Source organism: Triturus cristatus, chromosome 8 (genome assembly GCF_964204655.1).
Source record: "Triturus cristatus chromosome 8, aTriCri1.1, whole genome shotgun sequence".
NCBI lineage: Eukaryota > Metazoa > Chordata > Amphibia > Caudata > Salamandridae > Triturus > Triturus cristatus.
Genome location: NC_140591.1, coordinates 661,273,358 through 661,345,446, shown reverse-complemented (window position 1 = coordinate 661,345,446; position 72,089 = coordinate 661,273,358). Strand labels below are relative to the sequence as shown.

The window sequence follows — 72,089 nt, the reverse complement described above, 5'->3', positions numbered from 1 at the left end:
AAATTTGGTCAGATATCGGGGTACGCTTTGAATAGCTCTAAAACGCAAATAATTAAAAATCAGTATGTGCATTGCCTGGATTGCAGAGTGGTGGACTCAGGGGTGTATCTGGGTGTAACTATCACTTCTGCATTAGAGACCCTGGTGGAAAAAAATATAGCTCCAATAATCTCTAACGTGAGGGGAGATCTAGACAGGCTACACAACTTACATCTTTCCATTATGGGTCGTACAAATATTATCAAAATGATGGTCCTTCCGAAATTTTTATACATATTTAGGGCAATCCCCCTAATGTTTGAGGATAAGTGGTTTAAAATCTTAGAGAACCTGATAAATAGATTTGTTTGGGCTAAGGGTAAGACAAGGAGGGCATTGAGATTCATGGCACTCCCACGACATAGGGGCGGATGGGCGCTACCCGATTTAAAATTTTACTACTGGGCAGCTGCATTACAATATATGGCAGGCTTAATCGGTGGGGCAGAATTTGAAGGACAAGGGGTTTTCGGTACAACTGCCATATCTGGGTTAGTACTAGGAATAGAAGCAGAAATTTTTTTTTTGAAACAGATGGATTCGAGTTATTTTAAAAGGACCAGATTCAAGACAGTCATGGCAGCATTCCGTATTTGGAAGGCATTTACCAAGAAATTTGGTCTTGGGCGGTTTAACTGGTATACAAGAATGGGACAGAATCCTTTCCTACCTCAGGATATCTTTTCTGATTCTGTGTTTAAAGACTGGGGAAGGAAGGGAATAAATAGGATTGGTGATATTTTGGATGGACAGGGGTTAATGCAGTTTGTGGAGATACAATGTAAATATGGGGTGGACTCAAGACAGTTCTTCAAATATTTACAGGTCAGAAGTTTTCTGGCAACAAAGAAGGGTGGGCAGGCAGGATTTAAGAAAAATTCAATCCTGGAGATTATACAGCGAGGAATTGATTGTACAATTAAAAGACTTTATTCAGAACTGATAGAATCTAAACAGGATGATTTAGAAAAAGGAGCGGATAACTGGATACATAAGTTGGATGTAGGGGGAGATTTTTTTTTCTTTCATTAGAATTGGGGCAGACTATATTATGCTCCGCCGCCCTCCAGGCACAACATTACAAAACACTGTATAGACTATATTATACCCCTGCTAGAATAGCGCAATGGGGTGGGACATCAGGTATTAACTGCCCAAAATGCGGAAGCCTCGAGGCTGATATAGTTCACATCTTTGCTACATGTCCACATATGAAAACAATACAGAAAGATATCGAGACTTTTTTTACTAGATCACTAGGACTTGACATTAATTTAACACCGGTGACTATATTGCTAGGAGTTAATTGTTGCGACAGGCAATCTGAATATAATCAATTTATTTTTCTCGCCATGGCAGTACTGAGACTGTGTATTGCTGCGGAATGGCTTGCACCCCTGCCCCCGCCTTTTCATCGGTGGTTAGCTAGATTATTAGAGATTTATAATTTGGAAATGGCAATTTATGCAAGGAAGGGGAAAAGGGGTAGACAATTAGGTAGGCAAATTTGGGAGCCCATAATTAAATGGAAAGAATGCCATGTGAGCGAATGTGTTTTGGTAATATGTCTTTAGTTGATATTATGTCCTATATATAATATATGATTTTGTATGAAATGTTTATGGTCCAAGAATAACGGTATTATTGAGTACTTTATGTAAACTGCTGTTGATCACTTAATGTAATGTGTCCTGTTTTGTGCTTAATTTATGGGAAAAAATTCTTAAATAAACGTAAAAAAAAAAAAAAATGAGTCTAACCCTCTGAAAATCAAAACTCTGCTAACCTGCCGGACAGAGTATGCTGTCTACGTGCTGGAATGTTCCTGTAAATTAAAATACGTAGGCAGCACCAAACTGCAAGTATTTAACCGTATATTACAACACTTACGAGCCATTGTGAATTCTGACCCTAGCTACCCAGTGGCCAGACATTTTAAACATGTCCATAAAAATGACCTTAAAGATCTGAGTTACTATGTAATAGACTCTGTACCAAGGTCACTAAGAGGTGGCAATAGGAAGAAAAAGCTCAGGCAGTTGGAGTCTCACTATATACTCACACTAGATACTAAAATGCCTAATGGTTTAAATACAGGAGAGGACCTACATACTTTTTTTATGAATTTTAACATATAATTGTGTAGTTTACCTTTTCCCCTGCAACCTGGTACCTATTGATGTGTTGGCCTATATTTGGATTGCCCAGTAAATTGACTCCTATATGTTGCTTCATGTTTTTATACCCAGTTTTTGTCTTGTTTTAGCTAGGTTTTACTACTGGTTTTATCTGGATTTTCTGGCTTTTACCTGTGGTTTTACTTGGCTTTTGCTAGGCATGATTTGGGGGTAGCTATATGAGCAATTTTAGAATGTCTTTTATCTTTCAAATATCCACTTTTATTTTACCTTTTGGATTTTATTGTCCTTGCCATTTCGTTACGTATTTTCATTGTTGTCATGTTATATTGATGCACTGGCACTTTATCTTGACATTTTGTATAATCATCACACAACTCTGACATCATTAATAAGAAAGTTAATTGTGATGATTACCAATGACATGCACTTTAGCGCAGTATTTGCACTATAAGCGTAATGCACTTGCACTTTAATTTTATTATCTTCAGTCATTATTTTTTGATATTTTAAGAATTTCAAACTATGATGATTTGCCATGATTTGCACTTTAAATGTACTCTCTGCACTTTATGCTTGATATATAAAGATAGCTAATTGTATGCATTCACGCATATTATGTGACAATGTGAAAGCATCTTTATGGCGTTTTTTCCTTTTTTAAGAAAAATAACGAATTCTTCAGCTATTATTATTTTTAAAAAACTGGTCATCTATGTGATAATATTAACCATGATGTAATGAGTTGACATTTTTTCACTAAACATTCGCATTATTTGCATTGTTTGATTTTTACATGTTTGACTATGATTGTACTATTTACAACCGTAGTATTTTTTCTATTTCCTTAGAGTGTAGAAAAAAATGTTTTGCCAGTTTTTTTAAACTTTTTTAAAAAAGTATTTAATGAGGATTGTCCCTTGGGGCGTCATGTGATCAAGACAGCGTCCTGCTGTCGAAACGCGTCATGCTGGGCACTTGCTGTACGAATGTAGCTGAATAAGGATGCAATAAATCTGCACTGGAAACGCACGCTGTGGTCCATATCTGTTTCTTTGCTGATAAGGAGCGAGTCAGGAACGCTTATCTTCATATCTATATATATATATATATATATATATATATATTATCTACTGGCGGTCGCCAGTAGATAGTTATAGTTAGGATCGTGTTTCCATAGGAAATCCGCAACATTCTATTTGGAATAACTTTGGCGCCGATTGACGAATCCTTGCGAAATTTTCAAAATAGGTGGGGCGCTCCGCTCCGCTCCTTCCCTAAAAGTCTCGGGGGGATTCGTCAAGCGGGGGCTGAGAAAAAGGGAGGTCCCAAAACGCGTTTTCCCCATGCATTTTTCCATAGGACCTTTAGTCCAAGCTACAGCCCGAACGGCTGAACAGAATTACTTGAAATTTGGCAGAGAAGTAGTCCTCAGGTCAGGGATGTGCCTTTTGCAGGTCTGGTGTAAATCTGTTCAGTATTTCCTGAGAAAATAGCATTTAAAAGCATATATATATATATCTACAAGCGCGCACCGTGCGCGTACGGTGAAACTTACCGTACGCGCACGCTGCCGTGCGCGAGCACGATTCTGATTGGTTGTTAGATCTTAGTAAACATTCAAATCGGTTGAAACCAGGAAGTGTCGGCCGCCATTTTGTCTCTCGCAGTCTGAGGGGGTGAAAAACAAAGGTGGAGAACGTGAAAATGGGGCAGGGTGGACAATTCCTGACCCCCTAGCCTTTGTAAGGGGGTCCCAGAAGGACCCCCAAGGGCCAAAATTTCTTTTAATTTTGTTTCGAAAACTCGCGGAGTGCGCGTAGCGTGCGCGTACGGTAGAAACGGAAAAATTCAGCGAACTGCGTAACGTGGGCGTGCGGTGCGCGAAGAGCACTGCGCGCCCACAGTGCGCGCACGGTGCGCGCACGGTGAAAAACCTTAAAAAAAATAAAATAAATACATAACTTAGCATTTAAAAAAACGTACAAATTCACTGAAAAAACCATAGGTTTCACACACGTTATAGTTAGGAATTAGCATTTAAAAAACCTTGCAAATTCACTTAACCATAGGTTTCACACATGTTATAGTTAGCTGGACATTTCACTCGTGAAAAACCATTGAAATTCCCCCGTTATAGTTAGTGCAGGCAACTATAACTCACGCGACCGCAATCCTCTGCTGATGACGTCAGATATTACATCACTGATGACATATGTGTCTTTCTGAAAAAAAATATTTGTAATATATGTATAGCTAAAAATTAATGGAAGAAGACATGGGTAAATAAGTGTCTAAATACAGTGATGTAATATCTGACGTCATCAGCAGAGGATTGCGGTCGCGTGAGTTATAGTTGCCTGCACTAACTATAACGGGGGAATTTCAATGGTTTTTCACGAGTGAAATGTCCAGCTAACTATAACATGTGTGAAACCTATGGTTAAGTGAATTTGCAAGGTTTTTTAAATGCTAATTCCTAACTATAACGTGTGTGAAACCTATGGTTTTTTCAGTGAATATATATATATATATATATATATATATATATATATATATATATATATATATATTACCTACTGGCGGTCGCCAGTAGGTAGTTATAGTTAGGACCTAGTTACTATAGGAAAATGGCAACATTCTATTTGCAATAACTTTGACGCCGATTGACACATTTTCGTGAAATTTTCAAAACTAATTTTTTGTTGAGATCAGCTCCTATGTTAAAAGTTTGGGGGTGATTCGTCAAGGGGGGGGCGAGAAAAAGGGAGGTCCCAAAACGTGTTTTCCCCATGTTAATTTCCATAGGAATCTTTAGACAAGGCTAAAGGTCGAACGGGTGAACGAAATTACCCCAAATTTGGCAGGGAGAAGGGTCTTGGTCTAGAAAGCATGCTTTTGTTTATTTGGGGTAAATTCGTTCAGTAGTTTTTAAGAAGTATTGAAATTTACAGACATCGATATTTGGGAATTCTGCCATCTGATTAGCTGAGGCGTTACGAGCATGAGCTTGTTGCTGATTAGCTGTGAGCGGTGCGAGCGGTGGCAACTAGGAAGTGTTGGATGCCATTTTGTGATTCCGTTGAAGCGAGTAAGGTGAAAAAAGGGGGCAAAAAGGGGGGAAAAAGTGGGAAATAGGAGGGTAGGAGCACTGTTACCTCTGTGGGGTGTTTAGGGTGTGCTATAGAGGGGGTGCAAAGCGAAGTATTTACCCCTACCGGTGTGTAAGTGGTGGGCTATGGAAATTGAGTGAGGTATTGGGTAGAGTCTGATGCTGCTAAGGTGAGGTGGTGCAGGACTTGGGGATTAAAGCGTGAGCCCAAATTGTGTGTCTTATGCTGTGAAGTCATGTGCCGCTGCACTACAGTTGTGGAAATAGTGTCCGGATGTGTTTGTAACTACCAGGACGAACTACTGACCCATATTGGTATGAAAGTCCTGGGGTACGGAATAAATGTGAGGTATTGTCGAGAGTCTCATGTTGCTAAGCTGATCTGCTGCCGGAGTCGGGGGTTAAAGTGTGAGCCCAAACTGTGTGTGATATTCTGTGAAGTCGTGTGCTCTGGCCGCTGTGCCACATCTTTGCAAGTAGTGTCAGCATGTAGTTATAGGTACTTGGATGAACTTTTGTTTAGAACATTGTAGCTTGTGTATGGTGCTTAGGTGGTGTTGTATAGGGAGTGCGAAGGTAAATTAATATGGTATTTGTAGAGCGCAAACTACTCACCCCTATGGGTGAGTAGAGCTGGAGATCAAAGCGAGAGGTCTGTGCTGCAAAGTGAGATGGTCTGGCCGCTGCACCACAGTTGTGTGGAGAATACATTTTGCCGAGGGTACGGGAGTTGGCGTTATATGGCCCTAAAATATGGGGCCTAAGTTGTAAGTTATAGGGTGGCTCTAAAAAGAGCCCTTGTGTTCATTAGTTGGAGCTACATATAAGTGCGGATGCACAGCTTCAAGTTATTCAGGAAAACTCGGTTTCCCTGATCTGTAAAGTGCACTCCATCACTTCTGCATATATTTTCGTCATATCAAAACGTATATTGTTGTCGTATATGGTCCCTATTTTGTGGTCTCTGAGGTATGCAGAGACAGCTTTGTTAACTTTTTTCCGAGATTTTTCAATCTGAGGAGAACATTGTTTGGACCATTTCCACTTCTGTCTTTGGCATATATTGGAATATACAATGACAGTTTGAGGCAAAAGTAACATCAATAGTCCAAAGGTGTCCTTCATAAGCATTTCCAAATCTACCCCAGTCAATGTGCCTAGGTCGTTTCCACCACAGTGCACAATCATGAGGTCAGGGTGTTGGAGCTGCAAACAGGTTTTAACCAAAGGCAACAATTGGTGCCACTTCAATCCTCTCTGTCCAAACCATTTAATGTCCACATTTTGTAAACCTAGGTCTCAGTTAATACATCTCTGTTCTGCACACCTCTTGCACCAGAAAACATAGCTATGTCCTACGATCCATACTAGCATTTTGAAGGAATGGTTGGAAGGTTTGGAAAGATGTCTGTAGCTCATGCAGTACCTTCGTAGAATAATAGATATGTTTAAAGATGGGGACTGATTGGGAGATGAAAAGCATTGTTTTTTTAAAGTAGGGTGCACATTCAGTTTGTGGAAAAGTATGTTTGTGATTGGTTAAGAAAGAGAAGTTTGCACATACATAATATAGTACATATTATAGGATAAAATTTGCTCAACTCCACCACACCTGCTACTTGCATTTGGAAGGCACTGTTCAAACTTAAAACAATCGTGAACCTGCACGTGCAGTTAAATGTTCGAGAAAATGTTGCAAAAAAATATCGTTAGGTTTAAAAAAATTGATGAACTTTTAACCTCCACGTGTTGTAGAATGTTCAAGAAAGTGTGTTGATAGAATACGTTGCATTTCTGACTTCGATGTGTACTTGAATATTAAAAAAAACAATTTATATGGAAAGTAGAAAGACAGTAATAGAGAGAATTTTTGAAAGCTAAAAGAATCAAGGAACTATTGTAATTTGTTCTTGATTACATACTGGCGGTCGCCAGTAGGTAGTTATCACTGTTAACGGTCTGAAAGTGCGATGTTGCTCAGAGTGGCATGGTGGTGATATGATATGGTGCTACACTCGGGAATGAAACCGAGAGTCCAAACCGTAAGGTCATTGCTGTAAAGTGATGTGGTCTGGTGTTTGTAGCATACGTGTGCAAGTAGGGGCTTGATAATATGCCGTAGAGGATTCCAATAGAAACCCATGTTAACACGAGAACATGGTCTTCTATTGGAATTCTCTATGGCATATTATCAAGCCCATAATCGCCATTTTAGCGGCAGTTTCCTGCTGCTAAAGTGGCAATAATTTTAACGGCGTTCCTTGATATATTGGCCCTCAGTATGTAATGTTAAAATGTAGGGCTGTCATGAGGTGAACTTTGCAGAGTTTGTACACGGTGCTGGATTAGACGGTTGCTTTGCTGTCTGCTCCTGTTGGTGGTTGTTTCAGATGTCTTGTTTTCTTGTAATAAATCTACTTGTTGGATTCACTGCTGTCTGCCTCTTCACTACATAAATTTGGTGACGAATGGGAGAAGGCAAAAAGAAGGCACCACTCAGCAATATTTCAAATTGCTTGCTTTGTGCTGAAGACCCGTTTTGTTCGTGTAGCTGCTTCTACTCATGCCAGGGTTGTCGGCTCTTTGAACTATGTCATCCGACTTCTGGTAGGATTTATATTTTTCGATTTTTCGCTTCCTCTGCTTCTTCACTACATTCTGGTCGCTGTACTACACGTGTTTAAGTAGTGTTAGTATGCGTTTAGACTAACAAATGCATCATGGTAGTAGGGAGGGCGACCTCTCAGGCGCAACTCATACAATGTCCCGGGGTGTGCAAACGCTGGAACTTGTGTTTGCTATTAGAGGGTGGTGCATGTCTTCCACCCTGTGATAGCAAATACTTGTTCAACTACTTGAAGCGAAAGGAGGAAAACCTTGTATCGCTGTAATAGAGGGGATGCGGATGGTAAAAATGGAGAGAAAGGAACAACAAAAAAAGCGGGGTCTCACCCGTTCTTTTAAATAAGGCCCCTGGTGGGTTGGTAATGTTCCATGGCCAATCCAATTATTATATTGCGTGGTGTCTGTAGGACTGGGGATCTTTATATCACATGTAAATTAGGCACGGAAGGGCACAGAGACGTTTTGTAGCCTAGGGGTGAGCCACCTTCCCGGGTATTGTTTACTACTTGTTCGAGGGGTTCGAGGCCAACTGAAGTCCGGGGATCGCCACACTCCGGGTCTTTATTTAAATATGCAGGGTGGGCCTCGGCAGTCCCTGAAGCCTCGGTGGTCCTAGGCAGTGCCTTATTTGTTCTGTAATCACACAGGCAGTACTTATGGTGTTATACAGTGATACACTCATAGAACTCTTGCAGTTGTATAATTACCCAGGCTTCATTTGTCTAATAGTCAGTTAGATTATATTTGGTAGGTGCACTCTAATATTAAATAATGTTGTCCTTAAAATCTCCTATAAACAGATGATTTTCACAATAAGCAATAGACAAGTGCCGTCAGAAATAGAAGACCTATAAATTCAGTTATTTATTTGAAAAAATAAGTAACCTTTATTAAAACAGAAATACATAGAAATGTAACTTTAATAGAACAGTATAATAAAAAAAACGTGGTTTAGACTCCAGTGGAAGCAGCGTAGGAAACCTGCAAGACAAAAATGAAACATAAGTATGTGTGCTATGTGGAAGAGGTAAAGAAAGGTAGTACGAATGTAAGGACCATAGTGACAATGGAAGGGAGGGGGAGTGGGTGGAAGGGAGAAGGGAAGGGAGAGTCAAAACAAGAGAGGGAGGAGGAGACAGAGCGTCGGCCTATTGCACCCAGCCCTTAGTGTTTACCCTCTGTCACCCATTTGTCTAGGATGCTGGGGTCTGCGAGAAAGAGTGTGGTTCAGCAAGTCCTTAAAATTAAATACATGAGGCCAGAGATTATGAAGGAAGGGTGATAACATTATGGCCGCTTTAGCGGCAGGAAACTGCCGCTAAAGCAGCGATAAGGGGTTTATAATATGCCCTTGTGACTTCCCTTAGAAGCCCAGGTTCTGGTGTGAACCTGGGCTTCTATGGGAATTTAAAAGGGCATATTATCAACTCTTTATCACTGCTTTAGCGGCAGTTTCCTGTCGCTAAAGTGGTGATAATGTTATCGCCGTTGTTTGATAATATAGTCCTATATTATTAGCTATGGGAAAATTGCTTGCAAGCACCTGTGCACCCAGGGTGCTGCACCCTTACCCCTTCCCCCCTCACTGTGCTCAATTGTAGGTCTTGCACACCGAGGCTTCACTGCTCACCTGCTACCACTGGTGTGTCCCACGACGTGTTGGTGCAAGCTCCTAGTCCGGGGTCTCCGGTCAGGGACGGTGTCTTGATACCACGATGGAAGGTGCCAGAATGCCAGGGCATCATGTGGGGTCAGCTCCCGCTCCGCCCTTCTTGTGGCAATCAATGGAATATCTGAAAAGGGAGAAATAATTTAATGGTGGAAACGTCTGGAGGTTTATTTCAAGCTTGATAGAAAACAGGAGTTGAGTGCATCCTTTGTTTTTGAAGTACGATCTACCAACTGTTAGTGGTAATTGTGGTTCAAAGAGGAGTTGGAGTGCACGAGAATTCACAAGGTTAAATAATAATATGTTATGGCAACGTTCACATACAAAGGAACAGAGCGCATGCTAGAAGCATAATGTGTGCGTGTAATGCAGTGGCGGGAGCCTGTGTTCATGTACACTTAGTAAGGAGCTCACTACAGTGTCCTAAAAGCCAATCCCACGTGTCTGTAGGGAAGCGCTGCCAGCTGGCTCAGGCGTACAGTACGGTACAGCAGGTCCTTAAAATTAGACCGATGTGACTGAATTAGGTCAGAGATCACATCACTACACACGGCAACATCGCTCTTTCGCATGTGCACACTCAGGGTGATGCACCCCACCCCTCCCGCAGAACCACCCTCAACAGGTGTCTGTAAGGCAGTGCTGCCCGTAGGTTCAGGCCTACCTTATGGTATAGCAGGTCTTTAAAATGAGACAGAGATGTGACTGAATGAGGTCAAAGATCACATCATAACACATGCCAATATTGCTTCTTCGCATGTACGCAGTCTGGCTGATGCATCCCATCCCTCTCGCCTCAGCGCGCTCAATTGGAGGCCCTGTGCACCCAGGCCGCTCTGCTTACCTGCTGTCATTGTTGTGTGAGCAAACACTACGGGCAGCAGTGCTCACAATTCAGATTGAGTGTTGATTGCAGGAGAGTGTACACCTCATGGATCCCTCTCGTAGACGACGGGCAGTAGGGCTCTCAATTTAGAGTCTGTGTTGATTGGCAGGATGGAGTACACCTCATGGATCCATTTCTTTTTTTTATTGTGCATTGTGATATGCGAGGTGGATGCGGTAAATCATTTGAGGTAGTGTGGAAGAAGAGGGACGTGTGGCGTTGTGGTTATCCTATTTATACGTATGCAAAATGGGCTGGGCTTGCGTATGCCAGGCCAGCGTAGGGGTGTGAATAATTATTCCGGGGACTTGGGCATTGTTCAGTACCTGCCTGGCCAGGAAGTGTACTTATGTGGGTTTCTTTTGTAGTTTTAACCTCGCAGAGTGTGCAATTTAGATTAGTGTAGCATGTGTCAGGAGGGCGGAAACTATCATTAATGAGATGGCATGTGATCTAGGATTTGCAGTCGGCCCGTGGCTGATGATGCTCCTTAGAGCCAGCAATACCCAGGCCGAAAGGCAGCATAATAATATGCAGACACACACACCAGGGGCATCGTGTAACACATATTTGTTTTTTCATGGAACATTTGAGATGCATGGCAATCACACAGGGAAGGCTAATTTACAGAGCATGAATATTGATCAAGATGATCGTTGCATGTTGTGTGTAGTATAAGATATATGTATACAGGAAAACACTTTTCAAAAAAGCTTTCTAAGCAGAAGAGGTGTCTCTCATCAAACGTTGTAGAGAGAATGAATAAAATGGGTGGGGTTGTACAAACTGTTACAATGGGAAATGTTATGAACCAATCAAATGCTTTTTTTTAAGGTCACATGGCAATCGCGCACCGAGCGCGCAAGGAGGCAGCATCCGACGCGATTTTGAGAAAATATATTTATCATAATATAAGTTTATTACAGTTAGAAATATATAAATGTTTAAAATAATTTAGATTTTCGCGTGCTCTCATATACTGTTTAAAGTTATTTAGATATACTTTTGAGACAAAAAAAAAGGGAATGGTGTACCCGGCGCGATACTATATGTCTGTGACGTAACACAGGACCTGGCAGCATGTTCTCATCGAATACACAACGCGCAGCAGGCACGACCCCATACGTACATGACGTAATGCGTGGCTTGGTACTGGGTACCCATCGAGTACCAAAGTAGTACCTGGGGTGACTTCATGTGTATATGATGTTACAGGGGACGTGGTGCCACGAACTCGTCTGATACGAAATGTGCATCATTTACGAGTTTAGCAATATGGCGGATAGGATTCGTGTGGTGATGGAGCTTGGTACGCTACTGGTATGGGAGTGCAGTTTTCTCCGCAAAAAGAAAAAATATATACATATTTTTTTGGGAAGATATAAAACATTACATGATTTTGAAAGTTAAAAACAAGAAGTATAATAGAGTTCCAAAATATTTAAAAATATAATAGAAAAAATATAGGTTTTATAAACATTAAAATATGAAATTACCATTTAAAAAACCTTCGAAATTCACTGAAGAAACCATAGATTTTACAGACGTTATAGTTAGGAATTAGCATTTAAAAAACCTTTGAAATTCACAAAAAAACCATAGGTTTCAGGGACGTTATATTTAGTTGAAACATTTGACTCATATAAAACCAGAGAAATTCGCCTGTTATAGTTAGTTGAGCTAACTATAACTCGCGCCCCCGCAATGCACTGCTGATGATGTCACATATTACATCATTCATGACATGATCAGTGACATCACTGATGACATCTCTGACTGAATCTTAGGTCTACACATACATCCACTAACTCACCCGTACAGTCACTCATACGTATGTTCACTCAGTACAGGACTATCATATGCACTCATATACCTATATAGACACTCACACACTGCCACTCATCCATAGAGGTACTCACACACCTAGTCAGTCATGCAAATAATTATTCACACTCCCATTTACTCACCTATACAGTTATACAAACACCAGTTCAATTACTCATACAAATACTAGCACATTCTTACGTTCTTATACAATCACTGATGCAAGCAAACACTCATCCATGCAGCCACTCTCACAATCACACTTATAGCCATTTATATACTCTAACACACATATATACTGCCTTTCATATATGTAGTTACTTACACATGTACCAATGACATACACATTCACTCACTAACACACCCATACATACACTCACCCACCCATACAGTCCATCACAGATGCACACTTCAAACTATGCACCCAGTGAATCATCCACTCACACATCTAGGCACAGAGTCACACACACCCCACCCACACAAACACTCAGGCACCCATACAGATACTCAGACAACCAATCAATAACTCATATAGACACTTATGTAGTTATTCACAAACCCATGCAGTTGCTTGCACACCAACAGACAGATGGATACAGAGATTCACAAAGTTTTGGTCACTAACCCATGCATTCAGTAAGATAAGTTAATTCACTCACTTATAGAGTCAGTTACGCACCTACTAAAACATCCATTCAGACACTTATACACCCACTCATTCTTCAATATGCCTTTCTCTATATATATTAAAGATATTTAAACTTTACAGAAACACACAGTCACTCCCAACATCTACACAGCCCCGTGAATTTGAATATTTAGTGCCCCGGGGAGGTGGCAGTCCCTGGGGCATGTGGGGGAGGGTGAGCCCCCCACACTTGTGTTTTTTTCAAAAAAACCTGGGGCGTGGTGGTCCCTGGGTAAGCAGGGGGCGTGTGCCCCCCATAGGTTTAATACCAAGCCCCAGGGGGTTGTGGTCCATGGGGCTGTGGGGGGCCATGTGCCCCTGTCAAATATTCATGCAAAGCCCCGGGGGTGGCAGTCCCTGGGGCAGTGTGGGGGGATTGGGGCCCCCCACACACATTTTTTCGCATGCCCCTGGGACCTGGCCCACCCAGGGGCTTTAATTAAAGGAAGCGCGGGAGTCCGCGCTTCATTTGTTTGCATTTTTCGGCTGGATCCGCGGTCCTTATGGAACCCCCTGAGCAGGCCTAGGGGGTCAGGGTGTTTCTACCCTGCCCCCTTTTCCTGTTTTGCGCATTTGCTTTGCTGTTTTCTTGTGCCTCGGTTCTACCGAGGCACAAGATGGCTGCCAACACTTCCGGGTTTGGAGTGTTGACAGCCAATTAGCATGAGGCTCGTGATCCGGAGGGTGCGCGGATCCACCGCGGCCATAGATATCACTATCTTTATTTCTTAATTTCTCAAAAACTACTGAACGGTTTTACACCATTTTAAAAATGTTCGCTTTTCGAGCCAAGCAGTACCTTTTTGCCAAATTTGTTGTAATTCCGTTCAGCAGTTTTTGCTATAACCGTGTCTAAACTTTCCTATGGGAAATTGATTTTTTGACCTCTATTTTTTGATTTTCTCAGGTGAAGAACCGGGTTTTTAGAACCCAGCGGCGCCAGGGGCACGCCCAACGTCTTCGGGTTCACCTGTCTTAGAATACAGGGACACGGGATACTTCTTGGTGGCGTCAACAATTGAATTTATTGGCTGCAGCCAGTAACAGAAGTCCTAGAAGTCATCATGGTATGAGTTCTCAGGAGACTGCTCAATTTTACAAAGCAAGTCATCCCTTTTTATGCCAAAAACATCACATTCCAGACAAACACCCATTATTTTACAAATTGTCCAATCACATCTAACCACACCAAAAGTATCGCATGATGGTAAAACCCACTTTTCAGTTGTCCGGCCCATGATCAATCATCGAACAATCCCAACATTCTTCTTTAGACAAGCCGGACAAACCCATAATAAAAAGACCACAACCCATATCTTAAATAGACCATAAAAGAAGAAACAGAAACAGATAGAAGTAGGATAAGGCATGTTTGTGTGCAGTAAAACTTTGCGATGTCATGTGCTCTGACCCTTAATCTTGATCAGCTAGGGGGCAGGAACTGGCTCGGCAGGGTCGGCCTCAGGCAACGAGGTCAGTTCACTCAGGTCATGTAGGAGTCAGCACAAACTCGAGCTAAGGTGTACGTGTCCTAAAGACTCGTTCGACCACAGTCATCGGCCTATGTGAGGGCAACCACAAAATGGCTGCCATGTGCAAAATGGAACCCAGGGTTCGAAACGAAATCCCTAAATACACAGTGAATCCATCGGTGTAACATGACGAAAACACTCGTACTTGCCGAACTCACTAGTTACGGTTCGCCGTTACCAAAATCGTAACGGAACCATGACATTTATAACACCGATTCAGAATTCACGGAACCTCACAGGAACTACTAAATGGATTTACACCATTTAAAACAAAGGTCTATTTCTGAGCCAAGGGCTACCTTTTTTCAAAATCTGGTGTAATTCCGTTCAGCAGTTGGGCTGTAGCCTGTTCCAAAATTTCCTATGAGAAATAACATGGAGAAAACACATTTTGGGACCCCCCTTTTTTCTCGGCCCCCGCTTGATGAATCTCCACCAAAAACCTTAGCAATTCAGTAAAAAAAACACAGGTTTCAGGCACATTATAGTTAATTGGACATGTCACTCGTACAGAACCAGAGAAATGTGTCTGTTATAGTTAGTTGAGCTAACTGTAACTCACGCCCCCGCAATGCACTGCTGATGACGTCATATATTACATCATTCACGACATGGTCAGTGACATCACTGATGACATCACTGATGACATCTGACTAAACTGTGTGAATGTCTGTATCAGTCTTTTAATTGGTGTGTAAACGGCTGCATATGTTGGTGAGTAGCTACATGAGGGTCTATATGGGTTATTGATTGGTTGTCTGAGTATCTGTATGACTGCCTGAGTATCTGTGTGGGTGGGTGGGGAGTGTTCGACTCTGTGCATAGGTGTATGAGTGGGTGATTCAGTGGGTGTATGGGTTTAAGACTGCAGGTGTGAAGGGCTGTATGGGTGGGTGAATGTGTGTATGGCTGTGTTGGTGAGTGAATAGATGTTTCAGTGGTACGTGTGAGTAACTACATATGTGAAAGGCAGTATAAGTGAGTGTTGGAGTATATAAATGACTATACATTAGAGTGAGTGATTATGTGAGTAGCTGTATGGATGAGTGTGTAATTGTATAAGAGAGTTAGTATGTGTTACCATCTGCATGAATAAGTGAGATGGTGTGTGTATAACTGTATAGGTGAGTAAATGGGAGTGTGATTGATTATTTGCATGACTGACTAGGTGTGTGAGTAACTATATGGATGAGTGGCAGTGTGTGAGTGTCTGTATAGGTATCTAAGTGCATATGATAGTGCTGTATTGATGAGTGACTGCATGTATGAGAGACTATATGGGTAAATAAATGGATATGTGTGTAGACCTAGGAATCAGTGAGTGGGTATGTAGTAACTGGTATTGGTGTGTCTATGGTTTCAAAAATGGTAGTCTGTATTTTAGAGTGGGTGTATCAAAGGTTATATTAGGGCATGAGGAGTTGCATCAGATTATCATGTGGATGATGTCATCAGTGATGTTATCAGTGATGTAATTTGAGATGTCATCAGTGATGTCATCAGTGATGTCACTGACCATGTCATCAATGATGTAATATGTGGCATCATCAGCAGTGCTTTATGGGGGAGCGAGTTATAGTTAGCTCAACTAACTAAAACGGTGGAATTTCTCTGATTTTGTGCGAGCGAAATGTCCAACTAACTATAACGTCCCTGAAACCTGTGGTTCTTTCAGTAATTTTCTAAGGATTTTTAAATGCTAATTTCCAACTATAACGTCCCTGAAACCTATGTTTTTTTCTGTGAATTTCAAAGGTTTTTTAAATGCTAACTTCTAACTATAAGGTCCCTGAAAACTATTGTTTTTTCAGTGAATTTCAAAGGTTTTTTTAAATGATAATTTCTAACTATATCATCCCTGAAACCTATGGATTTTTCAGTGAATTTCAAAGGTTTTTTAAATGCTAATTCCTAACTTTAACGTACCTGGAACCTGTGGTTATTTCAGTGAATTTCAATGGTTTTTTAAATGCTAATTTATAACTATTCCTACAGAGGTAGGACATGTGAAGAAAGAGTAAGAAAAGCACAGAAAGAAGCAAGAGAAATGCAGATAGAACCAACAGAGGTGCAGAAAGAGGCTTTGTTGCAACGTCATCCTGTGATCCCAAATTTTTGCTGACTGGTACTACTGGTAACTGACTCTGACTAATCAGGCCAGGAGCCAGTGCTATGCTGAAAGAGACTTAGAATACAGGGAAAACACCTACATACGTTAGGGTACACAATGGGTTGGGGTACTCTTGTGATTGGCATTACCTCCCCTGTAAGGCCCTAGTTCAGGCTCTAGGCAGGGGGATTAAAACTACTTCTAAGTCAGAGGTGCAGAAAGAAGAAAGAAAAGTGCAGAAGGAAGCAACAGAGGTGCCGAAAAAGGCGAAAGAGGCAAAAGAGGTGCAGAAAGAAGCAAGTGAAGTGCAGAAACAGGCAACAGAGTTGCAGAAAGATGCAAGAGAGGTACAGAAACAAGCAAGAGAGGGTTTTTTTTTAGAGGAACATGGCGGGCGTAGTGTGATCAGTCGCGGGTGTGTTTCCCTCGATCTCCTCTATGTGTGCGATGGCGGACTAACAACACGGTTACCTTTCGGTGATAGTTGAGCGCTGAGTCCGGAGGTCTTCCTGGCGATGAGAGTGGAGTGCTGGGGGTGCCGGTTGCCCTGTCCTCTCACGGTCGAGGTGAACGCGCTTGATCCCCGGGACAAGGGCGGAGTCGTCTCCGGGGACTCGCGCTGGAAGTGGGAGGCGGCAGCAATAGCGCGAGGAAGCAACGCTCTATAATCGCAGCTTTGACGGTCACTGTGGGGAAGCCCAGCACAGCGTCCGCGTCCGGAGTTCAACAGATTGGTGTTGTTGAAGGTAGGGGGGCCCGGTCGGTGTACAAAACCCAGACCGAGGTCTCCGTGGGGGATATCTCCGAACTACTGGGATGTCGAGAGGCTGGTTTCCCTTTCCCCTCTACTGGTAGGTTTGAGATCAGCAAAGAGTCAGGGGAAGAGAGTATTTGTTGCAGCGGTGTGCGTAGGGGTGCTGCTCAAAAGGGGGGGCCGCCCGTTCGTTGGAATGTATGGAGAAAAGCGCAAAAATATATGAGGGCATTTCCCCCCAAGCTAAGTAGATGCTCCTTGCGAGCAAGAGCAGCACACCTAGCCGCCAACAAGGACATTGTACACTTTTCCCAGAGGGTTCCAGCACCCGTGGCAACAGCCCCCGAGGTACCAGCTCGAGAGCTGCCCACGGAGTCAATCCACGCTGGGCAGTCGCAGGGGAAGTCAAGATTGCTAGAAAGGAGGGAAAAAAAACCTGTAATTAAAGCCAAAGTCATTCCATCACTGAAAACATATTACCAGGTTATCTCACTTATATCTTCAGCTAAATCTCCCCTACCGCTAAACAGTGCCATGCCCAGCCCTATGCAGGAGGAGGGGTCAGCTCTCCCTCCAACAGATAAACCGAATACACTACCGTTACCCCCCAATATGTCTTTTAATTCTACGCCTAAGGAGAAGTTGGGGAGGTCAGTAAAGATCAAGTCGGCCAAGAAGGCTCCAATAAGCGACCAAAGGGGTCTAACCAAGAGCAAAACAAACAACCCGTAAAATCTGCCCCTAAAATGTCATCGGAAAAAGATCCCCTTACAGGAACAGTCCTCTCCAACAGATTCTCAGTGTTAGAGGTTCAAGAGGAGGACCAAGAGGAGGTAGTCCATAACATGGATCAAGAACATGGTGAAGTGGAATTAGGGCAAGGGATTAATCAGTGAGATTCAAGTTGTTCTACTCTAGCTACCTTAACATCAAACCCATGCTCATTAGCAGATCTGTTGTTAGCCATGAAGGAAGAAATTACATCCAGGTTTACTATTTTAGAAACAAACCAAGCGGAGATGGCTACGCGGTTCTCTGTCTCAGAGGCAAACCAGGCAGCTATTCGGATTTCATGCAATGCTCTGGCCAAAAAATTGGAAGAGGTTACGGCTAGAACCGAGACACTTGAGGAAGAGATACCAAAATTGAAAGATTCTTTAGAGACTACCAAAGCAAGATTAGACTCTCTTTCCATTCAGAATAAAGAATTGAAGGATGACCTGGAACGCCTAGAGAATCACTCGAGGCGAAACAATTTAACATTTCTAAACGTCCCAGAGGCACTTGAAGGGGGTGACTTAAAAAGTTTTTTGATCTCTCTATTAAAGGCTACAATCCTCAAGAACCTGCCGAATATAGGTCTTAATTACGAGATTCAAAGGATTCATAGAGACCCTTTTAAAAGAAATACAGGGAAACAGAAGCCACGCAAGATATTGGTGAATTTCTTAACCTATTCCGTCAAAGAGCTAATCCTCACAGCAGCATTAAAAGAAGGGACAATATCTTCGCCACCAACGATTAATCCCCCATTCTCCTTCACCATAAGATCCGACATCTCCCACATAACAGCCTCAAGACAGTGGGAAATGGGGAAGAGGCTGGAAGAGATAAATAGCTTGGGGGCAAAAGCACAATTAAGATTTCCAGCCACCCTTCGGATTATGTGGAAGAACCACATGCACATTCTACGGACTTTGGAAGATGTCGATACATTAATTGCTAAAATCCAGCAAGAGAAAAAGGGTGGGTAACATAACATGAGTGAGATATAGATGCTAAGCCTGAAGGTTTGGCCCTCTCCGCCCATAATAAATATCTCAGTCTTTAGATAGGGGAGAGCACGAGGGAAAAGCACCCGAACAGGCTTAGATCAGCCTAATAGAAGGGAGGGTTCCTCAAGGGTTAGGGAATTATGGGAGGGCAAAGGGTCACGCTGGGGAGATTAAGGGGTTAGGAGTAGGAGGGGGACTGGGAGGGGGGTAGCACTAGGTGGGGAGCAGAGTAAGGGAAAAAAATGCCTCATCACACCAAGATTTAGGTTTGTTTAATAATAAGAAAGTAACAAGGAAGAGTGTCTATTCTAAGGAAAACTCATGGCAACAACCAGCAGGATGAATAAAGTCCGTAAAATTCATTATATTTCTTGGAATTTAAACGGTCTGAGGTGCGAGCGTAGGCGTAGATTGATATTAAAATATTTAGAGCTTGCACCAGTACAGATATGTTTATTGCAGGAGACACATTTAAACTCAGTTGAATTCCATGCGGTCTTCTCAAAGATCCCATGGGTATAGTTCTTTTGTGCTTCACAACAAGTAATGAATATCCGAGGGGTAGCAATTGTAGTAAAAAAGGGGATCCTATGCAGGATTAAGTCAGTCCAAACAGACCAATCAGGCAGATGGATAATTGCCCTCCCGGACATCGGGGGAGTTGAGATGACATGTTCATCCTATTATGGGCCGAATTCAGACAATCCTTCATACCTAGTTAAACTATAAGGAAGCCTAATGTTAGTAAATCCCCCCCTGATAGTAGGAGGGGACTTTAATGTAAAACTCGACCCTGTAAAAGACAGTTCACAGGCAAGTCATACTATAGCAACCCTAAAATCACGAATGGCCTTGAAAAACTTAATTTTAAACTTAAACTTAGTTGATTTATGGAGAGCTAAGGTAAGCAATACCCAGGGATTCACCTATTACAGTAAAAAATACAATCATTCTTCACGGATAGATTATATATTGGTGAATAAAGAAGCACTAAAAAGTTTTATAAGTATTACGGTTTTGCCAACTCATTTATCATACCATGCACCCTTATTAGCAGTTTATGCAATAAGTGATAAACGTCCCCAAACTCGATGGACTCTGAACAGAGCAATGTTAATGGACTCAGAGATAATCCAATCTATCAGTAGCTCTTCCTCAGAATTCTTTTCTTTTAACCTGGGATCAACCTCTATCGATCAAGTATGGGATGCCTATAAGGCTAACTTAAGAGGCCTAATACAAGTACAAATAAGTTTAAAAAACCGAATAAGGCCCAGGAGCTAAATACCCTTGAGGGAAAGATTGCTACGTTGGAGAATGAAAGGAGGGAGGCCTTAATAGGAGGTGCGGGGGAATTAGATCTGATAAATAGCAAATTGGAGGAGGCAAGGCAAAACGTTAGGTTTTTTTAGATAAGAAATGTAAGGCACAATGGCAGGTTAGAAACATGGAGATCTTCGAATACGGAGAGAAAGCGGGGGCACTTCTGGCCTGGAAGGCAAGGTTAGATAGGGCAAAGAATGATATCAATGAGTTATCTATTGATAGTAGCGGAAATAAATCTAGCAACCCGGAGGAAATACAGACGACCTTGCTAACACTATTTTCAGATCTATATAAGGAAGACCTTGAACCCTTTCAAGCCCAGATATCTTACTGGTTAAAAGACAAGTTTCTTCCAGTTCTAACGGAGGCCTCTAAGGTGGCTCTGGATGCTCCCCTTACAACAGAGGAGATATCGACCCAAATAAAGCGGTTAAAAAACAAAAAAGCTGCAGGGCTTGATGCCCTCCCTAATGAAATATGCAAATTACTTCAAGATGACCTCTTACCAACACTCCACAGACTTTTTAACTCAATCTACCATCCTAATGGGGTGAAGCCTAGATCTTGGAGTCAGGCCACGTTAATGTTAATTCTAAAACCAGGGAAGGATCCTCTGGTGGCTGACTCCTACCGTCCAATCTCTCTGCTCAACGCAGACTATAAAATCTTCATGGGTATACTAGCAGAAAGACTGGCGAAGTTGGCTCCTAGTTTAATTAACTCTGACGAGAAAGGCTTCATACAAGGGAGGGTTATTCAAGATCAAACCCAACTATTGATCGGAAACATTGATTTGGCAGAAGCGAGAAAAGACCCACTGGCAGTAGTGGCAGTTGATGCCACCAAAGCATTTGATCGTGTGTGTTGGAGATATCTGTGGCATGTTTTAGAGGGCATGGGAATAGGCCCTGTATTTGTCCAAACTATTAAGCACTGTTACTCAGGCGCCTCGGCTAAAATCCTCTTAAATGGTTCACTCACTCCTAGTTTTCCTATTCAGAGAGGGACAAGGCAGGGATGTCCCCTATCTCCCCTTTTGTTCAACCTTTATATAGAACCCCTAGCCCAAACAATCAGAATGAATAATGATATCACCCCATTCAAATCATTAAGCTACAAATGTAAATTGGCACTTTATGCAGACGACGTGATAGTTTATACTAAAGATCCTGAGAATGCAATCCCACAATTGGAACTCACATTAAGGGAATTTGGTAAGGTCTCAGGGTACCGGGTCAACTCAGATAAAACCGAGATAATGTGCTGGAACACTACATACAATGGTGGCTCCCTAAGTAAGGAATTTAGATATCTTGGAATAAAAATTGTCAAAGATTTAAATAAAATTGCATCAATAAATCTTGGGGAAATCGAAAAGGACATAGATTATTTATTTGCTAAATGGAAGAACCTCCCTCTGACTATCTATGGGAGGGTACATTTGGTCAAAATGTCTGTGCTCCCTAAACTGACATATATTTTCAATGCAATTCCATTAACTTTCCCTGGTAAAATTATAGCTAAGATACAGGGTAAAATAGGCAGTTTTATTTGGGGTCAAAAAACCGCTAGGATGTCGTGGAAAAAGCTCAGTAGGAAGTTACTTAAAGGAGGATTAGCCCTACCCGACATAAACTGGTATTTAATTGCCTTCCAGTTTAAAGCCATTAGAATGCTATTAACCTATCCAGATTCAAATGCATGGGGGAGAGTACTAGGGGAAATGGTGTTAGTCGAGGGTGGCAGTCGTCAAGGTGGGTTTCTGTATAAGTACGGTGCACCAAGGTTTTTTAAAAGGGTTCGGCTAAAGGTATTGAAATCAGCCCTATCAAATTGGTATCAAATGAGGAGGATATGGGGTATTGGATATTTCTCGAATTTTGCTCCAATCTGGGATTCTCCGGGGACCCCTCCCTGTATGTGTGACAGTTTGGCAATACTGATTAAAAACTCAGGTATGGAGAGTTGGTCAGAACTGGTAGACTCAGAGGGTATCCTTCCCTGGGAAATACTATCAGCTAAAGTAGGCCCTCTTTTTTCAAGGTTTAAATATCTACAATTAAAAAGTTGGTATGAGTCAGTAATCGCGACATCGCCGGAAACTGGGAACTAGAGCAATCATTACAAGATACGTCCCCGAGGAAGAAGGAGATAGCCTTATGGTATGCTCTAATTCAGGAAGCAGAGGAAGTCAAGATGCCCTCCCCACCTCAGTTTGGAATGAAACACCTTTAGATACTCACATTGAGGAGCTATTTAATCCATCATTGAAACTACTGTATAAATATATAAAGCCAGCTTCCCTGAAGAAAAATCACTTTTTTGTAATAAATAGACTATACTATACCCCAGCCAAAATTGCAAAATTTGCACCAACCCCGCCTCCTAGCTGCCCAAGATGCAGCCTTGGTAAAGCCAATGATATACACATTGCCCGGAATTAACATCATATTGGAAAGGCTTGAATGATGTACTGTCATCTATATTAGAAGTAGACATAGTAGTAGATCTATCCCTGGTGTTTTTTGGTAAGAACGATTCTATCAGTGGCGTGCTCTCACAGGAACACATGATCCTCGTTCTATACCTGATCCTCCTGGCAAGAAGAGAAATCTGTATTAAGTGGAAGGATAACACCGCTCCGGGTAAGGAAGAATGGTTGAGAGCCGCCTTCAAAATGGCACAGTTAGACCAAGAAACCAGGGACGACAGTCATCTTAACATTTGGCAACCTCTGATAAGATGGGCACGACAGAGACATCTGATTTGATTTGATTTGATTTGATGCACCAACGAATCAGAATACAAAAAGAGCTCCACACGTAAGGTCCCATGATTACACCAGTCCTCAAATACGAGAGAAAGGCCGTGGAGCCTAGACGGAAACAGTGAGCCAAAGAGGCCCCAAGGAATGAGAAAATGTTGGCTTGTCAAATCTGTGGAAGTCTTTGGTGAGATGAGGACAAAAAAAAAAAAAAGAAACAAGCAAGAGAATAGCAGAAAGTGGCAAGAGAATTGCTTAAAGAAGTAACAGAGGTGTTGAAAGAAGCAAGAGAAGTGCAGAAAGAGGCAATTGAAGTGGAGAAGGAAGCAACAGAGGTACAGAAAGAGACAAGAGGGGTGCAGAAAGAGGAAAGAGAAATACAGAAAGAAGCAAAATAGGTTCTCAAAGAGGTAAGAGGGATGCATAAAGAGGCAAGAGGAGTGCAGAAAGAACCACAAGAAGTGTAGAAAGAAGCAGCAGAGATGCAGAAGGAGGCACGAGGGGTGCAGAAAGAAGGAAGAGAAGTGCAGAAAAAAGTAACAGAGGTGCTGAAAGAGGCAGGAATGATGGAGAAAGAGGCAAGAGAAGTGCAGAAAGAAGCAACAGAGGTGCTGAAAGAGGCAAGAGTGGTGCAGAAAGAAAAAAGAGAGGTGTAGAAAGAGGCAAGAGCAGTGCAGAAAGAACCAAGTGAAGTGTAGAAAGAAGCAACAGAGATGCAGAAGGAGGCACGAGGATTGCAGAAAGAGGGACGAGAGGTGTAGAAAGAGGCTAGAGAGTTACACAAAGAGGGAAGAGGGTTGCAGAAAGAGGCAAGAGGGCTGCAGAAAGAAGCCACAGAGGTGCCGAAAAAGGCAAGAGAGGTACAGAAAGAAGTAAGTAAAGTGCAGAAAGAGGCAACAGAGGTGCAGAATGACACAAGGGATGTGTAGAAACAAGCAAGAGAGGTACAGAAAGAAGAAAGTAGAGTGCAGAAAGAAGCAAAAGAGGTGCAGAAAGACACAAGAGATGTGTAGATACAAGCAAGAGAACAGCAGAAAGAGGCAAAAGAATTGCTGAAAGAAGCAACAGAAGTTTAGAAAGAAGCGAGAGAAGTGCAGAAAGAGGCAAGTGAGGTGCAGAAATAAGCAAGACCAGTGCAGAAAGTTCCAATAGAGGTGCAAAAAGAGGCAAGAGGGGTGCAGAAAGAGGCAATAGAAGTGCAGAAAGAAGCAACCGAGGTGATGAAAGAGGTAAAAGTGGTGCAGAAAGAGGGAAGAGAGGTGTAGAAAGAGGCAAAAGAGTTACACAAAGAGGGAAGAGGGGTGCAGAAAGAGGCAAGAGGGGTGCAGAAAGAAGCAACAGAGGTGCTCAAAGAGGCAAGAGAGGCACAGAAAAAGAAAAGAGGGGAGCAGAAAGTGGCAAGAGATCTGAAGAAAAAAGCAGCAGAGGTGCTGAAAGAGGCAAGTGAGGTGCCGAAAGGGGTAAGAGATCTGTAGAAAAGAGGGGAGCAGAAAGCGGCAAGAGATCTGCAGAAAAAAGCAACAGTTTTGCTGGAAGAGGCAAGTGAGGTGCAGAAAGAACAATCAATCAAGTGTTTGTTATGCGCGACTACTCACCCGTAAAGGTCCCAAGGCGCTGGGGAGGAGGGGAGTTACAGGTTCCAGTCCATCAAAGAGGGGGTCTGTCGAAGAGCCAAGTTTTGAGTTTTCTCGTGAAGATGGGGAGTGATGTTGTCTGTCTGAGGTAGAGCGGCAGGTCGTTCCATGCTCAGGCCTCCCGATCTGGACTTCCTGCTGCAGTGACCATGCATAGGAGAGCTAGGCTGATCATAGGGTTCTTTGGGGTGCGTGGGATTCGAGTCGGCTGTTCAGGTATGCTGGTCCGGTGTTGTGGAGGGCTTGGTGTGCGTGGCTGAGAATCTTGAAGGTGATTCTAGCCTCGATGGGGAGCCCGTGGAGTGTGCATAGGTTCTGGGGGGATGTGGCAGTGTCTTGGCAGATTGAGGATTAGTCTTGCGGCGGCGTCCTGGATGTTTTGTAGTTTGCGGTGAGGTTTTTGTTTATTCTGGTGTAGAGTGCGTTTCTGTAGTCAAGTCTGCTCTTGAAGAGGGCATGAGTGAAGGTCTTTCTGTGTTCAAGGGGATCCATTTGAAGGTCTTGCGTAGGATGCAGAGGATGTGGATGAAGGAGTTGATCTGGCAGTCCATTTTGAGTTCAGAGTCCAGGATGATTCTGAGGTTGCGTGCGTGGTCCATCGGGTTGGGTGGGTTTCAGAGGGTTGGGGGCCTCCAGGTGTTGTTCCACGGGGTGTCGTGGGTATCATCTGTATATGAAACAATGTTGAGTCTGTGGGTTCTGACGATAGGGGCAAACAGAGTCATGTAGATGTTTAACAACGTGGGGCTGAGGGAGGATCCCTAGGGGACTCCGCAGGTGGTTGTTGTAGGGTCAGAGAGGAAAGGAGGGAGTCTGACCCGCTGCATTCTGCCGGAGAGGAAAGAGTGGATCCAGTCGAGGGCCTTGTCCCAGATCCCTGCGTTGTAAAGTCTGCATGTTAGGGTGCGTTGAGAGACTGTGTCGAAAGCTACTAAGAGGTCAAGGAGGATGAAGGCTACTGTCTCTCCTCTGTCCAGGAGGGATCTGATGTCTCCTGTTGCGGCAAGGAGGGAGGTTTCTGTGCTGTGGTTTTTTCGGATTGAGAGGAGTCGAGGATGTTGTGCTCTTCGATGAAGGTGGCGAGTTGGCTGCTGATAGCTTTCTCGATGACTTTTGCTGGGAGCAGGGAGATGGTTCTGTAGTCTTTGAGGTCTGTGGGGTCCACCAAGGGTTTTTTCAGGAGGGGGTTGATCTCAGCGTGCTCCCAGTAGTCGGGGAAGGAGGTGTTCGCTACGAAGCGGTTGATGGTGTTGTGAAGCATGGGTGCGATGGTGTTGGCAGCTCTGTTGAAGATGTGTTGGGGGCAGGGGTCTCTGGGGGCCCCAGAGTGGATTGACTTCTTCGTCTTCAGTGTGTCTTCGGTGGTGAGGGCTGTCCAGCTGTCAATCATTGGCTTCAGGGTGTCGGGGTTCGTTGGTGAGGGTTCAATGTGTTGGCTACCTTCATTCAAGTTGTCATAAATGTTGTTGATTTTGTGGTGAAAGAAGGTGCTGAGTTTGTCGCAGAGGTCTTGTGAGGGAAGGATGTCTGTAGATTCGCTGGTAAGTTGGACGAACTCCTTGATGATGCTGAAGAGTTCTTTGCTGTGTGTGGTGATTCTGTCTTTGATTGCTATTTTTCTCGTATTTCTGATGAGTTGGTGGTGGGCATTGGTGGTAGCTCTGAAGTTGTTGTGGGCTTCGGTGGATTTGGAGTTCCTCCAGGCTTTTTCGAGGTGGTGGCATGTGCTTCTGGACTCTCGAAGTTCAGTGGTAAACCATCTGGCTTTCTTGGCGTGTGTGTTGTTGTTCTTCATAAGGGGGCTATGGTGTTGGCGCAGTCGGAGATCCATCTGTGCAGAGTTCGGGCTGCGGTGTTGGGGTCGTCGTCATCTGTGATGGTGGGGTGGAGTTGCCGAGTGAGGAGGTGAGCTTGTCATTGGTGATTTTGGTCCAGTTTCTTCGTGGGAGCAGGTGCTGGGTTCTGTGAATGGTGGGTGTTCTGACGGCGAATTGGATGCATCGATGGTCTGTCCACGGGAGTTTGGTGGTGTGGCTGAAAGTGATGGAGTTTCCTGTTGTGAAGAGGGGGTCGTGGGTGTGTCCTGCTGAGTGCATGGATTCGGTCATGATCTGGTGGAGTCCTATGTTGTGGAGGTTGTCCAGGAGGGATGTGGTGTTGGGGTCTAGTTGGTTGTCTAGGTGGAAGCTGAGGTCTCCCAGTAAGGCATAGTTGGTGGACGCAATGGCCTGCAGGGAGATGATGTCCGTGATGGAGTTGATGAATGGTTCATGGCGTCGGTAGATGAGGGTCATCAGAGGGTGGTGGTAGGGCTGGCCTGTATCTTGAAGTGTAGGTGTTCCATCAGGTGTGTGGGCTCATCACGGAGTGTGCTCATCCGGAGGGTGGATTTGTGGATAATGGCAATTTTCCCTCCAGGGTGGGTGGGGCGGTCCTTCTGGAGATCTTGTATACTTGGGGAATGGTGATTGGGATGTCTGGTCTCGAGGTGGTGCTGGTCCTGGTTTCGGTGAAGAACGCGACGTCCGGGGTGGTGCTGTTGAGGAGGTCCCAGATTTCCCTGGCGTATTTGTGGAGGGATCGGACGTTGAGGAGGATGCATTAAAGGGTCTTCCGTGCGGTTGTGTTCTTATGGGACGGTTGTGCTGGATCCGTGGTCTTTGCAGTGCTGCAGGTGTGCCAGTAGTGGTGACAGCTGAAGGGTCCATGGGTGTCAGCTGATGATGCTAGCTTGCACATTGTTGCAACCTGGGTTGAGTGCGTGGAGCGTCGCTGGGTTGTAGCGTTGTCGGGTCGGAGGTCTGGGGTTTCTGGCGCTGGTTGTGGTCGTGTCACGGTTGGGCACAGAAGGGCTTGCCTTTGGCACGCCAGTGGCACAGTGTGCAGCGGCCGCCATTAAGTAGGGGTAGGGGAGGGCTGGACAGCTGGGAGGCGGGAGCAAGGATGGACACTGACTTGGGCTGGTTGCGCTGGGTGGAGTGGCCACGGGGGCAGCAGCGGCAGGAGAAAATGGGTGAGAGGTGCCCAAAAAAAGAGGCAAAAACAGCGCAAAGTCTGAAAAATAAAGAAAGGTGGTAGATAAGTGAAAAAAAGTGATAGAAGTGATAGGAATAGAGTAAGAGGCTAAAAAACAGAGGTGAACGTAAAGAGGCTGGCAGAGTGAGTGGAGCGAGAGAAGGGGAGAGAAGTCCACTGGACCACCAGGGGTGAGGCGCAGGTATAGCCTATGGGTGGAGGAGGGCCTTGAACACCAACACTCGAGAGTGCAGGGGCTCAGGAGGGCCTCACTTGATGGTGGAGCGGCAAGGGTGGGGGAGCAATTTCACTGACAATAAGTCACTTGTCTGACAATAAGTCAGTTGTCTTGCTCTAAATCACAACATACATACATCAGTTACCAAAGCTACCAGGCATTATTCTAATCACTGTCAACTTCCAAATAACCCTCTTGGGTCCTCATTACAAGTGCCAAAGGTTTATGCCTGCTAGATAATCCCATTGAGTTATTAATACAAGGGGTATCGTTTATAAAGATTACTGGTGGAACCCTTAGATTTGCCTGAGAAACAGGCAATGCCAGGGAATCAGGAATTACAATTCTGATTCCCTGGAAGTTCCTCATTTTGCTCACTATTTTCTCTAGGAGAATGTGGCTGATTTTATCAGTCAGAATCTCCAACTGAAATAAACAGAGGTATTCTTATAATTCAAATGGGACCCATAACTCTTATTACCAGCCACAAGGCCCTATTGGAATTAAGTAGACTCTCACAATGAGTTAGTCAGGTCGTACTGAACCTATAATTTTAAATTATGAATATTCTTTCTACTACTACTTTCAAACGAAGCCAAAACTGTAACTCCAAATAGAATGGCTAAACCTGACAAAAAGGCATTAATATTCGAACATAGAGTTCAGTTAGTTGGAAGTTACGCTTTAAATAATGTAATTCTCTATTTTAAGCTATTTCAGATTTTGTTTCTAAGGTTGCAATGGATCAAAGGGTGTCAAAATGTATTTGAAATTATTTATTAATCCTTCTTTGGATTAGTAGTGTTTACATGTTCAGGCAGAATAGATCCTGTCAGCTTTAAATAATTTCTGTTATGAAGACAGTCATTTTACTGACCTTGTATTTCATTTTTTGTGTATTAAATTCAGCAGCAGTATTCTAAAAAAATGTAAATTCATCTATGTACGCCCATTCAAAAAAAGCTCCAACAGGCAATTTTGTTTCAACTAGCTACTCTCTAATTAAAGCCTGTTGGGCACATTTAATCTGTGCTTCATACCAAAGCCAGCAACTAGATCCATACTTAACATTGTGTACATCTCTTAAGCCAGTGTATTTATATGAGTAATGAAATTCAAACCTTTCTGCCCATTGAAATGGCATTAGGCTTATGGTATGTTATGTTTACATTTTAAAACTTGGCAAAACTAACTCTCCATTAGATTTTAGAACAGGGCCGTTAGTTACATGTGAAATCCTGTGATGGTAAATAGACAATAAATGCACCTAGATTGCTCTCTCAAAATGAATGTTAAATTTTACATTACTCATTGCCACGTGCAATTTTCATTCACACTGTTTTTACTGACTTCTCCCACAAGGGCAATATTGTCTTACATATATAAATCATGATGTCCTCTTTTACTTGTGATTGGATTGACAGAGCTATTGAAACGAATATGTGATGATACAATGCAAACAATTACAACGCATGCTTTTACAACGCAATTTTTACATCGCAACTACCATTACATCGCATGCCATTACAACGCATTTTTTAAAACTACCATTACAACGCATTCCATTACAATGCATACCTATACAACGCACACCATTACAACGCATATTATTTTTAGGGCAACAGTAGGGTAAGTGTTGGATAGTGTAGGGGTAAAATTACTATTCCCACTCCAGTGAGTGCAACAGTAAGGAAAGTGTTGGAATGTGTAGGGGTAAAAATGACTATTCCCATCTACTCCATAACCCATACCTGCCCTCAAACTAAAAAATCTCCATTACTTACCTTATAGTGCGTTGTAATGGCATGCGTTGTAAAAGCAGTACAATGTAATGACTGCATTGTGATGGATGTTTCCCATTTGAACAGCATTAATTTGGGAAACCCTTATAACTTGCCGTAAATTGCTAACTAAAGAATTACGTTTAGTATAATGATCTTTCTTTACCTTCAGATGAATGGAAGTTGAGTAGGACTGAAGGTGGGGGTAAGTATGTCAGAAACAGAGAAAGAACAATGGCTTCACAAAGTAACCAATGCTCGCTTTTTGTAACAAACCGAACAGAAGACTACAGTTCTCTAGTGATGTGGTGGAAAGCTTCTTGATTCAGAGTTAAGGAATACACTGAGCAATGACTTGATTAAAACGTTATAAAAAGGCAATAATGCATTGAGCATTGTCCATAAAAATAAATTTCTGCAAAGAGATCATAGAACCAATTAATCTTGCTTTATAAAATGATAGTAAGATAACATGGTAAGAGCACACAGGGTGGGGTTAAGGTTAAACTGAGAATAGTCTAAAGCAGGGACACTGAATTGAGGACCAGTGGGCCATTTGCGGCCTGATTAACTAGTACATCTGGCACCCTGGTGAACAGAAGGGAGAGTGAACCAAAACTGTAAAGTGTCAGGGCCTGATTCACAAAGGGCCTCTGCACTCATGGTGGAAGTCCCATACTCGTGTCGGGACCTCCAATCTGCAGTTTTTCATTGCGGAGGTCCCACCACAAGTGAGGGCCCCCGCCACGATTGCGGGGCCTCTGCCATGAGTGTAGATGTGATTTTTTAATTGGGCCTATAGTCATTGCTACAGAGCATTTCACACTCCGAACAGATGCAGAGAAGAGCCTTTGAGGAATCAAACTTTATTTACAAATTAAATGCAATTAAAATGCTCCAGCACCATATTAAGAACATTTTTACTTTTGGAGTTGCTAAAAAGATTGCGAATAACTACAGCACAGTAGCCTGAAAGGAAAAGGCATCAGGCCTATACCTTAAAGTGAGATTGATTGAGTAAATAGGAAGTCAACTGGATGCAATAAACCCTCAATTTGATTATTTTTCACTGTCTGTGAAAAAGGGAATTGCAACTGTTTGACTTCAGGAATCAAGGGACGAATGGACACAACTACTTTATAGTCACAAACACTCCTATTCCTAGTTTTCCACCACATAATAGCTTTTTTCTAGGAATTATATTTTAGAAGTCGGTATACCTTTATTGACTCCTAAAATAGGATTGCGACCCCATACTGATTTGGTGTTTGGAAGGGGCGGGTACTAATCACAAATCATTGGCACATCTCATACCAATTTGGTATTTGGAAGGGGCGGGTACTAATCGCAAATCATTGACACATCTCACACCAGTTTGGCATTTAGAAGGGGTGGGTAACAGGGGTCACTTCCCAATAACAAATCAATATGCGATTTTTCAAAGATTTGCGACCAAATCCTGTTTGCAAAACATTGAAAATCTACAGACTCCCAAGTTAGGGTGGTAAGCTATTCACCAAAGGGAAGGGGCATTTTGGGAAAGTAAAAATCTGGGGTGGAATAGACACTGGTCTAAGGGAACAACTTGTAAACTTTTCAAAATAAGAAGCATTTTTTTTAAACACAGCCCTGCTTCCTTTAAGGTTACTTTATTTGAGGCAATCATATACATGGTGGTCTGCTGACCATTGCAGGCAACAATCCCTGTGATAGCAACAATGGGAGTTAGTCAGATGTTGCTATCTACATCATTACTTTTCATGAGGTAAATTAGAATATGGCTCTCTTCCAATTGCAATTTCATGAAGCAACCTATTAGTACCTAAGTCTGGTCATATAATTCTTTCTTTTTTTCTCAAAAATTCTTGTTGCAAATTGCAACCGTTCTTTTTCCAACAACTATTTTGCACATTCAGTTACAGAAATGTTGGAAGTTTATTAATTATTCACAGTTCTAATCTGATCTTTTTGGAAAATAGATAACATTTTAGACAAATATTAATAATGTTTTCACAGCATGCAATATCAGTTCTAAGCTCAAAGTACTGCTGATGGATGTATGATAATCAGTTTATTAATCCTGGTAGAAAGCAAGGCTGGCCTTCTGAAGACAACATTTGCCAAGAACGAGCATTCAAATCAGAGGGCCATCTTGCTGAAATAACACCCACATCTTTTGGTTCCATTCTTTCTTAGACTCTAAATTGTGAGTAAGTGATTACTTAATAGTGAATAAACATCAGAATGAAAATACTGAATAGACCCAACGTACGAGGTTATTCAGTTCCATACTGTACAGTGGCAGGTCACTATGGCTTTATTCCTCATCAGGGCAGCTGATGGGACTTTTTATATAGACTTAGCTAGTGAAATGTCCATCCGCTAGTATGGGAGATGGATGTTCACTGTGACACTACCAGGGGACATTATGCCACATTTTGAGTAGTCGACCAAGGGAGCAGAGCTTGCTACCTTAGAGTATCTGTTCTCACAATGGAAGGAGTCAATCTGGAGTGAACTCTTGCATGGTATTCTTTCCAATCCTGTCTTGAATCATGGAATTTACACAATGAGTGTGGAAATGGAAACTCTGGTTCTAAAATATTGACGACTGATTCACTGAAAGTTAGAAATATTTTACACCTTTCTGTAAGGGTTTACCACTCTTTCTTTGACAGTCTTACATTTTTCTAATGTCAAGAAATGTAATAGGAGATCTCACTTGGTAGATGGAGAGGCAGAATTGCAACAGAAGTTGTCAAGATAGCACCATGATGCACCAAATTGTGAAGTATTTATAGTAACAAAAAGGTTTACCTCTGCCATAGTATTCCTAGAGTTCAAACTGACAATGATTTTTTTGAGACCTTCAAAGAATATAGGGCTGCATGTACAAATAATGCATTCAGTAAAAGTGGTTACAATTTGTTCACCAACTTTTATCAAATGCATTGGCATTTCGAAAAACAACCTTTCTATTATTAGGTAGTGTGTTGCAATTCAACCTATCCGATGAATATTAATAAGGTATGTCTAAAATTGCAACCTACTAAAATTCGCTGCCATCACAGGGATAGTGGCCTGCTGGGTTAAGCAAAGCACTGTGTCTGTGATTGCTTTTAAATAAAGCAATCCTTATTTTTTGCTGCATGGGGAACAGGATGTGTTTAAAAAAATGAAAAGCTTTGCAAACTTTTCATTAGGAGTAAGCAGGGGTCTAAAGCACCACTGTCTCTCCTAATATATGTTTTTGTTAAGGTGCAAAAAGGGTAATGGATATATCCAGGCCCCATTCAAATATCCAAAGGTTTACCACTCTTTAAAATTGATTGATATTTTAAGGAAACGCAAACTGGAAGGGATGCCTTAAACACACCCCTTCCAACTGATATTCGGCATGTCCTTGGATACTAATTTTGCGATACACCAAGCTGTTTTGTACATACCCTAAAACTATTTTCATGTATTAAAGGCTAAGATTTCGTAAATCACAACATTTGCAATGGGAACAAATTTGTACATGCGTCCTATAGTCCCTAATATTAGTATAACAAGAACTGGGAAAAAAACGTGCATCCTAGAGTGTCTACTACTGAAGAAAATTGAGAGAGATTCATCATTTATACAAAAATATATCCAAATAATGAATTTCAAATTGATGTAAACATGTGATGTCATAAGCAGTGCATTGCGGGGGTGCAAGTTCTAGTTAGATCAGCTAAATATAAATATAAACTTGAGCCTAGCTATAATGTCACTGTAACCTTTGGCTTTTTTAGTGATATATATATCTATATCGCCAGTAGGTAGTTAAAGTTAGGACTAAAACTGCCATAAGAAAAATATTTTTTGTTTTGCCAATCAATTTTAAGAAATCTTCCTGTTTTTGGTTCAGCTGCTTTGTTGAAAGTTTCGGGCTGATCTGTCAAGCGGGGGCCGAGAAAAAAGGGAGGTCATAAAACGTGTTTTCCCCACGTTATGTCTATTGGGATTTTTAATTTTTTTAAAACGACTACAGCTGGAACCACGGAACATAATTACACCAGGTTTGACAGAAAGCTAGATGCTGATCCAGAAAGCTTGCTTTATGTGATTTTGTGTAAATCCGTTCAGTAGTTTCAGAGATATTTAAGTTTAAAAAATATAGATATCTGGGAGCCCATCAGCCTACTTTAACCCTACTGAAATGTAATTGGCTGCCAACACTTCAACGAGGAAGTGTTGGCAGTCATCTTGGGACTTGGTTGAACCGAGTTCCACAACTTTTTTTTTAAAGAAGGGGGGAAGGGTACAAACACCTGCGGATCCAGCTGAAAAAGTAAAAAAGAAATGAAGTGCGGGCTCCCTCGCTTTGTTTATTATCAGCACCAGCAGATGGGCCAGGTCCCAGGGGCATTTGTAATTATAGGAGGGGGTGCTCGTGCCCCCCCCTGGGGCTTATTATGCCCTTGGGACCACTACCTCACTGGGGCTTCTTTAAATATTAAAGTGGGGGAGGCCCATAAAAAAATAAGCACTGTGCGTTGAAGGGGCGTTCAATGGGTGTTGTTGTGGGTGTTCCCACGCAACACCCATAGAACTAGACATGTGAATGCTACGCCACCCTAGAGGTGCTACAGCACGCATTGAAAGAGGAAAAAGCCTCTTGTGATTGTTTTTGTGCAGGAAGGTGTCCCTTCCTGCAGAAGAACAATCTCCCCACCACGCAGGCATGCTTGCAGCATGGTGCAAGGGAGCCTGCGCCGGCGCATGGCTGCAGTTTCTGCGCCAACGCTGGGGAAGCATAGAGATGCGATATATTCTTGTAAATATATTGCATCTCTGTGCTTCGAAACTAACGCAGCACGGCGCAGCAAAATTACTTGCTGCACTGTGCTGCGTTAGTTTGTTATACATCTGCCCCGCTGTTTCTACCACTCCTCCTCTCTCCATCACTCATTTTCCATCTATGCTAATTTTTTAACCTTCTCCATCATTCTCCTTCCCTCACCTTCCCTAACTGTCACTATCCTTTACTCATAGTCACTCCTATTCTCCTACTTCACTTCCTCCTGTCTGTATCTCACACCCCTTCACCTTTTCACATTCTTTCCTTCACTCTCCCTCACTCTGCTTTGCTCATTGAAATCCTGACTCCCTTTCTCTCACTCCAGTTTCCTAAATCCCTCCCTCCCCTCACTCCCATCACTCCACTTCTCTTACTTTCAATCCCTTTACCCTGCTGTACTTCATCCGCTTCATCTGTTACTCCCTTTTCCTATCTCCGTCCCCTACTCTCCTTTTCTCACTCCCCCCTCCCTCTCTCTCCATTACTCACTGCCATTCCCTTACTCATTTACTCTTCTTATCTGTATCCTCTACCCTTAGTCCTTTTGTTGCAGTCAGTCTTTCACTTCCCTTTCATGACTGTTCATAATTTCCTTTTCTCACTCATTCTGTCTGTCGTTTCCTCCTCTTCACTCAGTCATTTCAATCATTCATGTATACAGTACATATTCATTCAATCAAAATAAAAAACAGTATATTAGGTATATAGCTCTTTTTGGAGAAGTGTTTTTAGTCTTTTTTTTCTTTTATAATTTTTTTTTAGTTTTTTAACAATGTTTTATTGTTTTTGGATTTTTTTACAGCACCAAAACAAAACTGGGAATCAAAAACTGCTCAACAGGAACAAAAAAAAATAAAAAATTATGCCCTGGAGCATGTGTGCTGCTGTGTACGGTTTTCAATTACATTTATGCTACTCTCTCCGTAGCAAATTACCTCATTGCACACATTGCAATGAATGTGCACTTTTTGGAACAGGGCCGGATGTCAAGAGGCCTGGTGCATGGTGAATCTGCGGCCGCAGATGATGTGCTCGGCTGAGAAGGTCCAGGTGGAGGGTGCTCCCTTAGGGCTCTTGTGGTTTCACGAGCATACCAAATTGGATGCATTGATTTAAAGTGCCTGAGCATGCAATAAATACTGAAGGAGTATTTTTTGGCCGGATCCCCTCTAGACAGGACACTTCCGCAAATTGTACAAGTGACCTTTGGCGCATTCACTTTTTTTTGCCCCTCTGGAAAAGTAAAATAATTCCAAATAAAAGAGTGCTTCTGTTTGCTCTTTCTTGGTAGTTCTTGAAAGGTCTCCTCACTGTCTGAAGATGACTGGTGTTCTGCCATTTCACTGGAGTAGCTCTTCAGCAACCTTCTCTCTGGAACAGAAACTACTATGAACCAATGAAAAGTGTTGTTTCGTAATAACATGACTTGCCGTGCGCGCACCGTGTGCACACGGAGCATGCACGCATGCACACTCGGAGCACGCACGCGTGTGCACACGGAGTACGCACGCATGCGCACTCGGAGCACGCACGGAGCACGCACAGAGCACGCACGCATGCGCACACAAAGCACGCATGCGCACACGAAGACGGTGCGCGTACGGTACGCGCATGGTACACGCACGCATACGTGCACGCACGCACATGCACGCACGCATGCGCGCACAGTGCACGCACGGATCGGAAATGAATTACTTTGAACCCGATTTCCAAAACATAAAAAGGAGGCAGGGAAGACACTCCCTGACCCCCTAGACCTTCTCAGGGGGTCCCTAAAGGACCTCGTAAATAAAAAAATAAAAATTGTTTGATAAAAAAAAATCGGCCGTGCGCGCACGGTGCTCGCACAGATCGGAAATGAATAACTTTGAACCCGATTTCTAAAACATAAAAAGGAGGCATGGAAGACACTCCCTGACCCCCTAGACCTTCTCAGGGGGTCGCTAAAGGACCTCGTAAATAAAAAAAAAACATTTTGTTTGATAAAAAAAAAATCAGCCGTGAGCGCACGGTGCTCGCACGGATCAGAAATGAATAACTTTGAACCCGATTTCTAAAACATAAAAAGGAGGCAGGGAAGACACTCCCTGACCCCCTAGACCTTCTCATGGGGTCGCTAAAGGAACTCGTAAATAAAAAAAAAACATTTTGTTTGATAAAAAAAATCGGTACGCGCACGGTGCGCACACGGTGCGCGCACCATGAAAAGCCCTTAAAAAAAATACCAACATTTTAAACTGTTTATAAGCTTATAGAAGATATTAACTATGCTGTTCAACTTTATCCATATTAAAAAAAAAAAGAGCTGAGCCATTCCATATTACAGGATACAGTCAATCTATAACTATATACATAGGTAGTTTATTGTAAAATAAATATATAAAAAATATAATAATACATAGATAAATTAGCATTTAAAAAACTTTACAAATTCACTAAAAAAAACATAGGTTTTACACACGTTATAGTTAGAAATTAGCATTTAAAAAACCATGCAAATTCACTGAAAAAAACATAGGTTTCACACACGTTATAGTTAGGAATTAGCATTTAAAAAACCTTTGAAATTCACTGAAAATCCATAGGTTTCACACACGTTATAGTTACGAATTAGCATTTAAAAAACCTTGCAAATTCACTGAAAAAACCATAGGTTTCACACATGTTATAGTTAGCTGCACATTTCACTCGTACAAAACCATTGAAATTCCCCCGTTATAGTTAGTTCAGCTAACTATAACTCGCGCGACCGCAATCCACTGCTGATGACATCACATATTACATCAATCATGACATGGTCAGTGACATCACTGATGACATCTCAAATGACATCACTGATGACATCACTGATGACGTCATCCAGTGAATATGTGTCTTTCTGAAAAATAAATATTTTTTATATATGTATATCTAAAGGTTAATGGAAGGATAAGTGGGTAAATAAGTGTCTAAATGGATGTTTTTTTTTTGAAAAATTAATTGTATAAATGACTTATTAACTGTATCTTAGTGAATACAAGTATCAGTGAGTAATGTTTAAATATTTAAATATCTGTATCAGTGTCTCACTTTGTGTATAAGTGGCTGCATGGGTTGATGAGAAGCTACATGACTGTGTATATGGGTTATTAGTTCGTTTTTAGAGTATCAGTATGAGTGTCTGTATGGTTCAGTGGGGGATATTACCTAGCATATAGATGCATGAATGAGTGACTCACTGTTTGTATGTGTTTTGAAGACAGCATGTGAGCAGGACAGTATGGGTGGATGAGTGTGTATATGGGTGAGTAAGAGAGTGAATGACTGTCTCAATATCTATATATATATATAATCGCTCCATTGCACTTCTAGCCAGCGCACTCGCGGACGAGTGCTTTGATCCCAGAGGTGCGGCCGTGAAAATATATGCCCGCGCCGTTTTCCTAAAATCGTGTCCAAGGAAAGAAGCACTCACAGGGGTTTCTTTTCAATATCCGTCAATGTTTATTGAGGAGCAAACATGACGCGTTTCGGCATCCGCCTTATTCTGATGTTTTTGAATTTCCCTTAGGCCAAATAGTATTTTTTTTTTTTTCCTGGAATAAATTTCCAAGGGAAAACCATTAAAATTCTAAAGTTTAATCTGTCCAGATCTCACCAATTCTCTGTAACATTTTGGTTCACGAAAACTTTTTGAATAATTTATTTAGTCCACAATAGAATTGCTTACTTTTCCACATGGCCAAATAGTAATTTTTTAAATCATTTTTGAAAAAATTTCCAATGGCAGTCCAATAGCATTCCATAATTTAAAATGTGCAGAAGTTACCGATTATCTCTAAATTATTGGTTTTTGAAAATTGCATTAAAATTTAAAAAAGTCCACATTACAATTGGTTATCTTTCCTTTAGGCCAAATGATAATTTTAAAAATCTTTTTTCTACAAAATTGCAATGGTAATCCAGTAAAATGGTAAAATTATTTTGTCCAGATCTTGCCAAATCTCTCTAAAATTTAGGTTTCAGGAAGATTAGATAGGAATTTGCTAAATCAAAAGGCAAACGTTGTTTGAAAATCAATTGGGAATCATTACACAGTGTCCAGCCTTTTTCAAATTTTAGATAAACTGTGTAATGTCCAGAAGTAACAGTAGGTCCATCATGGAAAATTATTGCAACAGTTACAAAAGTTTTTCCTGAAATTGATAATTGCTGTCCTGTAAACTTCTTTATTAAAGTATCCAATTTTGATCCATCAGCTCTACATCGTTGCATCATTAAAATTACATACTGTCCGTATTCCCTTAAAATTAATGTTGAAAACATGTCAGAATTACACTCACCACATTTCATGCTATGATTAGCATCTTTAACTAATTTTGCAAAAGTGACTGTTTTACTCTCTGGCAATGTCAAATAAATAAACCTTTCATTATCAACAATAGAGCCACATATATTATAACAATTATCACAACTATGTTCCCATTTATAAGAGAGACCAAAAAAAATGTCAATGGGAACTCCTTCTTCTTCCACTACCTGAAGAAAATACATCAAAAATTCGTGTGCATCTTGCTGTTCATTTTGAGAAAACTGTGTTCGTCCTGAACATACATCTAAAAGTTTTCTAATTTCAGTAGCACTTTCTATTTGAGTTTTATCTTTACTCAGCTTTTCAAAAAGGAGACTGAGCTCTGAACAGAATCTTTTTCCCTGATTTACTATTATCTGCTCTTGCAAACTTTCCAGATAAAATGCAACATTCAGCACTACATTAGCGTAGCAGTTGACACCAGAGCTATTTTCAAAATGACATCCTACAACCAGTTCTTCATTTTCCTTATTCTTTTTGCTTGCAATTACATCACTCCTCTTTTTTTTCCTCTTCTCTACATCTTCATTACAGATATTCTCATTTCTCCTTTTACGAGAAACTACACGTTTCTCCAACACAGGATACTGACCTAAATGAGGAGCATAGCTTCTTCTTAATCTATTATACTCCTTTACACAGTTTGTATCAGCACTAACTTTTGAGTCATCAAAGTCTATCATGAATAAACCTGATAATGTTTTGACTCGTGACAAAGCTACATATGCCATACCTTCTTTGAACACAGTTGAACCAATGTTCACAAATGCACAATCTACAGTCAATCCTTGAGACTTGTGGATAGTTACAGCATATGCTAGTGAAAACGGAAACTGCTTCCTACGTACATATAAGTCTTTCACAAGCATGAAACGAACTGAACAACGACAAATGTCTTTAACTTCCTCTATCTGATCAAATTTTATCTGTAAACATTCAATTCCTTCTTTTTTCTGATAATTAATAAAACCCACAACTCTTCCCATCGCTCCATTCACTAAGCCTTTCTCAACATCCAAATTTCTCCTTAAAAACACTCTACAGTTCATGCAAACATAAAGATTTTTTTCTAATCCTGCTGTTTTGGAGATGTTCTTCTCTAGTGAGTCCAATTTATTTTTCAGTTTGCCTGTTACTGTGACTGTAATTCTTCCATCCTCAATTTTGTCCACTGCTTCCAATTTCCTGATGTCTTCCTTTTCCAATTTCAAAAGCTCCTCATTAAATATTGAGCATTCACGTAGAGTTGGCATTAAGCAGATGACACTTTTGTTTTCTGCAATATTCTTGTATATTTTCTCTGCAACTATTTCTTCCTTTGGAAATAAATTATGTAGCAGCCGACTCTGTAATGCTTTTTTCCCAACATCTGTGAGTAGTCCAATCCTGATATCTTTCAGAATACTTCCATATTCTTCATCGTTTGCTTGCCTCATATTAGTTGTAAGTTCCTTGTACTCAAAGAAGGACCAAATATTTGTATTTCCAATGCTTCCCAATGACTTCTTTGTGTCTTCATGTGTCACAGTATTAAACACTGGTTGTCCTTTAACTGGAGTAAGTTGCAAAAGATCGCCAAAAACTATGACGTGTTTTCCACCAAATAACACGTCATAGTCTGTCTTCAAAATTTGCTGCATTCTTAAATGCACAAAGGCAAGCATTAAGTTTGATACCATGCTCACCTCATCAATAATGAGAACTTGCATCTTCTTCAATACTCGTGAAACTTCCAAGGATGCTTCTCCAGTTAGCTTGTTGAATTGTATTTTGTTCTCATGCTCCACTGGTAACATTAGCAAACGATGTAAGGTGATTCCTTTTATGTTATATGCTGCTAACCCAGTTGGAGCAGTAACCACACAAGACAAAGTAGAATCTGTTTTTTGCTTTAGGTAGCTTCTGATGACTTTAATTAGGAAACTTTTTCCAGTGCCAGCTTGTCCGCTTACATACATCCTGATTGGATGAAATGATGTGCATGAGCACTCTTTTTTGATATGTAGAAATCCGTGATCAATTTTGTTTTTGATCTCTTCATAAATTTGTTGCTGCTCTTGATTCAGTTGTCTTTCCAAATTTTCTAAGTCTATAAATTCTTCTTGAGCTTGATTCATAGCCGTTTCCACTTCATTCATGGCTATTGATGCTTCATTTTCAACGATTGGTTGTCCTAGGGGATCTTGACTGTGTGTTCCTGAACTTTGGCTGTCCTGAGAACTGTCTCTAGCTATTTCTGCTGCAATTGTAGTTTCCTGTTCAATTTCTTCATTTAACATTTGCAGATAAGTTGAGAATGTACTGCATTGTATGCTGTCTTTGCAAGCATTAAAAGAATCTTCATAGCTCTGGAATTCTCCCAGTAGTTCATCCTCTGTACGCCATGGTTTAAACAACTGTAAAAGAGCCAAGTAGTAAAATTCTTTCTTGTCGGTAGTGTCGCAACTCAGCTTCCGGTGATTTATCAAACTTCCTTTGGTTTGCTTCACCAAACATCCTTCTTCACCAACAACTTTATATTTTCCACTGTTGATGTCTTCTGCAGCTTTCCGTGAATAAATGTAGTTCTGCAGCACTTCATAGAGACACATGTTCTCCAGATGATGACTTCTCTTGGGATAATATGTGTCCAACATGTTTGTTTTCAATATGTCTGTACTTTCTGGGTCATTCTCAGCCAAATATTCAATTTCTCCAACAGATTTCAGTACCCGATTTCTCATTGCTGCAAGGCCTAAACTTGCCCAAATTATTCTTCTTGACTTCGAGTAGAGACTTGCAGAAGATAACCTATCTGAACATTCGTAGGATCCAATTTCTCGATGCGATAACATCTTCAAACTGAAACTGTACAGCTTCTTACTGACAGTCTTCTCGTGAGAAATCTCTTCCCACATTTCCTTCAATTCTGTTTTTTCTGATTTCGTAATGTAAGACGTTACATATCGAGCAACAGCAATGGAATTGTCAGCAACATACTGTATATCCATGTTAGCGTTCCACATGGATAAAATGACTGGGTTGTAGTCATTTATATTTTTTGATTCTTCTTTTCTTTTAAGGTTGTAGGTATTCTTAGGTGATTTTCTTGTGATAGTATGTCTCACAGCTGACATAAAACTGTTGACTCTTCCATTTGTAAGAACAGGTCTAGGAAATCCAAATCGACATTTAGTGTAGTATTTTTCTTTGCTCTTGTATTTCCGTCGACAGTATTTTCCACACCGATGACTTTGGAAACGTAGAACTTGCTCCTTTAACTTGTTCTCTTCTGTGCTTTTAGGTATAGCACATGTTGCATATTCTTCAATGTAAGATAACACTGCTTCATCAGTATCTGTTCCAAACTTTGGGGCATCCTTGATCCACAGCAGCATATGAATATGAGGAGCACCTCTTGCCTGGTACTCTTTTCTCCAAAAGAAATCCACTACTTCTCCAAGGGGTGGATTTTTTTTATTGCAGATGAAGGACATCATAGCCTCAAATCTATGATTGAAATATCTGCAAACATTAACCGGATCCAATGAGCACAGTTCTCCTGCTGTCTTGTATTCGATGTTTTCAATGTTTGAATTGGCCTCTCGTAGAAAATCCAGTAAATCATCCCAAGCGTACTCGGCGCAGCTTAGGGTAAGGAACCATGTTGGTGTTCCTAAGTTGCGTAACATGCATTTTAGTTCACCATGGCGTCGGTACCAATATTCATTTGTCCCACGCTGACAAGCCATCAGATTGATCAGTTGTGTTTCCAAATGATCATCTCGGTGCTGCACTTTCTCCATAAAATCCTTAGCAGACACATTTTGTAAATGTACTCCACTTTTTAAAATGTGATTTACTGCATAAGACAGTGCAGACAAGTCGCTTTCAAATAAAAGATGGAACAAATAAGGGATACTTTGTCGAAATCTGGGATCTTCAGCATATAGTCTTGTAGTCCGATACTCAGAAGCTGGAATCTGTTCTGGACGTTCATCGTATCGTCCTCCTTTTCCTTTAGGAAACAGCTGGGGAAAACATCGAGCTTCCAAGCTCTCCTCCCATACACTCACGGGATTTCCTTTTGCTTTCTTCATCTGAAAGAGATCAATATTGTCTCCCATAACTTCTTTCGAATGGAGAGGATGTATGCTAAAATGTTCATAAATTTCTTCTTCCTTTGACTTGTCCACTTTTTCAATTTGTCCAGTTGGTGTTTCTGTGTCTCCTTGTAAATCTTCTTCTTCTTCTTCTTCTTCTTCTTCTATATAAATTGATTCATACCATTTGTTATTTTTTTTCAAATACAAATTTGCTCTTTGTACTTTCCGCACATCTACCAGCTCCTGCCAAATCTTCTTATTCTTTGTAGGTACACCATTAACCAGAATAATTAATGGTTCAGTTTCCAAAGTATCCGCATCAATAGTTTCCATATTTTTTTTCAAATCCAAGGGCAAATACACCACTCTACCTTTTAAACCTCTCAGTAAATCTGAAGGAGGTAATTTACCAGTTTTGGGCTCCATACGTACTATGGTCTGGAACGGATGAACACATTGAATGAGTATAGACTCATATGTATTTAATTCAGAAAGTTCAGCAGGAATAGCATCCAATTCTAAATTATTATGTACAGCTCTGGTCGGCATTCTATTTTCCTCTAACTTGTTGTAGCAGTATTTACAAATACGCTGATCTTCACCCAATTCAAAACAATTTTCAAGAAATATATATGTGGCAAAATCCATCCACTTATAATTATCTTCATTTTCACTCTTTCTGTAGAGATCAACATTCCTAGTTTGTTTTCTATAATGAGTTCTGCGGCAACAAATACAAGTAACATTTGGTCTTTCATTAGAGACTATTGCAAATTTTGTTATGTGATCATTAAATGTGTTACTTACAGAGGGTTCTACATTCTCTTCCACTTCTGCCTCATTTACTGTGTCCTTCTCTGCACTGTTTTCTTCAGGACCAAAGTAACAAAACTGAATTTCATCAACAACCTTCTCTACATCTGATACCGTTCCTCGGAACAGAGCCCTATTCAATTCATTTAACTTTATTGCTGGACTTTTGGCAAAATACAACCGTCTCACAAACTTTCTCATTTCAGTATGATGAACAGCCAGCATCCTAAAATGATGGAAAACACTATTGCACACTTTTCTAGATAGACAAGCAAGAGAATGACCCTGCAAACCAGTATTCTCTCTCACTCTGCATGGATCCAGACTTTGAAGCACCTTAATCTTTTGTTTTACACTTTTTTTACTATATTCTCTTAGAAACTCTCGAAATCTGTCAATAGATTCCTGACGCACAGTGCAAATACTACTACAATTCCAAGTGTACACTGGGGCTTTAGGACGTCTCCCCATTGCCTCATCTGCCATCACTTGTACCTCATCTCTTGGAACCATTATCTCCTTCTCCATTATGCAACCATTTTTTACTTCGTATGAACGACCTCTGGTGTCAACTGCATGCAGCAAACTATTACTTTGAAAATAGCTTTCTTCATTAAAAAAAGGTTCACTACTTGAACTATGCATCCACTTTCCTAAAAACACTTTACAAAAGTTTGTTCTGTTCACTACTCTTTTGCTTTTGCTTTGTGATTTCAGTACATTAACCATTTTATCTAATGTACGCATCCTATTCAAAATTAATATGAATAGTTTCCTTTTTAATTCTAATGCTTTTGCTGCAATGGCTTCAATTTCTTTTTTTCTCTTATAATATTTAGCCTTTTGCTTATATTTCTTTATATCCTTTATCAAATTGGACATAACTCTTCTCTGAAACATTTTTCTACGTATCTCTTTAAATGCTGTTTTTCTGTTTATGTTAAACTTTTCAATTGCAGAAGGTATATTTGCATTAACTAAATCCTCAATTTTTTGCTGTTCTGTAGGTTTTGTTACATTTTTCCGAGAACAGACATTTTGTACATTTTTGTTTGTTTTCAATATTTTGTTTAGGAATTGTTTTTTTTGCTTACCAGAAGATTTTTTCTTTTTCCCAACATCAGCATCTTCTACTAACTTTGGTCCTCCAGTTGTCCTCAAATATAGTTTTTTTTTTAGCGTTTTTTGAACTCGAGATTTTGTAGGCATCTTAAATTTTGTTCACTGTTCTTCAGCAATACCTGAAAAAAACTAAAAAAAAATCCTTTATTGTATTTAAATATATTACTACATTTCTTTTCACAACAGTCACAAAACGAAATTTCTTTGCCATTTTGAATGCACACAAACTGCTCTTTTTTTAAAATTTATTTAAATGCACATGTCCAAGCTTTTTTTTTTTTTCAGATCACCACCGTGTGTATTCTCTGTGACTGCCTACACTCCAGCAGGGGCAACCAGCCTTAGTGATGCTGAATATATTTGCATTACAGACTTAAACCTGAAAACCCCACTCGCTTCTAATTACTGTGCATGACTATACATGGCAAGCACATGGGTGTGTGCTAAGCCTCTGCTTTTTCCCCCAAAAATTCGCTCCTCTTTTCCATCTACTGCAACTGTGAAATCACCAGAGGAAGACGCAATAAATTTCTGCCTATAATTCTTCTATGCACACAGAGTCATGTTATCACATTAGTGCCAAAACGAAATTTCTTTGCCAATTTGAAAGCACACTTACTGCTCTTTTTTTTTCGGGCCAAGTGAAAATCTCTTTTTACACTTTGAAATCACTTTTACAGACTGACACATTCTGAAACCTTTTTTTTAAATTTATTTAAATGCACATGTCCAAGCTGTTTTTTTTTCAGACCACCACCGTGTGTATTCTCTGTGACTGCCTACACTCCAGCAGGGGCAACCAGCCTTAGTGATGCTGAATATATTTGCATTACAGACTTAAACCTGAAAACCCCACTCGCTTCTAATTACTGTGCATGACTATACATGGCAAGCACATGGGTGTGTGCTAAGCCTCTGCTTCTTCCCCCAAAAATTCGCTCCTCTTTTCCATCTACTGCAACTGTGAAATCACCAGAGCAAGACGCAATAAATTTCTGCCTATAATTCTTCTATGCACACAGAGTCATGTTTTCACATTAGTGCCAAAACGAAATTTCTTTGCCAATTTGAAAGCACACTTACTGCTCTTTTTTTTTCGGGCCAAGTGAAAATCTCTTTTTACACTTTGAAATCACTTTTACAGACTGACACATTCTGAAACCTTTTTTTTAAATTTATTTAAATGCACATGTCCAAGCTGTTTTTTTTTCAGACCACCACCGTGTGTATTCTCTGTGACTGCCTACACTCCAGCAGGGGCAACCAGCCTTAGTGATGCTGAATGTATTTGCATTACAGACTTAAACCTGAAAACCCCACTCGCTTCTAATTACTGTGCATGACTATACATGGCAAGCACATGGGTGTGTGCTAACCCTCTGCTTCTTCCCCCAAAAATTCGCTCCTCTTTTCCATCTACTGCAACTGTGAAATCACCAGAGCAAGACGCAATACATTTCTGCCTATAATTCTTCTATGCACACAGAGTCATGTTTTCACATTAGTGCCAAAACGAAATTTCTTTGCCAATTTGAAAGCACACTTACTGCTCTTTTTTTTTTGGGCCAAGTGAAAATCTCTTTTTACACTTTGAAATCACTTTTACAGACTGACACATTCTGAAACCTTTTTTTTAAATTTATTTAAATGCACATGTCCAAGCTGTTTTTTTTTCAGACCACCACCGTGTGTATTCTCTGTGACTGCCTACACTCCAGCAGGGGCAACCAGCCTTAGTGATGCTGAATGTATTTGCATTACAGACTTAAACCTGAAAACCCCACTCGCTTCTAATTACTGTGCATGACTATACATGGCAAGCACATGGGTGTGTGCTAAGCCTCTGCTTCTTCCCCCAAAAATTCGCTCCTCTTTTCCATCTACTGCAACTGTGAAATCACCAGAGCAAGACGCAATAAATTTCTGCCTATAATTCTTCTATGGACACAGAGTCATGTTTTCACATTAGTGCCAAAACGAAATTTATTTGCCAATTTGAAAGCACACTTACTGCTCTTTTTTTTTTGGGCCAAGTGAAAATCTCTTTTTACACTTTGAAATCACTTTTACAGACTGACACATTCTGAAACCTTTTTTTTAAATTTATTTAAATGCACATGTCCAAGCTGTTTTTTTTTCAGACCACCACCGTGTGTATTCTCTGTGACTGCCTACACTCCAGCAGGGGCAACCAGCCTTAGTGATGCTGAATGTATTTGCATTACAGACTTAAACCTGAAAACCCCACTCGCTTCTAATTACTGTGCATGACTATACATGGCAAGCACATGGGTGTGTGCTAAGCCTCTGCTTCTTCCCCCAAAAATTCGCTCCTCTTTTCCATCTACTGCAACTGTGAAATCACCAGAGCAAGACGCAATAAATTTCTGCCTATAATTCTTCTATGCACACAGAGTCATGTTTTCACATTAGTGCCAAAACGAAATTTCTTTGCCAATTTGAAAGCACACTTACTGCTCTTTTTTTTTTGGGCCAAGTGAAAATCTCTTTTTACACTTTGAAATCACTTTTACAGACTGACACATTCTGAAACCTTTTTTTAAAATTTATTTAAATGCACATGTCCAAGCTGTTTTTTTTTCAGATCACCACCGTGTGTATTCTCTGTGACTGCCTACACTCCAGCAGGGGCAACCAGCCTTAGTGATGCTGAATATATTTGCATTACAGACTTAAACCTGAAAACCCCACTCGCTTCTAATTACTGTGCATGACTATACATGGCAAGCACATGGGTGTGTGCTAAGCCTCTGCTTCTTCCCCCAAAAATTCGCTCCTCTTTTCCATCTACTGCAACTGTGAAATCACCAGAGCAAAACGCAATAAATTTCTGCCTATAATTCTTCTATGCACACAGAGTCATGTTTTCACATTAGTGCCAAAACGAAATTTCTTTGCCAATTTGAAAGCACACTTACTGCTCTTTTTTTTTCGGGCCAAGTGATAATCTCTTTTTACACTTTGAAATCACTTTTACAGACTGACACATTCTGAAACCTTTTTTTTAAATTTATTTAAATGCACATGTCCAAGCTGTTTTTTTTTCAGACCACCACCGTGTGTATTCTCTGTGACTGCCTACACTCCAGCAGGGGCAACCAGCCTTAGTGATGCTGAATGTATTTGCATTACAGACTTAAACCTGAAAACCCCACTCGCTTCTAATTACTGTGCATGACTATACATGGCAAGCACATGGGTGTGTGCTAACCCTCTGCTTCTTCCCCCAAAAATTCGCTCCTCTTTTCCATCTACTGCAACTGTGAAATCACCAGAGCAAGACGCAATAAATTTCTGCCTATAATTCTTCTATGCACACAGAGTCATGTTTTCACATTAGTGCCAAAACGAAATTTCTTTGCCAATTTGAAAGCACACTTACTGCTCTTTTTTTTTTGGGCCAAGTGAAAATCTCTTTTTACACTTTGAAATCACTTTTACAGACTGACACATTCTGAAACCTTTTTTTAAAATTTATTTAAATGCACATGTCCAAGCTGTTTTTTTTTCAGACCACCACCGTGTGTATTCTCTGTGACTGCCTACACTCCAGCAGGGGCAACCAGCCTTAGTGATGCTGAATGTATTTGCATTACAGACTTAAACCTGAAAACCCCACTCGCTTCTAATTACTGTGCATGACTATACATGGCAAGCACATGGGTGTGTGCTAACCCTCTGCTTCTTCCCCCAAAAATTCGCTCCTCTTTTCCATCTACTGCAACTGTGAAATCACCAGAGCAAGACGCAATAAATTTCTGCCTATAATTCTTCTATGCACACAGAGTCATGTTTTCACATTAGTGCCAAAACGAAATTTCTTTGCCAATTTGAAAGCACACTTACTGCTCTTTTTTTTCGGGCCAAGTGAAAATCTCTTTTTACACTTTGAAATCACTTTTACAGACTGACACATTCTGAAACCTTTTTTTAAAATTTATTTAAATGCACATGTCCAAGCTGTTTTTTTTTCAGACCACCACCGTGTGTATTCTCTGTGACTGCCTACACTCCAGCAGGAGCAACCAGCCTTAGTGATGCTGAATGTATTTGCATTACAGACTTAAACCTGAAAACCCCACTCGCTTCTAATTACTGTGCATGACTATACATGGCAAGCACATGGGTGTGTGCTAAGCCTCTGCTTCTTCCCCCAAAAATTCGCTCCTCTTTTCCATCTACTGCAACTGTGAAATCACCAGAGCAAGACGCAATAAATTTCTGCCTATAATTCTTCTATGGACACAGAGTCATGTTTTCACATTAGTGCCAAAACGAAATTTCTTTGCCAATTTGAAAGCACACTTACTGCTCTTTTTTTTTTGGGCCAAGTGAAAATCTCTTTTTACACTTTGAAATCACTTTTACAGACTGACACATTCAGAAACCTTTTTTTTAAATTTATTTAAATGCACATGTCCAAGCTGGTTTTTTTTCAGACCACCACCGTGTGTATTCTCTGTGACTGCCTACACTCCAGCAGGGGCAACCAGCCTTAGTGATGCTGAATGTATTTGCATTACAGACTTAAACCTGAAAACCCCACTCGCTTCTAATTACTGTGCATGACTATACATGGCAAGCACATGGGTGTGTGCTAAGCCTCTGCTTCTTCCCCCAAAAATTCGCTCCTCTTTTCCATCTACTGCAACTGTGAAATCACCAGAGCAAGACGCAATAAATTTCTGCCTATAATTCTTCTATGCACACAGAGTCATGTTTTCACATTAGTGCCAAAACGAAATTTCTTTGCCAATTTGAAAGCACACTTACTGCTCTTTTTTTTTTGGGCCAAGTGAAAATCTCTTTTTACACTTTGAAATCACTTTTACAGACTGACACATTCTGAAACCTTTTTTTTAAATTTATTTAAATGCACATGTCCAAGCTGTTTTTTTTTCAGACCACCACCGTGTGTATTCTCTGTGACTGCCTACACTCCAGCAGGGGCAACCAGCCTTAGTGATGCTGAATGTATTTGCATTACAGACTTAAACCTGAAAACCCCACTCGCTTCTAATTACTGTGCATGACTATACATGGCAAGCACATGGGTGTGTGCTAACCCTCTGCTTCTTCCCCCAAAAATTCGCTCCTCTTTTCCATCTACTGCAACTGTGAAATCACCAGAGCAAGACGCAATAAATTTCTGCCTATAATTCTTCTATGCACACAGAGTCATGTTTTCACATTAGTGCCAAAACGAAATTTCTTTGCCAATTTGAAAGCACACTTACTGCTCTTTTTTTTTTGGGCCAAGTGAAAATCTCTTTTTACACTTTGAAATCACTTTTACAGACTGACACATTCTGAAACCTTTTTTTTAAATTTATTTAAATGCACATGTCCAAGCTGTTTTTTTTTCAGACCACCACCGTGTGTATTCTCTGTGACTGCCTACACTCCAGCAGGGGCAACCAGCCTTAGTGATGCTGAATGTATTTGCATTACAGACTTAAACCTGAAAACCCCACTCGCTTCTAATTACTGTGCATGACTATACATGGCAAGCACATGGGTGTGTGCTAACCCTCTGCTTCTTCCCCCAAAAATTCGCTCCTCTTTTCCATCTACTGCAACTGTGAAATCACCAGAGCAAGACGCAATAAATTTCTGCCTATAATTCTTCTATGCACACAGAGTCATGTTTTCACATTAGTGCCAAAACGAAATTTCTTTGCCAATTTGAAAGCACACTTACTGCTCTTTTTTTTTTGGGCCAAGTGAAAATCTCTTTTTACACTTTGAAATCACTTTTACAGACTGACACATTCTGAAACCTTTTTTTTAAATTTATTTAAATGCACATGTCCAAGCTGTTTTTTTTTCAGACCACCACCGTGTGTATTCTCTGTGACTGCCTACACTCCAGCAGGAGCAACCAGCCTTAGTGATGCTGAATGTATTTGCATTACAGACTTAAACCTGAAAACCCCACTCGCTTCTAATTACTGTGCATGACTATACATGGCAAGCACATGGGTGTGTGCTAAGCCTCTGCTTCTTCCCCCAAAAATTCGCTCCTCTTTTCCATCTACTGCAACTGTGAAATCACCAGAGCAAGACGCAATAAATTTCTGCCTATAATTCTTCTATGGACACAGAGTCATGTTTTCACATTAGTGCCAAAACGAAATTTCTTTGCCAATTTGAAAGCACACTTACTGCTCTTTTTTTTTCGGGCCAAGTGAAAATCTCTTTTACAGACTGACACATTATGAATCCACCATGTGTAACTACAACAAAAACAATTCCCATTTCTATTATTCATTTCTTAAGTTACCACATACATCCCCTCTCAAACTGTAAACTCACCTTTAAAATTAGTTAGTTGTGAAAGAAATGTGTCACTCAAACAGCAGATTATCAGAGCCAGGATCTCTGTTCTGTACACCTCTCTCCTCTCAGCAGAACCAGATAATGGCAAACTTTCCCTCTATTTTTCCACACATATACATGTAAGTTTCAAATCTCAGTGCTTCCCCCTTTTTTTCAAATGTAATGACACATTTCTATTGGTTGAAAACCAACCCTTTTCCAAAAGTACCCTGCCCCCAACTTGACTTCTGCCTAGTACCCTTCCCCCAACTTGACTTCTGCCTGCTACCATAGCAACAGCTCATGGAACACTGCTGTGTGCAGTTAGGTCAGAAGTTCGACACACAATGTTTCAATTCCACAGAGCAAGAGTGCTTGACTTTTCAATCCTAACTGCAAATCCATAGTACTGTTCTTTGGTTACACATTTTTTTGTACCAATACAAAACATGCTTCTATTAATTTTCACATACAGCCTAGTTTTTTTTCTAGAATGGTATGAAACAGCCAATCAGTTCTTTTTGTTTTGTTAAAAATATGTATGCCTCCATTTCCAAACTGTCTTTCTTTTCATATTGCCATTCTACTGAAAGACACCTCCTGAGTGCATCCAGTTCTCCTTTGAAGATGTTCACAGTGTGGATTGTAGGGCACAGCTATGTCTTCTGGAGTGAAAAGTTTGCAGAGAAAACAGATATGGTGAGAGACCTTGCTTTGCCAAATGTAGACATTAAATGGATTGGTCAGAGAGGGTTAAAGTGGCACCAATTGATGCCATTGGTGAAATCCTTCATGCAAATCCAACACCCTGACCTCATAATAGTGCACTGTGGTGGCAATGACCTAGGCACTTTGACTGGGGTAGGTCTGGAAATGCTTATGAAGGACACCTTTGCACAACTGTTTACACTTTTCCCTAAAACTGCCTTTGTGTTTTCCAACATATGCCAAAGGCAAAAATGGAACTGGTCCAATCATTTCTGTCCACAGATTGACAAAGCAAGAAAGCACGTCAACAAATCTGTTTCTGCTTTCCTCCGTGACTATGGTATGGGTGCCATTTACCACAACAACTTGCGTTACGACATGCAAGACATTTATAGAGGAGATGGTGTGCACTTCAATGATGAAGGGAACAGAGTCTTCCTCTTGAACCTTAGACTCTGCATCGGTACTTACTTGTAGGTACCACTAAAAAAATGACTCCATAAACACAACAGCTCTTTTTAGAGCTCCCTAATTTCTAAACTCTTAAATCTGATTTTCATTTATTTATTTTTATTTTTTTTACCGTACGCTTACCGTGAGCTTACCGTACGCGTACCCCGTGATTTTTTTTAAAATCAATAAATGTTTTTTTTGTACTTTTCTGTCCTTCTTTGACCCCCTTACAATTGTTAGGGGGTCTGTAACTCTCCTCATTGCCCCCTTTCCTTGTTTTCACTCTTTTTTTTCAGAGTGAAATACACAAAATGGCGGCCGCCGCTTCCTGGTTTCGGCCGATTCGAATGTTTACTAAGATCTAAGAGCCAATCAGAATCGCGCTCGCGCACGCCACCGTACGCTTACCGTAAGCGTACGGTAAGCGTACCGTAAGCTGGCTCAGATATATATATTGATTTAAAGGCTATTTTCTCAAAATCTACTGAACTGATTTACACCAAACCTACAAAAGGCACTTCCTTGACCTACGGACTACCTCTCTGCCAAATTTCTAGTAATTCTGTTCAGCCGTTCGGGCTGTAGGTCGTTCTAAAGGTCCTATGGAAAAATGCATGGGAAAAACGCGTTTTGGGACCCCCCTTTTATCTCAGCCCCCGCTTGACGGATCCCCCCGAGACTTTCAGGGTAGGAGCGGACCGTAGCGCCCCACCTATTTTGAGAAATTCGCGAGGATTCGTCGACCGGCGCCAAAGTTATTCAAAATAGAATGTTGAGGTTTTCCTATGGAAACGTGGTCCTAACTATAACTACCTACTGGCGACCGCCAGTAGGTAATATATATATATATATATATATATATATATATGTATCAGTAAACAAAACCTCCAGGCACAGGAGCCCCAGACCCTTCAGGGCGGCCTCGCAACAATGGTCCCGGAGAGACCCATCAAATGACTTTCATCACGGAGGCAAAGAGAGGCCCAATACCGGAGGTAAAGCTTTATTTGCAGGTACAGCAACGCAACAGAATTTCATCTCCTTATTCCTTACGCGTTTCGGCGATCTTTCGCCTTGGTCACAGGGTGGAGTCTTTATGTGCAAAGTGCATTAGTGCGCGCTTTTTCACTTGAAGATCACGTGACAGTTATATTCGCACTTCTAATCCCATGATGCATCTCGTTGCGTATTTTCTTGCAGGGAATCATGTAAACTTCGTCTGCCTTCATATTAAAAGTTGCTTATCATTTTAGCATCATAAATAGTGGGTGTAATTTTCAAACTGTCCCGTGTTAAATTAATCATGCTCAGTGCTTTGTTTCTTAAGTACCTGTAACGAAGCCTGTCCGCTGGCACGATCGAGGCGGGGGTCACCCAGCTCCGAATCCCTTCCAGCATCGTCATGGATTTTGCTAAAGTAGCATTGCCTTGATTAGGTTCCTGGCGATGAGTGGATCGAGCTCCAGATTCAACATCAGTAAACAAAACCTCCAGGCACAGGAGCCCCAGACCCTTCAGGGCGGCCTCGCAACAATGGTCCCGGAGAGACCCATCAAATGACTTTCATCACGGAGGCAAAGAGAGGCCCAATACCGGAGGTAAAGCTTTATTTGCAGGTACAGCAACGCAACAGAATTTCATCTCCTTATTCCTTACGCGTTTCGGCGATCTTTCGCCTTGGTCACAGGGTGGAGTCTTTATGTGCAAAGTGCATTAGTGCGCGCTTTTTCACTTGAAGATCACGTGACAGTTATATTCGCACTTCTAATCCCATGATGCATCTCGTTGCGTATTTTCTTGCAGGGAATCATGTAAACTTCGTCTGCCTTCATATTAAAAGTTGCTTATCATTTTAGCATCATAAATAGTGGGTGTAATTTTCAAACTGTCCCGTGTTAAATTAATCATGCTCAGTGCTTTGTTTCTTAAGTACCTGTAACGAAGCCTGTCCTCTGGCACGATCGAGGCGGGGGTCACCCAGCTCCGAATCCCTTCCAGCATCGTCATGGATTTTGCTAAAGTAGCATTGCCTTGATTAGGTTCCTGGCGATGAGTGGATCGAGCTCCAGATTCAACATCAGTAAACAAAACCTCCAGGCACAGGAGCCCCAGACCCTTCAGGGCGGCCTCGCAACAATGGTCCCGGAGAGACCCATCAAATGACTTTCATCACGGAGGCAAAGAGAGGCCCAATACCGGAGGTAAAGCTTTATTTGCAGGTACAGCAACGCAACAGAATTTCATCTCCTTATTCCTTACGCGTTTCGGCGATCTTTCGCCTTGGTCACAGGGTGGAGTCTTTATGTGCAAAGTGCATTAGTGCGCGCTTTTTCACTTGAAGATCACGTGACAGTTATATTCGCACTTCTAATCCCATGATGCATCTCGTTGCGTATTTTCTTGCAGGGAATCATGTAAACTTCGTCTGCCTTCATATTAAAAGTTGCTTATCATTTTAGCATCATAAATAGTGGGTGTAATTTTCAAACTGTCCCGTGTTAAATTAATCATGCTCAGTGCTTTGTTTCTTAAGTACCTGTAACGAAGCCTGTCCTCTGGCACGATCGAGGCGGGGGTCACCCAGCTCCGAATCCCTTCCAGCATCGTCATGGATTTTGCTAAAGTAGCATTGCCTTGATTAGGTTCCTGGCGATGAGTGGATCGAGCTCCAGATTCAACATCAGTAAACAAAACCTCCAGGCACAGGAGCCCCAGACCCTTCAGGGCGGCCTCGCAACAATGGTCCCGGAGAGACCCATCAAATGACTTTCATCACGGAGGCAAAGAGAGGCCCAATACCGGAGGTAAAGCTTTATTTGCAGGTACAGCACCGCAACAGAATTTCATCTCCTTATTCCTTACGCGTTTCGGCGATCTTTCGCCTTGGTCACAGGGTGGAGTCTTTATGTGCAAAGTGCATTAGTGCGCGCTTTTTCACTTGAAGATCACGTGACAGTTATATTCGCACTTCTAATCCCATGATGCATCTCGTTGCGTATTTTCTTGCAGGGAATCATGTAAACTTCGTCTGCCTTCATATTAAAAGTTGCTTATCATTTTAGCATCATAAATAGTGGGTGTAATTTTCAAACTGTCCCGTGTTAAATTAATCATGCTCAGTGCTTTGTTTCTTAAGTACCTGTAACGAAGCCTGTCCTCTGGCACGATCGAGGCGGGGGTCACCCAGCTCCGAATCCCTTCCAGCATCGTCATGGATTTTGCTAAAGTAGCATTGCCTTGATTAGGTTCCTGGCGATGAGTGGATCGAGCTCCAGATTCAACATCAGTATATATATATATATACATATATATATATATATATATATATATATATATATATATATATATATATATATATATATATATATTACCTACTGGCGATAACCGCTAGGTAATTATAGTTATGACCAAAGTTTCCACAGGAAAAACATTTTTTGTTTTGACAATAACTTGGGCGCCGCTTAATGAATTTTCACAAAATGTTTACCTCCTTTCCTGTCCCTACCCCTCCATTCTGTCCTCCATGGTATTTTGTACATAACCCTACCCCTTTCTTCCTACCCAACATGGCCATTGTGCTGCCACTAACCCCTCCCACTTGCCATGCATGGTTTTCTGTGAGGCCCCCTGCCCTGTGCTGTCTTTGTGTGTGCCATTATAGTCTCACTGTTGTCCTCAGTGGTGTGTTGTGCTTCTAGTGCCCATCCCACCTGCCTTCCATGGTCAGCTTGCTGCCTCTGCCCTGCCCTGCCCCCTTGCCCCTCCCTCTTGCCCTTCATGGTCCATAATGCTGCAAGTGTCCCTCCTGTCTGTCTACCAAGGTCAGCTTGATGCCCTTGCCTCTTTCTCCTCTGCTCTCTATTGTCCATGTACATGGCCCTGCTCCCTACCTATTTCTTTCCATGTTGCGTTTGCAGCACTGCTGTCGCGCTTGTCCTGAGTAATGCATTGTGCTGCTCCAATCGCTTACGTCGCCCTGTAAGGTCAGTTTGGTGCCCCTGCCCATCTCCCCCTGCCCTCTCTCATCCGAGTCTGTGTCCCTACCCCATTCCTACTGCCCTCTAGTGATCCAATGTACCAATCTTGCCAATATTTGAACTTGGGGAATTGATTTTTCTTATTGACTTACATTGAAAAAGAGGAGATTTTAGGCAGGAGACAAATAAAATAAAGGCCTTTTAGGCTGAAAACCATCGGGAGATTCCTGCCTGAATTGTGTCTGTTGACATGTATGGTTGTACTGCCACTGCCTCTTCCTTTTGCCCTCAATGGTCTTTTATATTGCCACAACCTCTGTTCCTAGTACTAAATGGTTGGTTTGTTGCCCCTGCTCCACTTTTTCCTGCCCTCCATGGTCTGTTGTGCTTCCTCCCACTGTTATGTTTCATATAGGTACCCCAATATAGGCTCAGGTAGTCACCTAACCTTTCACCTATATTCTCCCCTACTATTACACTACATAACCGTTCTTGGGACTGACCTTTTACCTAGTTACGATACTGCTTACAGGAAGTAGAGTTTTCCCTGAAAACTAGCCTCATCCATTATGCATGAGGATTCTTGGAATCACAGCAGGACTACCATCTCCTGCATAATACCTATGTATTAGGGTCATTCCTTCTGTTACCTTAAGTTCAACATGAAACAGCAAGGTAGAACGCCTGAGGATACCACTTTAAGTATATAAACGCAATATCTTGCTGAGGTAGTCAAAGCAGAAAAGGACTTCATGCCGATACACTGACACAAGATGCTGAGATTCCTGCACACAGATACTCCAGCTCGCAGTGGTCTGACATCCCTTGCAGGGTGTCCATCTCGAGACCAAGATGGGGTCTCACAGTCCCTCATTTCAGGTAAATGGTGTGTCTTTATCCTAGAGGGATTATTGGCTTTACACCTACTTATAAACTAGGTGCATCTAGTTAGGGTCGCATCGTGGGAGTACGCACTTACTACTGTCATGTATTTTATGTACTTGCCTTTATTCATTGGTTTAGTACAATGGTAGAAATCTACCATCCTTTTACTCTGTTAGTGCTTCTAATCATTTATAACTGTTTCTGTCTAATGGTTGTTTCAGCACACCTATTTTCCACTAGAATGACGCTGGTTCAATAAACGTCCCCACCGTTTATTCTGTGTATCTCTCTGAGACAAAGTGAGCATGAGTGACTGAGCGAAATGTATTGCACTGTTTCCATGATCCTGAGGGATCAGGGCTGCCATGTTCGATAGTTGCCAAGAACTATTCTCTCCCGGGTAAGGGGGGTTTCTACTGGCACAGTGAGCTGTCTGGTATACTGGTGGGGTGTTTAGAATCAGTTCGGACACCAATCCTACAGTATATTTTGTCTAACGTGCAGGTCTTATATAGGTTTATAGTAACTACACGACATGGCACCCAATGTTGGTTTGCTACTTATTTAATGGTCCAATCTGAGTAGTTAAGTCATGCTGTTCTTAGAGACCCCAGCTAAAATTTTCTTAGAGACGTCTGGAGTGGGAAGGGAACTATCCGCCACAGATGAGAAGGCACATCCTATGTATTGGCTGTAGGTTTATCAAGCTTGTAGGACAAACAGTTCCTATTGTGCATAAAACCTTATCTCAGTTTAATTGAAATTTCTTCTTTCATAAACAATGGCTAACAGAGACGCCGCTGTGCGAGCACAACTTGCTACAGTTAGGGAAGAAGGAGAGGAAGATGGAATAAACGTTTCAGAAAATGTTAGAACTGCCCTTACTCTAAAACTAGCAGACTATGGAGTCACAGATAGGGGTGGGACAGTATAATTCATGATTGAGGCACACAAGTCATATAGAACAGAGGTATTCTATTCATGAGTTTAATTCCCACAAGCAGATGCACAAACACATACTTTTTATTCTTATACTGAAGATGGAACACCAGATGAATACTGTCCATATGAGGACATTGAAGTTCTGCTCACTGACCAGGAGCACATAATCTGGTTTAAAGGCACCCTCATCTACACAAAAGACAAAGTAAGACTAGATCCGCTCGGAAGAGATGGAGCCGATTGGCTAGTCCTTGCGGCTTACACACCACATCCAGACTTTGACTCAATGCCAGTGGCAGACTTACGTCCACTTTATAAAGAAATAATAAAACTTTTCAGAAACCTGACACAGTTCATGATGAGAACACTCACACTTCAGTGAACAAGGGATAAGAACAGGACAAATTCAGGGATCTACAAATAAAATAACACCATAAACGCTACACGCAGTTATGGGTAAAATACCCACTAAACAAAGCAAATGCCATTCTGGATAGCTCAAAAAATAAAGCAGCTACGGGCTGTATTTTCACACACAAGCCCTCAAGAAAAACACAGAATGTTAACAATCTGCTTGCCAATGGGGATAGCTCCCCAGATGGAGGATTGTACCACTTGGGGTACAGTTTTCGCTGCCATATATACCAGAACTCATGGTATCACATCATTAGCAGTGATACCAGATGTCTTAAGACAAATACAGTAAGAGTATGGAGCTAAACCTGCTCTGAACTTAGGCATGAAATTATTAGTTACGTTTGCCCAGGTATCAGCTACCATAATAGCTAACGTTAAAGGGGATACAGCAGCAGTGGCAATACACCAACGCCTGAGGGATTTCACTCCTTCAACAGTAACGTGAATTACATAAAATTATTGAAGACACCTATGAAGAATTGGGTAGTGATAGTTTGGGAGCTAGAGGAAGAAAACCTCAACTGATGGGCGGTCCTGAAAAGGATAACATCAAGCAAGCACCTGATTCTTCCAAGAAGAAATGGTATAATACCAATATAAAACAAAAGTATAGAGAGAATAGCTCACAATCCAGGGGTGGGTCTCTTCAACAGGAGACCTCCGAAAGTAGGTACAACTTTAGAAATCGTGATAACATTAAAAAAAACTGACAGGTATCTGGATACTGATACACACTCCTCTCGTTCCTTTCAGGGTTCCTCAAAAAACTCTGAGAGGGAAGGACGGTCAGAACACAGACAAGAAGAGCGTACAAAGTCCAGAGACATACCACGCACCTCAGATTATACTTCCAAAAAAGAAGAGAAGCCAAAATCAAAACCTCAATTTAAAAAGAAGAAAGTAGCAGGTCTCAAAATTCGACATTCCCAGAATTCTGAGGACTCAACTTCTGAACGGGGAATGGGCTCTGACGATGCTAGACAGCACAGCAGAAATAAGAATAGCTTGCCAGAACCTGATGGAATTTCTGGTGACTGCTGAGTTGAATGAGCATATCACGGTAGAAACATCTGATACAAGGGTAAGTGTCCCACATAGGTTGCATGAGATAACATTCCAAATGGAGGGGGATAAACCCAGAAAAATTAAAGGTCTCTTTTCGGAGAACCTGACTTTTGGCTATGACATCCTTTTAGCTGAAAAAGATTGGCTGCCTGAAATTTGTATGGATTGCCCAAAGGGAGAAACAGTAATTTTAGCAGCTTTTTCTGACCTTGTTCCAATATACTTAAAACACACATATGCGCAGGAGTGGGCAGTAGCCCTTGTTCCAGCATTATATCGCAACCATGTTGGGTGGGATTCTGAGTCACCTCATTATACAATCCCAGTAAAAACTACTCCAGCTCTACAAAGACAGTACCCAATAAAACAAGAAGCGAAAAAACAGGTCAGGGAGATCTTAGATCAACTTGAATGCCAGGGTGTCATAGATGTTTGCACCTCTCTAATGAATAATCCTTTGTTTCCCATAATGAAACCTGATAAATCATACCGTCTAGTTATAGACTACAGACATCTGAACACATGCACTAAAACATTTGCAGTACAGAATGCACATAGTGCTGAATTAATGAATAAAATTGAGCGGAAAAAATACAAAACAACACTAGATATCTCAAATGGATTTTTCTGCCAAAATATAGTGCCTGAGAGCTGGAATTTGACAGCATTCTCAGGGCTAGGTTCCAGGCATCAGTTTTGACGACTCCCTAAGGGTATAAGAATAGCCCTGGGCAGTTCTCCACTAGGGTAAGAGAGTTACTTCAGAATTTGGATGAAGAGGCATTGTCCTATGTAGATGATATTTATCTGGCGGATGATGATTTAAAGGATCACATGACCAGGGTGAGCAACAATATTTTGGGGTTTGCCTGTGAGGGCTATAAATTCAACTTTAAAAAAGCAAAAATAGCGCACAACAATGTCCTATTTTTAGTATACGAGCTTTCAAGTGAAGGGTAAAGCCTGGCAGCTAACTTTTTAGAAAAATGTGTGCTGCTCCAACCTCCTAAATCGCTGAAAAATCTACAATCCATATTGGGATTCTTAAATTTTGGCGGAAAAAGTAAAACCTTTCTACGATTTAATAGACCTTATTTTTCAGTAAGGCATTGGACACAGAAACACACATATATCCTTTGTTCCCTACGAGCTGACATGATAGCTTCAAAATACTTGCAGACACACATAAAGTTAAATACATGGTGATCCGTGTTATAGGGGGTCTATCTGGGTACACTTGCCTAACCTTCAATGAAGGAGAAACAGTACACATAGCATACAAATCACACTTGTACAGAAACGCTGAAATGCGTTTTGCTTCTACAGAAAAAATACTGACAGCAGTACAGACAGCTGTAGTGAGAGAAAGAGCACTGGTGTAGGGGAAATGAATAATAGTCATAACAACAGTACCAGCCTTAGAGGCTGCTATAAAGGCAAGTGTTCCTAATGCAAAGCCTTACATCCAAGATGGATACAATGGGCCAAATCTCTCACTTCAATGGATGTAGAATACAGATATGACCCTACTCTAAAAACATAAGCATTCCTGCAATGTGAACAAGAATATCCTCTACCAAATGAGATAATGCCTCTAGATCAGTATGAATATATCATTTACACTGACAGATCTCCTCATCCGGCCATAGGAAGTAAACAGCAACACAGCGCTACATGTGCGATTGTGAAGGGTTGTATGCAGGATGGCAAGCTCCATCCCAGCAGTACGAAGACACAGTCTCTAGGAGACTGCACAGCACAGCTAGCAGAATTAAAAGCCCTGGTACTGGCACTAATAAATACGGATCGAGAATTCCCAACACTGATTGTGTGTGATTCTTTTTATTGTGTCCAGTCATACAATGAATATCTTCACTTCTGGGGTCAAAATGGGTTTAAAGACTCAAAAGGTGGCACAATTAAGCATAAAATGCAATGGGAACAGGTAGCTGAGTTGAAAAACAAACTACCAAGAGCTCAGGTGATGGCGTTCACGTTGAAGGGAATTAATTGGCTGATGAAACCTCTAAAGGGGCAATACAAACTGCCGACGCGGCTGCAATCACTCATTCAAAACGAGAATAGATGGACAGATAATGGTAGCTGTCATTGCCTCAGACACAAACAGCACAACCTTACCTAAAGGTTTTCAACTCAAGTACTCCTACAAGTTAGATGCAAACAACATTCTATATGCTCAGGTTCCAGGAGTGGGGGATAGAGTAATACCTAACATGGATCGCAGATTTGGTTTCATTCTAGCTGCACATAATGGTCTAGGGATTACAGGGACAGTTTCTTTACTGAAACAACGCTATTGGTGGCCAGGAATAACTAAACAGACAAAGAATTTTGTCCTCAATTGCGACATCTGCCAGAAGATGAAGGGTTACAGCGAGGCGCGTCAAGCGCAGACTCCATTACTAATATCAGACAGACCACTCGCTTGTGTCTATTTGGACCACTGCGGCCCCCTACAATCAAATGGGGCTTACAAGAATATCTTGCTGACAGTGGATTCATGGTCTAGATTCCTATGGGTATGACCTAAGCACTCGGCTGACACTCAAACTGTTATAAAAGTTTAGCGAGTCTTTAAAGGGGCATATACAGTTGGCATTCTGACCGTTAGCCGGCGTTTAGCTCCAGGGATTACAAGGAAGCCATGGAAAGTTTGGGTGTAGCATTGCGGTACTCCTCTCCGTACCATCCCGAGGGAAATTTGGCTGTGGAGAGGAAAAACCGAGACTAAAAGCAGTCTTTAACAGCGAGAGTATTAGGTTTGGGTCGTAGTTGGGTCAATCACTTATACGGGGGAGCCCTTAATAATATGCCAAGAAGATCCCTAGGAGGTGTCACTCCTTACGAGGTCCTATTTGGGACGAGAATGTGGGTACCTGATCTTGATTATTGAAGCACAGTGGCGGATGAAAAACCATTTGACATCAATAAACATTTGGCTGTTTTACAGGATCTGAATGAATCCAGGCCACTACTAAGCAATGTGCAAGTTAAACGCCCCGCTACTGGAGAAGTAAAATCAGTTACGGCAAGACCTGTCTGGATCCAAAAAGTCGGGGATCTGGTCAGAGAAAAGATTAAGGACAAGAAAGAATTTGGGTAATCCTACAGAAAGCCAGTACCTGTCCTGGCTGTCAAAGGAAAAAGAACAGTTTCTTCCACCTCTTTCTGGAAAAAAAGAAGAGATTTGTCTTCATTAATCTGATCAAACCACACATTGTGGCCAACATTGAATAATAGGTCTTGTGGGCTCCTGGGTAGCCGACGCTCTCTTCTTGCTACCATACAGGAAGTTCAGACAGAAAGACACATAACATTTGAAGAGTCAGCATACAAAACAAAGGTTCCAACAATGAAATGGAACTTGTTCCTCTTGAAACAGAACTTCAAAAAACAATTGAAAGATAAATATCAATTCGTTCCAACACCAATGTCTTCATCAATATGCCTCTACAAGAGACGTCTGTCAGTTCCACAAAAGTTGCTGAGCTACCAAAGATAGATTGAACTGCATCTGGCTACTTCATTGATTTTGTTTCGTTCTCTCTTGATTCCAGTGAACCCGAGATAACACCAGCTTCAGTTTCCCGGAAGCAACAAACTTGTGCCTTTTACCCTTTTCTGAAAAAAGACTTACGCAGTTCTGGATAATAACTGGAATATTGTTTTTTCTTTTCTGGATTGCCCTAGTGACTGTCTTTTGCTTACTCATGAATGGAAAATATCTCCCAGAACACTCTGCAGTATCAAATGTGAACTTGGACCTGAAACCTCATACATCACCTCATCGTGAACAAAGAGATCTGTTTTTCGTGAACATTACAGCTGTTCCAATTCCTGATGGTATAGTTTGGGACAAGGTAGATTATGATGTATTTGGTCCCACTGAACTTTTGAAAATACCATATTTATTTAAAATTTCTCTAAATGATGTCATCACCTTCAGTACATTTTATGATGATTGGGATTTTGAAAGTGTAAATAACATGTTGTTTGATTTAGAACAATCCGCTGCATTTTCAAGCAATGAAATGCTAGAGGACACATCTGATTTTGACACTATGTACTGTTACAATCATTATGGTCATCACTTTTTACACAAATCCAGTACTCCACAAAATGTTTTCACATACCACCAATGGGAACATTGCCCAACACCACCAAAAGGTAGTTTAAAAACGTTTGCACAGAAATGTTCTTATTTTTTAGGGTTTAACATTTCTAACCGGACCTCATATTACTATATGGTAGCACCTACAACTGCGCAGAAAACTATGCTTACTAACATCAAAAAGATGTATTCTGCATCCTTTATTTCTCAACTGTCTGAACAGGGTTTCGACTTATGGAAGAACACTAAAGACATAAAATCAGTCTGGGGTTCAAAGGAATGGCAGGTTCAGGGAATAGAAGCACTATTTAGAGCGTGCCTCATTCCACAGCAGATAATATTTCTGAATGACACTGTGCAACACACTTCCTGTCTTGGACTAGCCAAGAACAAGGATTTGAACACACCTCGGATTCCCACACCTTCACATATCAATTTTACATCATGTGAAGGGTATACAATAGATGACAATATACAGTACAATACATCAGACCCCAATTGGAAGAGATGGTTAGTTTGGCCCACAGACACAGAGAGATGTCAATCAAGATTCAAGGGTACAACCGATGGGTTTAGTATCCATAGGCCAGACCAACGCTATGTACAAAGAGAACATCTGGCGGTGGTGATATTAATACAGTGTTGGGAAGTTGCGCCTTCATTGGCTAAAAACAGGAACACTGTCCCAGGTGAAACAGCACTTATCCTTACTATCAGATGAGGTGGATCTAAGGAATTTTTTATTAGGTCCCGAAAGCTATGTCAGAAACGTTTCTTAAACACTGTCTTTAATGAAATATGGAAGATCTCTCAACAAGAAGCTGCAGAGAGACTTTGTGAAACCTTCGACAGAATGGTTAATCCATGGCCATATAACATTACTGGTCACAACTTTCCAGTTTCGGTATTTCCTAGGACAAAAACAGGCAGGGAGATATGAAGAGATGGGTAGGGAATTCATCAAGGAATCTTGGGAATTGCTATAGAGATTTTGATGGAGGAATGGGGACATGAAAGTGTTTCTAAGCGGTACAAACTGCGAGAGCTCTTTAAGTGGATCTGTCATATGAATGAATGAATGAATTCGGATTTCTAAAGCGCGGGTAGCTGCCCTGAGGCGTCCAAGCGCTAAGCATATCTCTGAAGTTTGAGTAAGGAGGAAGGCAGATTCAGTACCATGGTTATGTGGTGAACAGGAGCGTTTTCAGCTGTTTGCGAAAGGAGAGAATGTCGGGGTTTGATCTGAGATGCTGGGGTAGGGCGTTCCACTTTTTAGCCACATTGAAGGAGAAAGAGCGGCCTCCGGATCTTGATTTCTTTGTTTGCGGTACAATGGCTAGATTTGCAGAAGTGGAGCGCAACTGTCTGGTGGGTATATAGGGTGTGATGAGAGGGAGGTTGATGGTCGGGCCTTGCGACCAGAAAGTCTGGTGTGCAATGCAGAGTGATTTGAAGTCTACTCTTTCCTTTACAGGGAGCCAGTGCAGTTTCCTCAGTCCGGACTTTACTGAGGATCTGCGAGGGATTTGTAAGAGTGTTCTGGCTGCGCAGTTCTGTATTAATTGTAGTTTGCGCAAGGTGAAGTCGGGAGCTCCGAGATATAATGCGTTTCCATAGTCCAGCCGCGATTGGATCAGGCCCAGGACTACGGTTTTTCTTGCTTCAAAGGGGAGTAGAGGCAAAATCTTCCTAATGACTCTCAGGATACCAAAACAGGTGGCAGAAAGTTTTGTAGCCTGTTGGTCAAAGGACAGGGACCTGTCGAGCCAGACACCAAGGCTCTTAATGGCGTCTTTGGGTGTTGGGGCCGGACCTAGGCTGGTGGGCCAGAGATTGTCTATGGTCGATGGTAGAATGTGACCCAGGAGCATGAGCTCTGTCTTGTCTCCATTAAGTTTGAGACAAGACTTGGTCATCCAGCATTTGACCGTATCCAGGCAGCCTGCAAGATCTACATTTGCCGACGTACCGCCCGCCTGTGCCAGGGAGACCACCAGCTGGGTATCGTCCGCGTAGGTAATGATCTTGATACCGAACGGACGGACGATCTCAGCCAGTGGCCTCATGTAGACGTTAAATAACGTCGGGCTCAGTGAAGATCCCTGTGGGACCCCACATCCCAGAGGCCTGCTGGAGGAAGTGACATTGCCCTCAAACACCTGGAAGGATCTTTCACTCAGGTAGGACTTAAGCCACTCCAGAGCTCTGTCAGATATTCCGGTGTCCAGGAGACGCCGCAGAAGAATACCGTGGTTAACGGTATCAAATGCGGCGCTCAGATCGAGGAGGATGATTGCCACCGATCCTCCCCGATCTAAGATTCTCCTGGACTCCTCTGTGGCTGCCAGCAGTGCCGTCTCGGTCCCATGCTTGGGGCGGAAGCCAGTCTGGGATGGGTCGAGAAGTTGGTGTTGTTCGAGAGAAGTTGTTATTATGCTATTTATATGTTTCTCCAGGATCTTGGCTGCCCAAGGCAGCAAGGAGATCGGGCGGTAATTGTTGAGGTTCTTGGTGTCAAGATTTGGTTTTTTAATCAGGGCCCTCACCATAGCCTGCTTCCATGCTGCTGGTACTATGCTGGTGGTAATCGAGGTGTTGAGTACTTCAAGCAGTGTGGGGAGGATGGTTTGAAACGCCGAGACTAGAACATATGGGGGTGCTGGGTCTCTAGGGGAACCCGACTTCACCTGGCGCATGAGGAAAGTGAAGTGATCTGCCTGCAACTGGGGGAATTCCGCCAACACCGGGGGGTAAATGGGTGGGTAATCTGCCTGCAACTGGGGGGATTCCGCCAACACCGGAGGGTGATTGGGTGAGTGGATTTGAGGAGGACAAGGGGCTGCTTTAATCAGAGCAGTCTGGTCTGTAGAAGGGAAGGATGAGTATATAAGGTTAATTTTCTGAGAGAAGAAATTAGCCAGGTCTTCACAGCGGAGCTCTGGGTTCTCCGTTATAGACGGGGGTGTGGGGAGGGTGATGAGGCTTTTTACTATTTTGTATATCTCTTTTGAGCTGGAGCTAGCCTCTGCAATCTGGTTGGAGTAGTATGAGGATTGCGCACTTTTTATGTCTTTTTTGTATGACCTGATGGCGTCTCTGTAGATAGTTTTATCTATTTCCGCGTAACCTAGTCGCCATTTACGTTCCAGTCTCTTGCAAAAACGCTTTTTCTCCCTTAGTTCGGTGGAGTACCAGGGAGCTGAAGTTCTGGATCTTTTAAAAACTGTTTTCTTCAGGGGGAGCGTGGCGTTTAGGGAACTCAGAATCCATTCATTGAATGTTTCATTGGCCTGTGAGGGAGTCTGACCGATTGAAGGAATGGATTTTTGTAATTCTTGGATCCACTGGGCCAGCGGTATTTTAGACCAAATTCGAGTTTCTTGGACAGTGGGTGTAGGGGGTATAAGTTTCTCTGTTGTCCAGAGCAACGGGACTAAGGCATGGTCTGTCCAGGGAAGTGCTATGGGGGGACGAGCCTTCAAATGTGTGCAGTTGCTGAAAACTGGATCCAGCAAGTGGCCTTTCGTATGCGTGGGAGATGAGACCAGCTGGAGCAGCTGCAAAGCAGAGAGGTCCCTACTTAGTTTGTTGGCGATGGAATTATTGGGGTCGTCAAAGTGTATATTGAGATCACCCAATAACGTGTAGTTGGAGGGCGATAGGGCCAGATCGGCGACTAGTGGTGGCAAAGTTTCATAAAACTGTTTGGGAGTGCCTGGTGGACGGTATATAAGAGTCCCGGAAAAGCTCAAATTGGGAGAGAAATCCAAAGTAAAGGACATACTTTCACATTCCGGAAAGGGGTTGGGAGTGCAGCGACAGGTAAAACAATCTTTAAAAATGATGGCTAGTCCGCCCCCTCTGTCAAGTTCCCGGTCCAGTCTTACAATTTGATATTCCTGCCCCAGGATTTGGACCAACTCGGGGTCAGAGTGAGGGGTTAGCCAAGTCTCCGTTAGAAAGAGAGCGTCTGGTTTTTCCTCTTCGATTAATAGGGAAATCTCTGTGCAGTGTCTAGGAAGAGACCTGCAGTTCAGCAGGAATAGTCGAAAAAGTTGTTGGTTAGGTGTAGAGGGTTTAGGTTTGAGGTGAATTTTGCAAACCTTGCATTGGGACGGTAGGTCTAGCGGGCCATATTTATGAGCGCAGGGCAGGATTCCCTGAGAGCTGATGGTTCTGAGTTCCTCGGAGGCATAATACCGAGTTTGCGTGACGAGAGAAGTAGGGGTTATGGCCCCTGGTCCCGGCCCGTCGCGGACGGGCGCAGACGGGCTTGCCTTAGGCGCGCCTTCGGCGCGCAAACGGCGTGCCCGCTGCGCTCGTCCGCTGCGCTTCCTAGAGTGACACATTTTTATATGATTGGGGTATGACGCTAGGGGCGTGGCCTGAGAAGGGGGCGTGGCCAGCAAACTCGCCGGTAATGTCGGCGTGGTGCTTGTTTTTCCTCGGCGTGGGTCCACTGCGCGCTGGCAGGGAGATGTGCACAGGTGAGAGTTAAAATCACAACAAATTTTCAATTTTAAAAGAAGAAATTAGCAGCAAATCGCCTACTCCCGGCTTCCGCCTCAGGAGATATGTAATCCAAGGGCGCTGGTGATCAGCGTTCCTTAAATAGGGCGGTCAGGGGGCGTGGCCTGAGAAGGGGGCGTGGCCAGCAAACTCGCCGGTAATGTCGGCGTGGTGCTTGTTTTTCCTCGGCGTGGGTCCACTGCGCGCTGGCAGGGAGATGTGCACAGGTGAGAGTTAAAATCACAACAAATTTTCAATTTTAAAAGAAGAAATTAGCAGCAAATCGCCTACTCCCGGCTTCCGCCTCAGGAGATATGTAATCCAAGGGCGCTGGTGATCAGCGTTCCTTAAATAGGGCGGTCAGGGGGCGTGGCCTGAGAAGGGGGCGTGGCCAGCAAACTCGCCGGTAATGTCGGCGTGGTGCTTGTTTTTCCTCGGCGTGGGTCCACTGCGCGCTGGCATGATATGCTAGGATATCATGTTTCACGGGGCCTGTAATGGTTTAGTTGTTAACTTATCCTGTCACTTGAAGGGGTCCTCCACTGCCCTGATTTATCCGGTGATCAAGTTGCTTTCAAATGGGAGTTACTTGATCCTGAATGATCAAGGTTGTGTGGGATGCTCCCGGGCATCGCATATCTTCTCACTTTAAGCTCCAGGGTTACTTGCTATACGCAAGTATTGTTTTCACCGACCCACACAGTCAGGGAGGCACCATTATGGCCTTCTTTGAATGTTTCCTTCGTATGGTTTGATACTCTCGAATGACAGCCATGCTTTTACAGCAAACCGTGCCCTTAACTCCTGCCCAATAAACTTATGATCTCCAGGTTGCAAGGTCCTCGGCTGATATACAGGCACTAGTAAAAACATCTGCTCTTTCCATTTCACAGAAATGATACAACGTATCATTAACATGTCTGATACGACGGGTATAGTACACCTATTTAAGACTACAGGTTCCTGACTGCTAAGCACCTTTCAGACAATCCTCGTCGTTATTCCCAACTTCATACAGTCCGTATTCAGAAGCATTTTTGGAGGGCTTCCGCTGATCCTGTTCCTAATAGCAGGTATCCTGATTGTAATTTTTTTGCTACGCAGTGGTCGTCCCAGTCACCAAGGAGATTGAAAAAAACGCTCTTGGTGCACTGATACCGTGATCGCATGGTACTCCATCTGGGCACACCTCCCCTTCGCGAACTAAGTGAATCTTGGTTCCTATAATTTTTACCAGTCTGGATCGGCTATATTCTACCTCTCCTCTGATGCCTGTTTCGCGGGCAAGAATGCGTGTTGTTCCTCTGTCTAACACTTCCATCAGCTGCGCCACTGGACATTGATGCTTTACTGGACCCAATAACGGCCCATGTTCTGCAGTAACCTCAGCGTATTCCAATGTTGATGTCTGCATTCTTAGAGCCACCAGAGGATGCTTCAGCTCCTGTTGGAACGGATACCAGCTCCTCAACAAGTACTCAGGCCTTGGTTGTCACACAGGCATCCCCAGCGGCGGCTGTGGAGAATACGGAGGAATATCTGTGCTCGATTGACCTGATCTGTGAGGTTTTGCTGGGACCGTCATCTGCGATTGCAGGCAACAGCTATGTTGCGCCTCCCAGCCAGGACACATAAATATTTGGCTTATCTCCTGCATAATAACTATGTATAAGGGTAATTCCTTCGGTCATCCTAAGTCCAACATGACACAGCAAGGTAGAACCACTGAGGGTACAACTTGGGGTATATAAACACCATATCTTGCTGAGGTAGTCAGAGGAGAAAAGGACTTCCATGCAGATACACTGATGTGAGATGCTGAGATTCCTGCATGTGATACTCTAGCTCGCAGTGGTCTGACATCCCTTGCGGGGTGTCCATCTGGAGACCAAGATGGGGTCCCATAGTCTCTCACTTCCGGTAATGGTATTGACTTTATCCGAGAGGGATTCTTGGCTTTACACCTACATATACACTAGGTATACTTAGGTACATCTAGTTAGGGTCGCATCGTAGGAGTACGCATTTTCTACTGTCATGTATTTTATATACTTTGCCTGTATATATTGTTTTAGCACGATGGTAGAAATCTACCATCCTTTTACTCTGTTAGTGCTTCTAATCATTTATATCTGTTTCTTTCTAATGGTTCTTTCAGCACACCTATTTTACACTAGAAGGAAGCTGGTTCAATAAATGCTTACTGGAAAACATCCCCACTGTTTATTCTGTGTATATCTCTGAGACAAAGTGAGCACGAGTGGCTGAGCAAAAAGTATTGCTCTATTTCCACAACACTGAGGGATCAGGGTTGTCATGTTAGCTATTTGCCAAGAACTATTCTCTCCTTGGTAAGAGGGGTTTCTAGTGGCACTGTGAGCTAGCTGGAATACAGGCTAACATACCCAGTGGGGCTGTCTAAAATAAGTCCGGACTCCAATCCTACAGTGTATGTTGTCTAAACACGCAGGTACTATATAGGTTTATGGAAACTACACAACACCACCTGCACAGCATGGTCAACTTGTTTCCTTTTCATTCTCCTTCATGAGAGGTTCTTATTCCCATGAAATTATGGTTAGTGTTCTAAAAAAGAAATGGGTACATATTTTTTGAGTTCTCAAATAGCAATAAGTGCTTCTGAATAATTTGCTATCTTTATGTTTTTTTTTATCCAGTTGATCACTTGATTATATTTTGCACTTAAGGGAGAGGATGTGGTGTTATAGCCAGAGCTGCAGACGTTACAACTGGGGAACCAGGTTTGAGTTTCGGCGTCAGCTCAACATCCTGTGATTCTGGGAAAATCACTTAATCTCTCCATGCCTAAAACCAAAAATGAATGTTCCTTATGTAAAGTAACTGATGTTCATGTAAAGCACTCCTAAATGTTTGGGTCAAGTCTGCGCTATATAGTACTGCAAAAACACTAAAATAATTGCAAACGTCTGTCATTGGGCTGCACTTGGGCTGTATTTGAGTGATATTTGTGCTATATTTTGGCTCTCTGTTCTCCAGTGGCCATCTTGGGAGACTTGTTTGTCATGAAGCTCCCTAGTTTAATCATTCACTACAGTATCCTCAGTAGAAAATGCTTTCAGTTTTCTACTTTGATTCCATCACAATGGCATTCATATGTGCCACACCTTTGGCATGAATTCAGAATGTTTGCACTCTAACTGCTCATTAGAACACTGTAGCAAAACTCACCAGGAAGTTAACTGGCAGTCTACTACTGGTGTTGAAAGTGCATGTTTCAGTCTTCATGTGTGTATGTGTTGAAAGTGCATGTTTCCATCTTCATGTTTTAATGAAATAGAAGAGGAAGATATTTGAGAATTTACTTTAAATGTGTCCTAATTTTTCTTTCTCCAGTACTAACTATAATTTCTATGACAAACTGAACCCCCTTATTTATTTCCTTTCTAAATTAAATGTTTTACGTTTTACCAGTTTGATTCAATCAACATGGCTTCAGGTGTGCCATACTCTTGTCATAAGTAACACCGTTAGCCCTCTAGATGTTCATTAGAACACTCTAGGAGGCTGCAGT

At 41.9% G+C, this 72,089-nt stretch overlaps 1 protein-coding gene across 1 annotated transcript; it reads right to left on the bottom strand.

Annotated features, from left to right (window-relative positions):
• Positions 1–28,294: 28,294 nt before the first annotated feature.
• Positions 28,295–49,719, bottom strand: LOC146802522 (uncharacterized). Its single transcript, XM_085623767.1, has 4 exons — positions 49,200–49,719; positions 47,345–48,272; positions 43,457–46,416; positions 28,295–28,555 (listed from the first exon to the last, which is right to left on the bottom strand). Exons 3-4 carry the CDS (start codon positions 45,194–45,196, stop codon positions 28,295–28,297), a joined length of 2,001 nt encoding a protein of 666 aa, XP_085479893.1. The 5' UTR covers positions 45,197–46,416; positions 47,345–48,272; positions 49,200–49,719.
• Positions 49,720–72,089: the final 22,370 nt, after the last annotated feature.

Excerpts from the sequence above, each read along its gene's own strand:
- LOC146802522 (XM_085623767.1), bottom strand. The coding sequence starts at position 45,196 with ATGCCTACAAAATCTCGAGTTCAAAAAACGCTAAAAAAAAAACTATAT. Across the intron at positions 28,556-43,456 it reads CTGAACCATTAATTATTCTG|TTGGAGATTCTGACTGATAA; the intron begins GTTAATGGTGTA and ends TGTTTATTTCAG.